This window comes from Zeus faber (assembly GCF_960531495.2).
Source record: "Zeus faber genome assembly, chromosome: 10".
Taxonomy (NCBI): Eukaryota; Metazoa; Chordata; class Actinopteri; order Zeiformes; family Zeidae; genus Zeus; species Zeus faber.
Window position 1 is genome coordinate 33417721 of NC_137199.1, and position 72089 is coordinate 33489809.

Genomic DNA, 72089 nt, shown 5'->3' on the forward strand with positions numbered 1-72089 from the left:
AGACACAACACGCATGCACGCGCAGACACAACACGCACGCACACGCAGACGCAACACGCACGCACCCGCAGACGCAACACGCACGCACACGCAGACGCAACACGCACGCACACGCAGACGCAACACGCATGCACACGCAGACGCAACACGCACGCACACGCAGACGCAACACGCCCGCAGACGCAACACGCACGCACACGCAGACGCAACACGCACGCACACGCAGACGCAACACGCATGCACACGCAGACGCAACACGCATGCACACGCAGACGCAACACGCACGCACACGCAGACGCAACACGCATGCACACGCAGACGCAACACGCATGCACACGCAGACGCAACACGCACGCACGCGCAGACACAACACGCACGCACACGCAGACACAGCACGCATGCACACGCAGACACAACACGCATGCACACGCAGACGCAACACGCCCGCAGACGCAACACGCACGCACACGCAGACACAGCACGCATGCACACGCAGACACAACACGCATGCACACGCAGACGCAACACGCACGCACACGCAGACGCAACACGCACGCACACGCAGACGCAACACACATGCACACGCAGACGCAACACACATGCACACGCAGACGCAACACACATGCACACGCAGACGCAACACGCACGCACGCGCAGACACAACACGCACGCACACGCAGACGGCACAAGCACGCACACGCAGACGCAACACGCACGCACACGCAGACACAACACGCACGCACACGCAGACGCAACACACATGCACACGCAGACGCAACACACATGCACACGCAGACGCAACACACATGCACACGCAGACGCAACACGCACGCACACGCAGACACAACACGCACGCACACGCAGACGCAACACGCCCGCAGACGCAACACACATGCACACGCAGACGCAACACGCCCGCAGACGCAACACGCATGCACACGCAGACGGCACACGCACGCACACGCAGACGCAACACGCACGCACACGCAGACGGCACACGCACGCACACGCAGACACAACACGCACGCACACGCAGACGGCACACGCACGCACACGCAGACGCAACACGCACGCACCCGCAGACGCAACACGCACGCACACGCAGACGCAACACGCACGCACACGCAGACGCAACACGCACGCACACGCAGACGCAACACGCACGCACACGCAGACGCAACACACATGCACACGCAGACGCAACACACATGCACACGCAGACACAGCACGCACGCACACGCAGACACAGCATGCATGCACACGCAGACACAGCACGCATGCACACGCAGACACAACACGCCCGCAGACACAGCACGCATGCACACGCAGACGCAACACGCCCGCAGACGCAACACGCACGCACACGCAGACGCAACACGCACGCACACGCAGACGCAACACGCACGCACACGCAGACGCAACACGCACGCACACGCAGACGCAACACGCATGCACACGCAGACGCAACACGCATGCACACGCAGACGCAACACGCACGCACGCGCAGACACAACACGCACGCACACGCAGACACAGCACGCATGCACACGCAGACACAACACGCATGCACACGCAGACGCAACACGCACGCACACGCAGACGCAACACACATGCACACGCAGACGCAACACGCCCGCAGACGCAGACGGCACACGCACGCACACGCAGACGCAACACGCATGCACACGCAGACGCAACACGCACGCACGCGCAGACACAACACGCACGCACACGCAGACACAGCACGCATGCACACGCAGACACAACACGCATGCACACGCAGACGCAACACGCCCGCAGACGCAACACGCACGCACACGCAGACACAGCACGCATGCACACGCAGACACAACACGCATGCACACGCAGACGCAACACGCACGCACGCGCAGACACAACACGCCCGCAGACGCAACACGCACGCACACGCAGACACAGCACGCATGCACACGCAGACACAACACGCATGCACACGCAGACGCAACACGCACGCACACGCAGACGCAACACGCACGCACACGCAGACGCAACACACATGCACACGCAGACGCAACACACATGCACACGCAGACGCAACACACATGCACACGCAGACGCAACACGCACGCACGCGCAGACACAACACGCACGCACACGCAGACGGCACAAGCACGCACACGCAGACGCAACACGCACGCACACGCAGACACAACACGCACGCACACGCAGACGCAACACACATGCACACGCAGCCGCAACACACATGCACACGCAGACGCAACACACATGCACACGCAGACGCAACACGCACGCACACGCAGACACAACACGCACGCACACGCAGACGCAACACGCCCGCAGACGCAACACGCATGCACACGCAGACGGCACACGCACGCACACGCAGACACAACACGCATGCACACGCAGACACAGCACGCATGCACACGCAGACACAACACGCATGCACACGCAGACACAGCACGCACGCAGACACAGCACGCATGCACACGCAGACGCAACACGCATGCACACGCAGACACAACACGCCCGCAGACACAGCACGCATGCACACGCAGACGCAACACGCCCGCAGACGCAACACGCACGCACACGCAGACGCAACACGCACGCACACGCAGACGCAACACGCACGCACACGCAGACGCAACACGCACGCACACGCAGACGCAACACGCATGCACACGCAGACGCAACACGCATGCACACGCAGACGCAACACGCACGCACGCGCAGACACAACACGCACGCACACGCAGACACAGCACGCATGCACACGCAGACACAACACGCATGCACGCGCAGACACAACACGCACGCACACGCAGACGGCACACGCACGCACACGCAGACGCAACACGCACGCACCCGCAGACGCAACACGCACGCACACGCAGACGCAACACGCACGCACACGCAGACGCAACACGCATGCACACGCAGACGCAACACGCACGCACACGCAGACGCAACACGCATGCACACGCAGACGCAACACGCATGCACACGCAGACGCAACACGCACGCACACGCAGACGCAACACGCATGCACACGCAGACGCAACACGCATGCACACGCAGACGCAACACGCACGCACGCGCAGACACAACACGCACGCACACGCAGACACAGCACGCATGCACACGCAGACACAACACGCATGCACACGCAGACGCAACACGCCCGCAGACGCAACACGCACGCACACGCAGACACAGCACGCATGCACACGCAGACACAACACGCATGCACACGCAGACGCAACACGCACGCACACGCAGACGCAACACGCACGCACACGCAGACGCAACACGCACGCACACGCAGACGCAACACGCACGCACACGCAGACGCAACACGCATGCACACGCAGACGCAACACGCATGCACACGCAGACGCAACACGCACGCACGCGCAGACACAACACGCACGCACACGCAGACACAGCACGCATGCACACGCAGACACAACACGCATGCACACGCAGACGCAACACGCATGCACACGCAGACGCAACACGCACGCACGCGCAGACACAACACGCACGCACACGCAGACACAGCACGCATGCACACGCAGACACAACACGCATGCACACGCAGACGCAACACGCCCGCAGACGCAACACGCACGCACACGCAGACACAGCACGCATGCACACGCAGACGCAACACGCACGCACGCGCAGACACAACACGCACGCACACGCAGACGGCACACGCACGCACCCGCAGACGCAACACGCACGCACACGCAGACGCAACACGCACGCACACGCAGACGCAACACGCATGCACACGCAGACGCAACACGCACGCACACGCAGACGCAACACGCCCGCAGACGCAACACGCACGCACACGCAGACGCAACACGCACGCACACGCAGACGCAACACGCATGCACACGCAGACGCAACACGCATGCACACGCAGACGCAACACGCACGCACACGCAGACGCAACACGCATGCACACGCAGACGCAACACGCATGCACACGCAGACGCAACACGCACGCACGCGCAGACACAACACGCACGCACACGCAGACACAACACGCACGCACACGCAGACACAGCACGCATGCACACGCAGACGCAACACGCCCGCAGACGCAACACGCACGCACACGCAGACACAGCACGCATGCACACGCAGACACAACACGCATGCACACGCAGACGCAACACGCACGCACGCGCAGACACAACACGCACGCACACGCAGACGGCACACGCACGCACACGCAGACGCAACACGCACGCACCCGCAGACGCAACACGCACGCACACGCAGACGCAACACGCACGCACACGCAGACGCAACACGCATGCACACGCAGACGCAACACGCACGCACACGCAGACGCAACACACATGCACACGCAGACGCAACACACATGCACACGCAGACGCAACACGCCCGCAGACGCAACACGCATGCACACGCAGACGGCACACGCACGCACACGCAGACGCAACACGCACGCACACGCAGACGGCACACGCACGCACACGCAGACACAACACGCACGCACACGCAGACGGCACACGCACGCACACGCAGACGCAACACGCACGCACCCGCAGACGCAACACGCACGCACACGCAGACGCAACACGCACGCACACGCAGACGCAACACGCATGCACACGCAGACGGCACACGCACGCACACGCAGACACAACACGCATGCACACGCAGACACAGCACGCATGCACACGCAGACACAGCACGCACGCAGACACAGCACGCATGCACACGCAGACGCAACACGCACGCACACGCAGACGCAACACGCACGCACACGCAGACGCAACACACATGCACACGCAGACGCAACACACATGCACACGCAGACGCAACACACATGCACACGCAGACGCAACACGCACGCACGCGCAGACACAACACGCATGCACACGCAGACACAACACGCACGCACACGCAGACGCAACACGCCCGCAGACGCAACACGCACGCACACGCAGACGCAACACGCACGCACACGCAGACGCAACACGCATGCACACGCAGACGCAACACGCATGCACACGCAGACGCAACACGCACGCACACGCAGACGCAACACGCATGCACACGCAGACGCAACACGCATGCACACGCAGACGCAACACGCACGCACGCGCAGACACAACACGCACGCACACGCAGACACAGCACGCATGCACACGCAGACACAACACGCATGCACACGCAGACGCAACACGCCCGCAGACGCAACACGCACGCACACGCAGACACAGCACGCATGCACACGCAGACACAACACGCATGCACACGCAGACGCAACACGCACGCACGCGCAGACACAACACGCACGCACACGCAGACGGCACACGCACGCACACGCAGACGCAACACGCACGCACCCGCAGACGCAACACGCACGCACACGCAGACGCAACACGCACGCACACGCAGACGCAACACGCATGCACACGCAGACGCAACACGCACGCACACGCTGACGCAACACACATGCACACGCAGACGCAACACACATGCACACGCAGACGCAACACGCCCGCAGACGCAACACGCATGCACACGCAGACGGCACACGCACGCACACGCAGACGCAACACGCACGCACACGCAGACGGCACACGCACGCACACGCAGACACAACACGCACGCACACGCAGACGGCACACGCACGCACACGCAGACGCAACACGCACGCACACGCAGACGCAACACGCACGCACACGCAGACGCAACACGCACGCACACGCAGACGCAACACGCATGCACACGCAGACACAACACGCACGCACACGCAGACGGCACACGCACGCACACGCAGACGCAACACGCACGCACCCGCAGACGCAACACGCACGCACACGCAGACGCAACACGCACGCACCCGCAGACGCAACACGCACGCACACGCAGACGCAACACGCACGCACACGCAGACGCAACACGCACGCACACGCAGACGCAACACGCATGCACACGCAGACGCAACACGCACGCACACGCAGACTCAACACACATGCACACGCAGACGCAACACACATGCACACGCAGACGCAACACACATGCACACGCAGACGCAACACGCACGCACGCGCAGACACAACACGCACGCACACGCAGACGGCACACGCACGCACACGCAGACGCAACACGCACGCACAAGCAGACACAACACGCACGCACACGCAGACGCAACACGCCCGCAGACGCAACACGCATGCACACGCAGACGCAACACGCATGCACACGCAGACGCAACACGCACGCACGCACAGACACAACACGCACGCACACGCAGACGGCACACGCACGCACACGCAGACGCAACACGCACGCACACGCAGACGCAACACGCACGCACGCGCAGACACAACACGCCTCACACGCAGACACAGCACGCATGCACACGCAGACACAACACGCCCGCAGACACAACACGCATGCACACGCAGACACAACACGCCCGCAGACACAACACGCATGCACACGCAGACACAACACGCATGCACACGCAGACACAGCACGCATGCACACGCAGACGCAACACGCCCGCAGACGCAACACGCATGCACACGCAGACGCAACACGCATGCACACGCAGACGCAACACGCACGCACGCGCAGACACAACACGCACGCACACGCAGACGGCACACGCACGCACACGCAGACGCAACACGCACGCACACGCAGACGCAACACGCACGCACGCGCAGACACAACACGCCTCACACGCAGACACAGCACGCATGCACACGCAGACACAACACGCCCGCAGACACAACACGCATGCACACGCAGACACAACACGCATGCACACGCAGACACAGCACGCATGCACACGCAGACACAACACGCATGCACACGCAGACACAGCACGCATGCACACGCAGACGCAACACGCATGCACACGCAGACACAGCACGCATGCACACGCAGACACAACACGCCCGCAGACACAGCACGCATGCACACGCAGACACAACACGCACGCAGACACAGCACGCATGCACACGCAGACACAACACGCACGCACACGCAGACGCAACACGCACGCACACACACTGTACATGCGCACACACACACCCACATACACACACATGCACACACACACACATGCACACACATGCACGCGCACACACACACACATACCAAACAGTAAATCAATAATCCAAAGTAGCTGCAACGTCAAGTTTCAAATGATCCACTGCTCTACATATTATATCCATTTAACTGCCCGTTAAGCTTCCTTTCTCTGTCGCAGCCTCCATCACTGGTGTGGAGCTTCCTTCCTCTGTCCCCCAGCCTCCATCACTGGTGTGGAGCTTCCTTCCACTGTCCCCCAGCCTCCATCACTGGTGTGGAGCTTCCTTCCTCTGTCCCCCAGCCTCCATCACTTGTGTGGAGCTTCCTTCCTCTGTCCCAGCCTGCATCACTTGTGTGGAGCTTCCTTCCTCTGTCCCAGCCTCCATCACTGGTGTGGAGATTCCTTCCTTCCTCTGTCCCAGCCTCCATCACTGGTATGGAGCTTCCTTCCTTCCTTCCTCTGCCGCAGCCTCCATCACTGCTGAGGAGCTTCCTTCCTCTGTTCCCCAGCCTCCATTGCTGGTTTTGAGCTTCCTTCCTCTGTCCCCCAGCACTCCATCCCTTGTGTGGAGCTTCCTTCCTCTGTCCCCCAGCCTCCATCGCTGGTGTGGAGCTTCCTTCCTCTGCCCCAGCCTCCATCACTGGTGTGGCGCTTCCTTACTCTGTCCCCCAGCCTCCATCACTGGTGTGGAGCTTCCTTCCTCTGCCCCAGCCTCCATCACTGGTGTGGAGCTTCCTTCCTCTGTCCCAGCCTCCATCACTGGTGTGGAGCTTCCTTCCTCTTTCCCAACCTCCATCATCGGTGTGGCGCTTCCTTCCTCTTTCCCAACCTCCATCATCGGTGTGGCGCTTCCTTCCTCTGTTCCAGCCTCCATCACCGGTGTGGAGCTTCCTTTCTCTGTCCCAACCTCCATCACTGGTGTGGAGCTTCCTTCCTCTCTCCCAGCTCCGTGACTGGTGTGGAGCTTCCTTCCTCTGCCCCAGCCTCCATCACCGGTGTGGAGCTTCCTTCCTCTGTCCCAGCCTCCATCACTGGTGTGGAGCTCCCTTCCTCTGTCCCAGCCTCCATCACTGGTGTGGAGCTTTTTTTCTTTTTTGTCGAAGAATCTTCATGTTTAAAATGTTCATTTTAGCACCAACCGGTTCCAGAAGGTTCCATCCCTTGTGTGGAGCTTCCTTCCTCTGTCCCCCAGCCTCCATCGCTGGTGTGGAGCTTCCTTCCTCTGCCCCAGCCTCCATCACTGGTGTGGCCCAGAAGGTTCCGAGCTGCTCGCAAACGTCCCAAAAGCGCTTTCATTACAAATGAAAGTTTGAGCTGGTGTGAGGCTCCTGCCGTGTAGATCCAGATGTGGAGATTATATTTCAGTGGTTCCTTCATGAAGACCCCATCAACTCTGGATATCCTCTACATCTCCACATGTCAATGTTTCCAGGGACGTAATGAACAGACAGACAGATCGGAGCTCGGGAGGTAGAGTGGATCTCTGGTTGGATACCTGGCTGTGCAGGTCTTCACACATCCCTCCCCGCACATCCACCTGCAGATTCGCTTAACATCTGTCTGGAGCCAGTGCTACAGTAAGACAGGAGAACAGGTAGCAGGAGGCCATTTGTGACCCATCGCGTACTTTAGGGTCATTTGTTGGCTTTCGAGATTTTTTGCATCAATTGAAAGTGGAGAATCAGAGCTTCCAAACTTGTGCAAATCAAGCAAATACTTTTAAAGCTATCACTTGTTAATGACAAGGGTTTGGCAAACTGTGTTCCTGAAATAATCACCTTCAAGGTTTGACCCACACCAGCTTCATTCAGCTCCCAGGATGCAACTGGTTTGGAGGACTAACAAAGCCTCATGGCTACTTAACATACTGCTGAATGGGCCAATCACCAACAGCTCAACAACACAACTAATTTTGTTTTTTTAAAAAAGCTTTTATTTAACAGTAAGAATATACATGCTTTATAAAAGTGGAATTATTTTGGAGAACAGACGTCGGTCTCCTCCAGTGGTTCTTGAAAATATTCTGTTTCATCGTCACATTAAGTTTGGTAACATTACATTACATTACATTTAGCAGACGCTTTTATCCAAAGCGACTTACAATTGTTCAAACACCGACGGACGCAGCCATCAGAAGCAATTAGGGGTTAAGTGTCTTGCTCAAGGACACTACAGCATGCTAGCAGGAGGAGCCTGGGATCCAACCAGCAGCCTTTAGATTACTAGACCACCAGCTCTACCTCCTGAACTACCATCCCCAAAAAAATAAGCCCGAGAATAACGGTGCAACAATCCGAGTACAGCAGAAACAGAAACAGACTTTATTCATCACGCAACACACCACACTACAACACATGCTTGCACACACACACACACACACGCACATGCTTTGATGGTGGCCGGTGAAATGGTTCCTCTGCATTGAACCATCCTGGCTTGTCCTTCCTCCGGGGCCACAGCCAGGAGCAGTGGGCAGCGTACGTGGACGCGCCCGGGGACCAGGTGATAAGTGTCCATCGCTGGTCAGACCATGATGGGTGCATGTTTTTGGTGGGGGTCCTTACTGACGTGAGGTGGAGGAAACCCCATGTGAGCACGGGGAGAACATGCAAACTCCACACAGAAAGGCTCCTATTTGGGAGATAACCCACCGGAGCACGGTGCCAACAGTGCCCCAGGCGGGAATCGAACCCAGGACCTTCTTGCTGTGAGGCAGCAGTGCAATGCACTGCACCACCGTGCCACTACAGGTTCTACAGGTTCAACTGCAGTGAAACTGTTCCCAACTCCCTGTGGAGCATCAATCTCCCAGCAACTTTCCACAAACATTGAGACGAAGCAGATTTCACACACAGAATCATGGGAACCTTGTGTGTATGCTCACGGGGCCACGGCTCACGGGGCTCTGCAATGTTTTGTTGATGATCACATCAATCTTAACTTCTCTTGAGATTATGGACCTCCCTCTCTGATTGTTCAGTCATTATAGTTCTCCCTCTCTGATTGGTCAGTGATTTTTGAAACACCTTGGCCCCCCCTAAACTTGGTTGCTCCTTGGTTGTTTCTTGGTTGTTCCTTGGTTGCTCCTTGGTTGTTCCTTGGTTGCTCCTTGGTTGCTCCTTGGTTGCTCCTTGGTTGCTCCTTGGTTGTTCCTTGGTTGTTCCTTGGTTGCTCCTTGGTTGTTCCTTGGTTGCTCCTTGGTTTCTCTGTTTCATCCTGTGCTGTGTCGTCCTGACGTTCAATCACAATCAACTCCAACTGTTGGAGAGCAAAGCACAACGAGCTCTGGAAAAATGGAAAAGAAGCTACGACAATATAAAAAATTATATTTGAGATCATATTTTTTCTGTTGGTTTAATGGTAATAAAACCAGTGGATTTCAACAGTGTCAACTCCAGCAACCTAGTTGCCATGTAATCAGTTTTATTGCTGCTTTGCCAGATGAAACATGACGACACAAACAAACAAGGTTTCACTTTCAGCTGCGAAGGAAAGAAAACACTGGAAGGAGATGAGGGTTTAGCAAAGTGTGAGTAGAGAACAGGTGTAGTAGCAGTAGAGTACAGATGTAGTAGCCAAGAGTAGAGGTGTAGTATCAGTATAGTAGAGGTGTAGTAGCAGGAGAGTACAGGTGTACTAGCAGTAGAGAAGAGGTGTAGTAGCAGTAGAGTACAGATGTAGTAGAGTAGAGGTGTAGTAGCAGTATAGTAGAGGTGTAGTAGAGGTGTAGTAGCAGTAGAGTAGAGGTGTAGTACAGGTGTAGTAGCAACATAGGAGAGGTGTAGTAGCAGTAGAGTAGATGTGTAGTAGAGGTTTAGTAGCAGTAGAGTAGAGGTGTAGTAGCAGCAGAGTAGAGGCCTAGAAACAGTAGAGAGGAGGTGTGGTAGTAGCAGTAGAGAAGAGGTGTAGTAGCAGTAGAGTACAGCTGTAGTAGAGGTGTAGTAGCAGTAGAGCTATAGTACACGTGTAGTAGCAATATTGTAGAGCTGTAGTAGCAGTAGAGTAGAGGTGTAGAAGAGGTGTAGTAGAAGTAGAATAGAGCTGTAGTAGAGGTGTAGTAGAAGTAGAGTAGAGGTGTAGTAGAGCTGTAGTAGCAGTCCAGTAGATGTTTAGTAACAGCTTCTGGGAGTCTCAGGGTGTCTCAGAGCGTATCAAAGAGCCTCACGGAGTCTCATAGGAACTCAGAGAGTCTCAGAGAGTCTCAGAGAGTCTCACTGTCTCAGAGAGTCTCGGGAATCTCAGATAGTCTCAGGTAGTCCCAGAGAGTCCCAGAGAGTCTCAGTGAGTCTCGAGGTGTCTCAAAGAGTCTCTTGGAGTCTCTTGGAGTCTCTCAGAGCGTCTCAAAGCCTCACAGAGTCTTAGAGAGTTTCAGAGTGTTTCAGGGAGTCTCAAAGCTTCTCATGTAGTCTTACAGCGTCTCAGAGAGTCTCGAGGTTCCAGTGAGTCTCAGAGAGTCTTAGGGAGTTTCAGAGCATCTCAGATAGTTAGAGAGTCTCAGAGAGTCTCACAGAGTCTCAGAGCGTATCGAAGAGTCTCAGGGAGTCTCATTGCAACTCAGAGAGTCTCAGAGAGATATTATTCTATTCTATACAGATATTATTATTCTGGCTCCAGACGCTGCTCTTTACTTTTTTTCATCTGGATTTAAATTGATATTTCTAGTGACCTTGACTCCTCCTGTTTTACTGTCAACCCATCAGGATCTGCACAAGCATCTCCTGCAGATGAAGGTTCATGAAGTACGGCGGACTCTTATGTCAGCAGTGTTGCGTCTTCTTTCCCTGCAGTGTCGTCCTCCATCCATCGGGTGGAGACACATCTCCTCTGGTTCAAGCAGGGGGGAACCTCTGGCTCGCAGGCCTTTCAGGGCCGTCCGGTCCACACCTCCCGGCTTTCTGCAGTTCCCTCAGAGAGCCGCGAGTTGAATCTCATTCACCAAGAACTTCTTCAAAATGGTGAAACCTTTTCATTTGGAAATAATTCATATATTTAACTTTAATAGTTATTGATCTATAACCCACTATCACTGGTGTCATTATTAAGATCCAGAACCTTGTGCTGGAATATGAAAAAAAACACATTTCAAGTCAAGGTTTGGAATCATCAGAAAAGCTGCATGATGCAGACAAGCTGCACAATGTTTCTCATGATATAAGATATCAGGTCATATCAGATCATATCAGATATGATCTGATATGACCTGATATGATGATATAAGATCATATCTGATAATATATGATATCATCTTTCTGGTGGACTGGATGTTTTGAATAATATTTAGAGCGGAGATGGATGGATCTGGTCAGTTCATTGAAGAAATTTGTCAAAGAAGCTTCAAGGTTTTAAAGTCTTTCAAATGTCATTTCTGAACCCACGTCACATTTTCCACGTTGTTGAGGCTTTTTTTTAATAATTTCCCAAATGTAAAGCAGGATGTGCCAATGATAACAGTAAAGGGTCTTTAAAACCTTTAAAAATACAGTTTTAGAAAAAAGGAGTTTTGGAATAAAAGAGAGCAAAGGAGAGGATGTTCAAAAATGGCATTTATTAAAAAAAAACACCAAAAAATAAAAACATGCTGACTCCTCCTCCTCAACACAAACGTCGTCGATAGAAAATGGTGTGGGATATCTACACAAAGCCTCCGATGAAATGAATAAATTAAATATTCTCCTGGATCTGTGGAAGAACATAAATATATCTTTCTCACAAAGAAAACAGACGAACCCATCACGCAAACACATGACCAGATTTCACAACAGCATTTAAAAGTGAATAAAAGTGAATAAACGTGAATAAAAGTGAATAAGTTACAGAGAAAACAGTAAAAGGTTGAAGCAGAGGTGGAGCCACCGTCCTCCACCAGGGGGCACCATCACACAGAGCAGTTCAAAATTACAGAGCTCAGGACACAGGTTGTATTTCCGAGCTTAAATCTTAAAAACGTGACTGTGTCAGAATCATCTGCAGGTTTTGGTCTCTGGAAGCGAAGAAAGACTGGAGGGAGAAACGTCTACTTCTGTCAATCTACGAAAACTACAATGGATGAAAACATTGTTTATAATATTTAGTTTGTTCTCCTTCAAGGGAACAGAGTTTCTACCTGTTCCAGAGATCAGCGTCAGGTGTTAAAAAGAACAAAAAAATAAAGTCTACCACACACACACACACACACACACACACACACACACACACACACACACACACACACACACACACACACACACACACACACACACACACACACACACACACACACACACACAGCGCTGGAACAGCTGATCTCTCCTTTAAATGCGTTTTTCCTGCTGGAAAACGGTGTAAAGCGCGGCTCGCTCAGCTCAGATGTGATGGTTAGCGTTCGGTCCGTGTTGATCTGGGATTAGAACCAACATGCTCTGTGACGCTCTGGTGCTAATCCGTCAGATCTGGAAGCTTCTACCCCGAGCTCCTTCTGGGTCAAACCGGACCAGAGCGGCTCCAGGTCAGAGCAGATCCAACTATAGGAACTCAGCGATGATCTGGGTTCTCTGTGACGGCGGATCGATATCCAGATCCAGATCCAGATCCAGATCCTGATCTGATGCAGATCCAGATCCTGATCTGATGCAGATCCTGGTTTTATTGACTGGGCTCCATCTCTACCATGTCCCCTGCACCGCTGGGGTTGACTAACTTGTGACAAACACCTGCAGCTTTCAGCTCTTCCAGTAGGACGAACAGACTTTATAAGAAAAATAAACACTTACAAACATCTTCACGAGCAAAGATCACATTTGCTCATGAAGGAGTAACAGACTTGGAAGGAGTAATTTAGAAGGAGTAACAGATTTTAATATATAAAACCTGAACACCCAGAACCTCCTTCTGCTCTGGACATTCAAAGGTGTGAAACACAGAGAGTCCAGTCACCCTGTTCTCCAGGACCAGGACCAGGACCAGGCCAGACGCAGGACAAACAAGATGGAGGTTGAAGAGGACGTGTGGTGAGAAGCTGCTGTTCCAGTGCTCGTTCACATCTGGTTGTGAAGCTTCTTCCAACACACACTGTGTGTGTGTTTGCTGAACACATGTGATTGAAGGAGGCGTTCATAGCTGCAGCCCAAGCCCACGTCACGCTACAACCTCCTCCATCTCAGGGACTCAACAAAGCTTTCAAAAGAAAGAGGAAGTGACACCAGCCGTCCATGAAGAAACTCGCGATGGAAATGGAAGAGTTTGAAATTAATTCTGCTGTTTCAATCCAAAAAATAAGAATTAAGTATGCGGTAGACAGATGTAGGCTATGTCGCGCCTTTATCCAAACAAAACCGATAAAAACAGTGTTTTTATTGTAACAATGTTTTGTGTAACAATGTTTTTATTGTAGATGTATTTATCTATTTTATTCTCCAACCTTTACATGAAACAACAAATCCTGCGTGTGAGAGTCCTGGAGCCTGCAGCACGAAAACCAAAGCGGGAACAAACTTTTAAATGAGGCTGGAGATGTCATATGATGACGATTCAGAAACAGATTTTCTGATGACTTGGCTCAGAGATCGCGGCCTCACGAGGGAGGCTCCTCCATAAAGAACAGCAGGTTTTGGAACAGCATGCTTTAGAGGCATGTTAGAATGGCTAGAATGCATCATCGGAGTGGTATTTTCAGCAAACAACTTTAGAAACATGTTTTGGGAGCCTCAGAGTCCTGTACTAAGCTGCTGTCAAGGCGCATCATAACCCTCTGACGCTCAAGCTTTGTTTCTTTTCTAACACATTTCACACTGAATCAAATAATAAAACATATTGCACTGGTTTCATGTGTCTGCGGATGGGCGGTCGTATAAATAACAAAAAGCGAACAGTCAGAACAATAATAATAATAATAATAATAATAATAATAACATCATTAGGAACACTACTAAAAAAAAAACTAAAAATAGAGCTATTTCTTGCTTGCCCCCGCTGTTTACCACTGCTGCCAACTGAAGTCGTCGTTGGAGCCGAACACCAGGAAGAAGCCCAGGATGGTCCCGAAGATCACCACATTGCCCGTCAGGACCAGCGCGCACGCTCCCCACGCGATCTGGAGGCAACACAGCAAACAAACTCACACGCTGCTCTGGGTTGCCAGGTCTACTACTCTGCACTAGATCCGGCACAGGAAGGATGCGTTGGACTCTTCAATACTGTGTTTCTTTGCTCCATCGACTTTTAACAACTGCGTCTTTGGCTTTGCAATAGAAGCCAAAAGCCAAAAAGTGTAAAACTTGACTGGCCAGAGACAGTATTCATATTATTCACGTTTTGGATTGATACTCTGACCCCTTTTGGGAGGTTGCAGACCCGTGGCTCTGGGGCCGACTCACCACTTGGGCGCGGGCGAAGATGATGGGCAGGCCGAAGGCGGAGATGACGATGCCCGTGGTGAGGAAGATGGCGAGCTCCTTGCAGGCGTTGCTCGCAGAGTCTGTGTCATCCACCACGCGCCGAGAGATGCAGTACGGGATGGGAGAGAGGATGTAGAAGAAGAGGAGGAACAGGGGCCAGTACTGACTGGAGGGAGGGGGGGGGGGGGGGGAGGGAGGGAGGGAGAGGATCAATAAAAATATGAATGAAGTCAGGAAGTCTGTCGTTGATATGGCCAATTGAGGGTTGCCATGCCAACGGGATGTGAGGGGGATGCTTACCCGTACACTGGCAGTGCACACCCCAGCATGAGGAACATGAGGCCCACGGCTCCGCCGAAGGACAGGCTGATGAGAGCTGCGGGGGGTGAGCAGCAGTTTATTTAACAAATACATTGTCATTCACAAAGAACTTGTCTTGTTTTGCTGCGTTGCAGTAGCAGCACAACACCCGCTGTGTTCTCCACCTCCTCCTCCATCATCTGAGCAGCATGTGATCCTCAGCTGCTCCTCCGGGATTAGGGGCCCACTGTGGGAACGGGCTGAAGCAGGGACTGGGAGGCTCCAGGGGACACCCACCAGTGCTACACCCAACTGGGGTGTAGCTGCTGGTCCATGCTGGGGCCTCTCAGCTGGTGCTAATGCTAATGCTACCCCTGTTCCATGTTAGTCTATGGGCCTGGCGGCTAGCTGGCGGCTAGCTCAGCCCGCTCCTAAACAGCCGAAAAACGCACCATCCATGCGGATTACACGCACACGCAGCCCCTCGTTTAAAGTCGCTTCACCCGCTGCTGGAACCCAAAGCCCGCGGCCCTCCTACCTTTAATCCCGGCCATGTTTCCTGGACAAAGCCCGACACGATGCGTCCTCCGCGGCTTCTCCCGCAGCCTCCTGCTGTCTGTGAGGCGGAGCCGTACTGCGCCTGCGCGACGCTGACACCGCTGCGTTCAAGCCCTGTGTGAAGGTGGGAACTATGCGCTTCAGCTCAGCTGTCAGTCCAATTGCTTTCCGGAGGCCAGTAGTAGTATAGTACAAGTAGTATAGTCGTAGTATAATAGTAAACTATTAGTAGTAGTATAGTAGTATAGTAGCATAGTATTAGTAGTGGTATAATAATAGTATAGTAGCATAGTGTTAGTAGTAGTACAGTAGTAGTTTATTAGTAAAGTAGTAGTAGTACAGTAGTATAGTATAGCAGTAGTATAGTAGTATAACAGTAGTAATAGAAGTAGTGGTAGTGGTAGTATAGTAGTATAGTATAGTAGTATAGTAGTCGTATATTGGTATAGTATCAGAAGTTGTATAGTACATTACATTACATTTAGTCATTTAGCAGTAGTATAGTATAGTAGTAGTATATCGGTATAGTATCATATAGTATAGTATAGTATAGTATCAGTAGTAGTAGTAGTATTAGTAGTATCAGTAGTAGTAAAGTAGTAGTTTAGTAGTAGTATAGTATAAGTAGTAGTATAGTAGTATAGTATTAGTAGTAGTATAGTAGTAGTGTAGCAGAATTATAGTAGTATAGTATCTATAGTAGTATAGTAGTAGTATAGTAGTAAAGTATAGTAGTAGTATACTAGTATAGTATCTGTAGTAGTATAGTAGTACAGTATCTGTAGTAGTATAGTAGTATAGTATTTGTGGTAGTATAGTCATAGTAGTATAGTAGTAGTATAGTATCAGTAGTAGTAGAGTAGAGTATATTAATATATTATCCATATTAGTATAGTAGTATAGTATAGTAATAGTATATTAGTATAGTATCAGTAGTAGTATAGGAGTATAGTATAGTAGTAATATAGTAGTAGTATAGGAGTATAGTAGTAGTAGTATTGTAGTAGTATAGTAGTAGTATAGTAGTTGTATAGTGGTAGTATAGAGTAGTATAGTAGTAAAGTCTAGTAGTACAGTAGTAGTCTAGTAGTAATATAGTTGTATAGTTGTAGTAGTAGTAGTATAGTATTATAGTATAGCTGTATAGTAGTAGTAGTAGTACTACCACACCTGTCATTGCAGCGGTCCAGAGCAGGTCTACTGTTTTGGCCATGTGGTGATGTTCCTCCATTACAAACACAGGGGCTGAGGTCTTCACGGAACCCTGGACGGACCCGTCCTGAAATCCCTTTAACCACTTTGTTCACATACATATCAGGAAACACAGAGCGAGAGCTGAAGCAATGAGACCCAACAATAACACCTGAACCCCAACCAGGTAGAAATAACACCTGAGCCACAACCAGGTCGCAATAACACCTGAACCCCAACCCAGGTAGAAATAACACCTGAACCCCAACCAGGTAGAAATAACACCTGAACCCCAACCAGGTAGAAATAACACCTGAACCCCAACCAGGTAGAAATAACACCTGAACCACAACCAGGTCGCAATAACACCTGAACCCCAACCCAGGTAGAAATAACACCTGAACCCCAACCAGGTAGAAATAACACCTGAACCCCAACCAGGTAGAAATAACACCTGAACCCCAACCAGGTAGAAATAACACCTGAACCACAACCAGGTCGCAATAACACCTGAACCCCAACCCAGGTAGAAATAACACCTGAACCCCAACCAGGTAGAAATAACACCTGAACCACAACCAGGTCGCAATAACACCTGAACCCCAACCCAGGTAGAAATAACACCTGAACCCCAACCAGGTAGAAATAACACCTGAACCCCAACCAGGTAGAAATAACACCTGAACCACAACCAGGTCGCAATAACACCTGAACCCCAACCCAGGTAGAAATAACACCTGAACCCCAACCAGGTAGAAATAACACCTGAACCACAACCAGGTAGCAATAACACCTGAACCCCAACCAGGTAGAAATAACACCTGAACCCCAACCAGGTAGAAATAACACCTGAACCCCAACCAGGTCGCAATAACACCTGAACCCCAACCAGGTAGAAATAACACCTGAACCCCAACCAGGTAGAAATAACACCTGAACCCAACCAGGTAGAAATAACACCTGAACCACAACCAGGTCGCAATAACACCTGAACCCCAACCCAGGTAGAAATAACACCTGAACCCCAACCAGGTAGAAATAACACCTGAACCCAACCAGGTAGAAATAACACCTGAACCACAACCAGGTAGAAATAACACCTGAACCCCAACCAGGTAGCAATAACACCTGAACCCCAACCCAGGTAGCAATAACACCTGAACCCGACCAGCTGATGTATACTCTCATGTGTAGCTGACATACTCTACTACACCAACTGTTCATGAATGTTGTGCTTAGTGTGACGTGGGGACTTGAAAACGGCAATTTCTAATTCCCATTTGAGTTCAATGCAGCATTAAGATTGTACCGTTATTTCACTGTTTTTGACTCAATCTATGAAAAATAAGTTGTAGAATATTAACACTACTATTTCACTATGTAGTTATTTTATTCTTAAACCCTATTAAACCTTCTAAAACCTGTTTTGTTCCTTCTTTATTACTTTGTTACTATTCTTTGGTTTTGGTGTGTTACTGTTGTAACTGTGTTTCATGAACAAGAATGTCATGACTTATTGGATATTTCATTTTTTGGACATTTTATTTTGCAGATCTTTTTCATTTTTATCTTACGGTATTACATTGTTTTGACGTTATGTCTGTTATTTATCGTTAGGTTTAGTGTATACTGGCAGATTTCCTCATTGTGTGCAGTTAACGGTTTATTTTCTGTTCAATACATCACTATTTTATTTATTCATTTTTAACTAAACTGCTTCATTTCTTTACTATTATTTTGCCTTTTGTGTTGAAGCGCAGGGACATTGAAGCGTACCTTCAGGGATGAATGTAGTGTGTCTGTCTGTCCGTCTGTCTGTCTGTTTCTCTTTCTGTCTGTCTTTCTGTTTGTCTCTCTGTTTCTCTGTCTGTCTGTCTGTCTGTCTTTCTGTCTGTTTCTCTTTCTGTCCGTCTTTCTGTCTGTTTCTCTTTCTGTTTGTCTCTCTGTTTCTCGGTCCGTCTGTCTGTCTGTCTGTCTCTCTGTCTGTTTCTCTTTCTGTTTGTCTCTCTGTCTGTCTGTCTGTCTGTCTGTCTGTCTGTCTCCCTCTCTGTTTCTCTTTCTGTTTGTCTCTCTGTTTCCCTGTTTCTCTGTCTGTCTGTCTTTCTGTCTGTTTCTCTTTCTGTCTGTCTTTCTGTTTCTCTCTCTGTTTCTCTGTCCGTCTGTCTGTCTGTCTGTCTCCCTGTCCGTCTCTCTGTCTGTTTCTCTTTCTGTTTGTCTCTCTGTTTCTCTGTCTGTCTGTCTGTCTGTCTCTCTGTCTGTTTCTCTTTCTGTTTGTCTCTCTGTTTCTCTGTCCGTCTGTCTGTCTGTTTCTCTTTCTGTTTGTCTCTCTGTCTCTCTGTCTGTCTGTCTGTCTGTCTGTCTCCCTCTCTGTTTCTCTTTCTGTTTGTCTCTCTGTTTCCCTGTCTGTCTGTCTGTCTGTCTTTCTGTTTGTCTCTCTGTTTCTCTGTCTGTCTGTCTTTCTGTCTGTTTCTCTTTCTGTCTGTCTTTCTGTTTCTCTCTCTGTTTCTCTGTCCGTCTGTCTGTCTGTTTCTCTTTCTTTTTGTCTCTCTGTTTCGCTGTCCGTCTGTCTGTCTGTCTGTCTGTCTCCCTGTCCGTCTCTCTGTCTGTTTCTCTTTCTGTTTGTCTCTCTGTTTCTCTGTCCGTCTGTCTGTCTGTCTCTCTGTCTGTTTCTCTTTCTGTCTGTCTCTCTGTTTCTCTGTCCGTCTGTCTGTCTGTTTCTCTTTCTGTTTGTCTCTCTGTCCATCTGTATGTCTCTCTGTCTCTTTGTCTGTCTGTCTGTCTGTTTCTCTTTCTGTTTGTCTCGCTGTTTCTCTGTCCATATGTCTGTCTCTCTGTCTGTTTCTCTTTCTGTCTGTCTCTCTGTTTCTCTGTCTGTCTCTCTGTCTGTTTCTCTTTCTGTTTGTCTCTCTGTTTCTCTGTCTGTCTGTCTGTCTGTCTCTCTGTCTGTTTCTCTTTCTGTTTGTCTCTCTGTTTCTCTGTCTGTCTGTCTGTCTGTCTCTCTGTCTGTTTCTCTTTCTGTTTGTCTCTCTGTTTCTCTGTCCGTCTGTCTGCCTGTCTGTCTGTCTCTCTGTCTGTTTCTCTTTCTGTCTGTCTTTCTGTCTGTCTGTCTGTGTCTGTCCTGTTTTGTTTGTATTTTGTTTCCATTGAAATATTTATGAGTCTTCATAGATAAATGAAGGAGAAACGTATGGCGACGCCATTTCAAATAGTTTGTTTACATTTAATTTATTGTTGAATTTATTATTGAATAATTGTCGCTATTTCCGCTCAACTAAATAAAACAACCCGGAAGTAGAAGCCTTCCACTTCCGGCAGCAACATGGCGGCGGCTGGCTCCATGGCTTCTCTGTGGAGCGAGGCGAACCGCTGCGGCCAGAACGGGGACTTCGCGAGGGCCCTGAAAGCGCTGAACAAAAGTAGGATTTTAATCTACTGCTGTTAAAGCGGAAAAGAAACTGACTTCTGATCAATAATCTGCCAGGCTAGTTAGCTTAGCTCAGTTAGCCTTCTCTTCCAGTGGCTCAGACGGAACAGCTGGTAGCATTAGCATTAGCTACACAGCTAGCCTGTTAAGTTATTTGTCGAGCTGTAAAAACACTTTTAAATTAGATTTTATTGTGTGTGGTTCTCAGTGCTGTGTGCTCCAGAGCTGGATCCATCACACAGATTAATCTTTAATCGCTTAATTATCCGTGTCGTCGTGTCTGAGCAGTGACGTGTCTTTAACCACTCAGCCCACTTACATTCAATCAAGATTAAACGAGAACTCCACATGGTTTGTGTGGGGATGTTGAATGTCCGTTTTAAGATGTTATTTTACTACGAAACTTTATCTTTACTCAGAGGCTCATGTCGGTTGACCATTCTGATGTATTATATTCTTTACAAACAATACATGTACAGGTATTAATATCTGCACGATTTACTATTTTTTACAGCTTGTATGTTCAATACAAGCTGTAAAAAATTAACAATACAATATTTTTAAGACGGGTTTATTGATACACTTTTGAGTTTATTGTATATTGTCAATTCTTGACAATATGAATCGCAATTTCCACTCAAATTTTATTCTTGTTTCTATATTATAATAGCCTATTGGTTTGATGTGAGGAGCTGTAACACAGCAATATTGGGAGGTGGGGAGGAATAAAGTTTCTATTTATCTATATGTATTATTTATATATTTTTTCTATTTATCCATCATTCTCTGTTGCAGTTTTGCATGAAGTCAAGGATGACGCCACAGCCCTCCACTGTAAGATTGTTTGCCTCGTTCAAAATGGAAGCTTCAAAGAGGCACTGAATGTGATGAACAACTACTCCAAAGTGCTGGGCAGGTAGGTGTGAGCAGCCCAGTGTTTGGTTCTGATGGAAAGGCTTCACTCCCATCATGTTGTTCCAAGTCAGATTAAATCCAACTGCACTTTACTGTCCGGTTCCATTCTCCCTCAACGCCTTCATCGCACCTCATGGTGTTTCCTCCATTTACCCCACAATAGCAAATGTCTTCTATTTTACTTGTTTTGTATATATATTTGTATGCTTCACGTTTTTACCCAGTTTTATTAAAATGTATATTTTACCGTTTTTTTTTACAATTTTCTGGTTGTCTCTGTATACTTGCAGTTTTGTTGTGCTTATGACAATAAAAACCATACGATTCTTCAAACTTGTTATTTTTTTGTTTCTGCTGCAGTGACCTTGTTGTATTTGAGAAGGCCTACTGCGAGTACCGTCTGAACAGAGTGGAAAGCGCCCTGAAGACCATCGAAGGAGCTTCTGAACAGACAGACAAGCTGAAGGAGCTTTATGGCCAAGTGGTGAGAGAAAGAAATTAGAAATGTATTTGATGGATTGATCTCAAACCTAATGGGGGAAACACTGCAGTGTGATGAGGGAAACCTCGGCCCCAAAACACTGACCTCTCGGTTTTAGGCTAAATGTAAATCCTGCCACACCCTAAAAATAAAAGCTCCGGAATAAAAGCTAAGTTCTTTAAAAACCTTGTTGTTGTGTCCAGCTGTACAGACTGGAGCGCTACGAGGAGTGCAGGGCTGTGTACACGGATCTGATCCGGAACTCCCAGGACGAGTATGAGGATGAGAGGAAAACCAATCTGTCTGCTGTGGTGGCGGCCATGAGCCAGTGGGAGGAGTCTCCTCCGGTGAGCGACACCTCAGTGCTTTTCATCGTCGGTCATCTCTGCTGCTAGTGGTTACTGCTGCCATGTCGGAGAGCTGGAAATGACTCTTTCAAAGTACTGAGCGAGTATAGGGTGTAGAGTGTTCTCTGCGTTGTGGTCACTAATGTTTCTTATCATTTGAACCGCAGGACGACCTGGGTCTCCCCGAGACGACGTACGAGCTGTGCTACAACGCTGCCTGCACGCTGATCGGCCTGGGACGCTTCACCGAGGCTCTCAATAAATTACGACAAGCTGAAGGTCAATGTCCACTCCTCCTCCTCTGTGTCTCCTGCTTCCTGTCTTCAGCTCTAACATCCTGGTTTCTCTTGCAGAGCTTTGCCGTGTTTCCCTGGCAGAGGATTCTGTGAGTATCTGTTTGTTCTAAGAAAGGTAGAGGCCGTTGTTCTGTGTTCAGCAGTATCTCACAATTCAATTAAATATCCATTATATTGTGAGATGGCTAGTGATACGATTAGGGCATGGGGTAGGGTAGGGATTTTACACAAAATGAGAATTGCTGCCACTTTTCAGTTTACCATCTGGTGACAAATATTTCACAGAACAAATTCAATCTAATACAGAAACCAACTATTTAAATGTATTTCTCACTATGGTTGGATTTCATTTAAAAGGGGCCTATTATGAAAAACTCACTTGAAATTCTGTTTATTTCAGAAAACATGTTGTGAAATAAGCCGTTGAAATTTGCAGCCCTCATCTATGTCATTCAGGGCTTCAGTAGAATTAGAACCGCCTTCCATTTGAGAGTAACTGCACCCACGGTTGGAGCGCCACTGGACCCACTAGCATCAAAGCTAAGAGCTAATCATGGGAAGTGCTCTGTTGGCTGCAGAGACCAGCACAAATCCTTTAAAAGAAATACGGCTTACACCAACTGTTCATGACAACTGCAGACGAGGGAAATGTAAGTATTAATTCTGCTGGGTGTTTCTTTAGATAGACTGTAGGCTTGCGGCGTGCGATCCAAACAAAAACAATCAAATAGATGTATTTATTTTATTTGCAGACGTTTACATGAAACAAAAAAAGCCCCACCAGGTTACTGTAGTGTCCGGATGTGGTGTCGGCAACTGAAGTCGGAACAAACTTTTAAATGAGGCCTTGTAGATCTAATTTGAGGGAAGATTCAGCAATTTGATTGATTATTTCTCACCTCAAATTTGTTCGGAAACAGGTTTAGTCTACTGGTAAGGGGAAATCACGGAAAGTGTACAGACTAAAAACAACGGAACCCAGGGCAAAACTCGAACCCCATTGGCTCACAAAACCCAGAACCTGTACTCAAACTATGCCTGGACGATTGGACAAATATACTGTATCAGCAACTGGCAATTGGCTGACTCCATCAGCGGTTGTTTTGTCCTTTTATTTTGCTAATTTGATGACCTGTAAAACGCAAGTCAAGCGTGCGGGAATAGGAACTGCGCGGTGCCTCATCAACCACGCCCCGTTCCTCCCTGTCTGGAGGAATCCACAAAAAGAAGAAATAAATCACTGTAAACTGTGTTTCCAGGTCATTCTGAAACAGACTGACTTTCTTTCTTTCTTTAGTTTGGTTCAGATATTGGAGGAACAATGCGGGCTGCAGAGCGCACTCAGACACACTTGTTACCGAGACGGGCTTTCTCCAGGATAGTTTTACGATTCGATCCTTTTTTTTTTGTTTTGTTTTGCTGTCTTTTTAAAACGCTGAATTAAATGATTGTTTTAGCCGAACCTCCACATTTCGGCCGGTGAGACTCAGTTCTCCGTCCTGAGCCGTCTTTGCAAAGAAGCAAATTACTTATTTTTGGTCCTTTGGCTTGCCTGTGGCGTCCGGTTTAAAACCAAAATAATCCCATATAGGAACCGCGGAGGGAGAGGGCGACATGGAGGCATGGAGAGGCGCATCGGGGCGCCTGTGATCCACTCCCCGTTCCCCACGGCAAATATATTGACAAAGGCCAGTTGTTGGGCTGACGGTTCCTGGTAGTCAAAATTGACATATCAGCCAATCCTAGCTCAAACCACTGGCTCACAGAACAAGGGGCCTCCTTTATATTTAAAGCTACACGCACAGAAACAGCCAGTTTTGGAACAGGATGGTTTAGAGGCATGTTAGAATGGTTAGAATGAATCATCTGAGTGGTATTTTCAGCAAAAAACTTCAAAAACATATTTGGGGATCCTCAGAGACCTTTATTAACTTGTAGAAATTGAGCACAATAGGTCCTATTGAAGTCGAAATGGTTGGATAACTTCCAAAAAAATTAAAGATATCACGATTTTGTAATCAAAATTTAATTGATCCATGACAGTAAGGTAGTTGAGCTGGGATGATGTTGATCTTTGTCCTCTGGCAGGATGTGACGGAGGAGGACGTGGAGTCGGAGCTGGCTGTCATCCACTCTCAGATGGCCTATGTCATGCAGGTCCAGGGCCGGACAGAGGAGGCGCTGCAGCTCTACAACCAGGTCATCAAGCTCAAGTGAGTGGCTGCCAATGTAACAAGTACTTTAAGAGTCAAGCCGTCATGTCTTATGTGGATTACATCACAGGATCACAAGCCAGGTGTGGGCTCTGTAGTTCAACACCCCTGCTGTAGCCCTTGTGATGTTTCAGACTTTTTTGTTGAGCATCATATTGTTTTTGTACTTTACTTACATTACATTCGGGTGTCGGATCAATGCCGTCACGAGGATACACGGTATACACCGATCAGTCACAACATTAAACTAGAGACAGGTGAAGTGGATAACATGAATCATCTGGTTCCAATGGCACCTTTTAAGGGATGGGATATATAATATTCACTGTATACATTTTATATATATATATATATCATCATCATCAGGTCTCTTGCTCGGCGACGGGGGCGACTCCATGCGTAGAGCCAATCAGTTTCACAAATCTTCTCCATTTGGGTGGGTCCAGTGCTAGGGACTCGGCTTCAACAAGCGACAGGTACATTTGGTGTAGGTCCCTAGTGACGGCATCAATCCATCGGGTGCGGGGGGCACCGCAGGGGCGTTTCCAGCCGGCAGCTTTAGGTTGGAAGTGGAGGATAGAGTGAGTAAGGTGATCCAAGGGGAGCTTTTTGACATGGCCAGACCAGCGCATCCGACGCTGTGCTACCAGGTGGGACGCAGGGGGCTGGTGGGTGCGTTCCCGCAGCATGATGTTGGAAACCCTATCTTGCCATTTTATCCCCTCTATTGAGCGCAGTGCTCTTGTTTAGAGGCCAGGTTTGTGCTCCGTAGAGGAGGATGGAGAGGACTGAGGTGTTATAAATCCTTAGTTTGGTTGCTCTTGATATGGAGTGGTGTCTCCACAGCGGCTTCCAAAGTGTTTTCATGGCACTGGCTGCCAGGGCACGTCTCCGGTTTATTTCTGGTGAAATGTTGCCATCGTTGGTGATGATGGACCCGAGGTAGGTGAAGGAGGTCACAAACTCAACCTCCTCTCCACTGATATGCAGCGGAGGGGGGGGCGGCACCTCCAATGTGCATTAATTTTGTTTTGGGCCAGCTGACCTTCAGACCCAGTTTGGCTTCCTCTTGGTAGGTTTCCAAGGCTTCTTTTAGCTGGTCAAGAGTGGAGCATAATAGTGTGGTGTCGTCCGCGTATTCCAGATCTGTGAGGGTGTAACTGCCTAGTTTAACCCCAGGAATAAGTGCACATATCCGTTCCATCAGGGGGTCGATGATGCAGTTAAAAAGGTCTGGTGCAGCTGTGGTGCATGTGGCAACACAGAAGGGATGTCGGAGATTGATTGTTCGTGAGTCAGGGGCGTGCAAGGGTCGATACCAAGGGTCAGTCCGGCTATTTCTGATTGGTTTCGTAACAAGGAGAGGTTCTCTGGAGTAGGTTGTTAGCCCACTGCCAGATAGCCAGCTGGGGAGGACTGCCCCCTTTAGGGCCTGCTGGCCTGCCTTGAACCATTCTTCGTCCGGCCCCTCGCCTGAGACCAGTTTGCCATGGGAAACCCTACCAGGAGCACAAGGCTCCAGACAACATAGCTCCCAGGGGTCACGGGGATGCACAAACCTCTCCACCACGGTAAGGGGATGGTTCAGAGAGCTCTCTCTCTCTCTCTCTCTCTTCTTCTTCTCTCTCTCTCTCTCTCAATCTCTCTCTCTCTCTCTCTCATCTCTCTCTCTTCTCTCTCTCTCTCTCTCTCTCTCTCTCTCTCTCTCTCTCTCTCTCTCTCTCTCTCTCTCTCTCTCTCTCTCTCTCTCTCTCTCTCTCTCTCTCTCTCTCTCTCTCTCTCTCTCTCTCTCTCTCTCTCTCTCTCTCTCTCTCTCTGGGAACCATCCCCTTACCGTGGTGAAGAGGTTTGTGCATCCCCGTGACCCTGGGAGCTATGTTGTCTGGAGCCTTGTGCTATATATATAGTGTTTTATATTATTCTATGAGGCAGCAAGTGAAGAGCAGCGTAAGGATCTGAGTCACTTTGACAAGGAGCACATTGTGATGCTGGACGACTGGGTCAGAGCATCTACAAAAGCACAGGTATTGTGGGCTGTTCCCGCTGTGCAGTGGTTACTACCTACCAAAAGTGTCCAAGGAAGGATGACCGTTGAACCGGCCCCCCCCCCCACCTTGCAGGACTTAAAGGATCTGCTGCTAACGTCTTGGTGCCAGATACCACAGGACGCCTTCAGAATCTGGTGGAGTCACTGCCTTCACCTCACAGCTGTTTTGAGGACACGATGGGGAGCTACACAGTATTAGCGTTATTAGTGGTGCTTTAATGTTGTCGCTGATGGGTGTATAGTAGTATATATAAAAAAAAATATATTTTTATTTTTTTTTAACAATGACGTCCATTTGAGTCTGGTCTTGCTGTGATGTAACGTGTACTGGATGAACGACAGGAGCCGTCTCTGACGCCGCGTTTCACTTTCAGGCCATCGGACGTTGGGCTGCTTGCAGTCACTGCCAATAACATCATCACCATAAACAAGGTGGGTGTACTGTACACAGTAATTTATGCAAATTGAACCAATCTGCAAGATTTGCGAGAGCTTAAAATTTTGCAAAATTGTCGCTTTTCAACATCAAACGTCCAAACCAGCGGACATTAAATTAACCTTAATGTGGCTGGTTCGTCTTGAGAAGACGCATCCTACGACACATCGTCACAGAACTGGTTGTATTTGGATACTGTATTTGTATTTGGATGTAACTCATTACATTACATTTCATTTAGCAGACGCTTTTACAATTTTTACTTACGCTTTTACTTACAATTGTTCAATCACTGACGGATGCAGCCATCTGAGGGGTTAAGTGTCTTGCTCAAGGACACTACAGCATGCTAGCAGGAGGAGCCTGGGATCCAACCAGCAACCTTTAGATCACTAGACCACCAGCTTTCTTTTTCTTTAACTTCCTGTCATTGTACTGAAAAATTCAAAGGTTTCCTTATCTGATTACAAATATTGAGGAAAATCTGCAAGCATTTCTGGTTTCATCAAATCCTGGAAGAACTGATGCAGAACGGTTGGTACAGTGTCAAATGAGATGTTTGTTTCTGCTCCAGGACCAAAACGTGTTTGACTCCAAGAAGAAGGTGAAGCTGACAAGCAGCGACGGCGTCGAGCACAAGCTGAACAGGAAGCAGCTGCAGGAGATCGAGTTCAACAAGGCTCTGCTGGCCATGTACACCAACCAGGTGGGGCTTTGACTCCCTGAGCAAGGCACTTGCGCTGCCCTTCAGTGCCTTTCCTTCTCCTGACTAATCAAGTGGTTTATGTTCCAGGCGGAGCAGTGTAGGAAGTTCTCGGCCAACCTGCTGAGCCAGAACCCGGGACACCCGAAACCCGTCTTGATCCAGGTCGCTCAGCTGTGTCGGGAGAAGCAGCACAGCAGGGCCATAGAGCTGCTGCAGGTAGATACTGCTACATAGAGCTGCTGCAGGTAGATACTGCTACATAGAGCTGCTGCAGGTAGATACTGCTAGGAAGTTCTCGGCCAACCTGCTGAGCCAGAACCCGGGACACCCGAAACCCGTCTTGATCCAGGTCGCTCAGCTGTCGGGAGAAGCAGCACAGCAGGGCCATAGAGCTGCTGCAGGTAGATACCGCTACATAGAGCTGCTGCCGGGAGGTACCGCTACATAGAGCTGCCACAGGTAGGTACCACTACATAGAGCTGCAGCAGGTAGATACCACTACATAGAGCTGCCGCAGGTAGATACCGCTACATAGAGCTGCCGCAGGTAGATACCGCTACATAGAGCTGCCGCCGGTAGATACCGTTCAATAGAGCAATGACCCCACATAACTGTTTATACTTGGTCCTTTGAAGCTCTTCTCAGATCAGCATCCAGAGAGCACCGCCGACATCAAGCTGACGATGGCTCAGCTCTACCTGACGCAAGGTACTGCTCCTCCTCTTCATTACTCTGAACCCGCTGCTCTGTCCTGAACACACTGATGAAGGTTCCTCCTCTTCCTCAGGTCACGTCACCAAAGCCTGCGACACACTGAGGGCCGTCGAAGATTTCAAGCACAAAGAAGGAATGGTAGGTTTCCATGGTTACCGCTTCATTCAGTTTGACCTCGAGGTTTAAATACATTAGCAGACCTACCACCCTGCACGCATTTTGTGTACCAACTACACAATTTGAGATATATATATATATATATATATATATATATATATATAGTAATTTTATCAACAATCAATCCAAAACAATAGCATACATTTATTGTGTATTTAAACTACATCCCTGGGATTGGAGCAGACCTATGACCTGTGGTTCTGTAACCCCTCCCTCTCCTCTCTCTCACTCAACATCCACTGATATGCAGCAGCACTGAGCTACTTTATCCACACAGGTGCAAGCTGCAGTGAGTGCTCAAATGAGTTAGAATAAAGCACTAAAATGTGACATAATGTTAACATATGAAAGTGAGATGCACCGATTGATCAGCTGGTTTTCAGCTTGATCATGGTCAGATATATTGTCAGGTTCTGTGCCGGTCAAATTGATATGGCCGATACAGTGCTCGTGTACTCGTAAAAATGTTCCAATACTCAAGCCTGATACCAACGTCATGTACGTAGTTGCGTCGTTAGAATATGGAAAATGTCGCTGTTTGGAGGTACTTCAAGGTAAACGAAGAAGATTAGATAAATGACTCATCTATCCCCTGACAATATGCTAAAACTGTTCAGACTGTTTCTGCTGCTGTGACTGCAGCGTCTGCTCTGGTCCTGATGAAACGTTTCACTCTCTTTTGAGACTCGGTTGTTGATGAGTCACTCAGTAAAACGAGTCGCTCCATTTGATTCAGTTGGTTTAATGCACGGTGAGTGAAGGACGACTTCTACTGAACCAGAGTGAGAAGGGTCAGCCATTTATTTTATTTATTCATTTATTTATTTTATAATGAAAGAGACTTTGATTTGAAGTTTGAACTGGACATTTCTATCTTCGTTCTATGTTGTGTCCAGTTCCAGGTTAAATTCTACTGAAACTTGGTGACATTCCCACGTTCTATTTCACTGGAACTCAGTGACAGTTTCATGTTCTAGTATTGTTCCATAGTGAATAATAAACAGTGTCAAAATCAGCAATCTCACTATTGTGGTACAGTGTAATCCGTAAGTGCAGATGTCCTATCACGTGATCTGATCACATGACGTATTTGTCATTAACGTACAGCAGATCAGAAATGCGAATCTGCAGGTCAGATGTAAAAAAGTAATCTCAAATTGGAATCTGCAAGAAAATGGCAATTGGTGCATCTCTAGTTGGTAAACATGTTGGTAACTTTACCAGATAATGCATTTCAAGGGGTATATGCGAATGAGATGAATTAGTATAGTGTATATAGTTAGCTCTAGTAGCTGGCATACAATGAGATTATCCTACGGTGTGAATAACTGATGGGGTCATTTAGCTGCAGTAACCAAGGCCACGCCCTGTTACACTGTTGTGCTACTTACAGTATTTTCCCATGGTTGCCAGGTCTGCATGAGTGTGTAGTTGTACTCAGTAAACCTACAATATACAAAATGTGTATAAAACACAGTTTATATCTATGAATATGTTGAATCATCTGATACCGGATTCATATGTACAGGTACATCTCATAAAATTAGAATATCATGAAAAAGTTCAATATTTCGTCAATCATTTCAGAAAGTGAAACCCATATATTATATAGATTCATTACACATAGAGTGAACTATTTCAAGCCTTTTATTTCTTTAAATGTTGATTGTGGCTTTAGATAATGAAAAGCCAAAATTCAGTGTCTCCGAAAATTAGAATATTGTGAAAAAGTTCAATATTGGAAAGACATGGTATCACACCCTCATCAGCTAATGAACTCCCAAGCACCTGCAAAGGTTTCCTGAGCCTTGAAATGCTCTCTCAGTCTGGCTCAGGAGGCCACAGAAGGCTACAGATTCCAGAAGACAGTCATTGACACTCTCCACGAGGAGGCTGAGCCACTAAAGGTCATTGCTGAAGAAGCTGCTTGTTCACTGAGCGCTGTATCCAAGCATGTTCATAGAAAGTTGAGCGGTAGGAAAAGGGATAACCACAGCCTCCAGAGGATCGTCAAGCTAAATCCATTCAAGAATTTGGGGGAGCTTGACAAGCGGTGAGCTGAGGCTGGAGTCAGTGCATCATGAGCCACTACGCACAGACCGGCCCGAGGCCCGGGCTGCAAATGTGGCGTTCCTCGTGTCAAGCCACTCCTGAAGCAGAGACCATGTCAGAAGCCTCTTACCTGGGCTGTGGAAAACAAGAACTGGAATGTTGCTCAGTCCAACGTCCTCTTTTCAGATGAAAGTACATTTTGCAAGTCATTTGGAAATCAAGGTCCCAAAGTCTGGAGGAAAAGTGGAGAGGCACAGAATCCACATGGCTTGAAGTCCAGTGTGACGTTTCCATAGCCGGTGATGATTTGGGCCGCCATGTCATCTGCTGGTGTTGGTCCACTGTGTTTTCTCAAGTGCACAGTCAACACAGCCATCTAGCAGGACCTTTTAGAGCACTTCATGCTTCCTACTGCTGACAAGCTGGATGGAGATGCTGATTTAATTTTCACCTGCCCAAACTGCCCAAGGTACCAAAAGCTGGTTCCATGACCGTGGTGTCACTGTGCTTGACTGGCCGGCAGACTGGCCTGATCTGAAGCCCATAGCGAATCTATGGAGTATTGTCAAGAGGAAGATGAGAGACACCAGACCCAACAACGCAGATGACCTGAAGGCTGCTCTCAAAGCAACCTGGGCTCCATGACACCTGAGCAGTGCCACAGGCTGACGGCCTCCACGCCACACCGCCTCCATGCAGTCATTCAAGCAGAAGGAGGCACAACCAAGTACTGAGTGCATAGAAATGAATATACTTATCAATTTCTGTTTAAAATATCCTTTTTTTTATTGATCTTATGTAATATTCTCATTTTGTGAGACAGAATTTTGGCTTTTCATTATCTAAAGCCACAATCATCAAAATTTCAAGAAATAAAGGCTTGAAATATTTCACTCTGTGTAATCTATATAATATATGGGTTTCACTTTCTGAAATCAGTGACAAAAAATATTGAATTTTTTCATGATATTCAAATTTTATGAGATGTACCTGTACATATTATTCACTCGTTCATTCAGACCTTACAGCAGCGTTTCTTTGAAGCGGGGTATGGGTGAGGAAACTGTAGATAATGACTTGGTAATGTTTCCAAAACTAAAACTTTAAAATGCAGTTCTGAGCTGCAGGTTGAGTGAACTCAAATAAAAAACAAACACGATCCAAACTCCAGATTTCAGCTCTGGTGATGATGTACAGCCACGAGGAAGACATCGACAGCGCCATCGACGTCTTCACTCAAGCCATTCAGTTCTACCAGGACAAGCAGGTGGGTGGCGGCCATATTGTCTGACCTCACAGACAACACAGGACATCAACTGTGAAATAAATGTTGAAATAAAGTGTTGGTCCCTTCAGCCTGGATCCAACACACACCTGAACCTGGTAAGAGAAGCAGCAAACTTCAAACTGAAGCACGGACGCAAGAAGGAAGCCATCAGCGACCTGGAGCAGCTGTGGAAGTGAGTGTCCCTGCTCTTCAAAGTCAAAGTCCTGTTGCTTTCATCTCATGGAGAGGTGGGGCTGGCTTTCTGATGTTGAATCTGCAGTTTTCTAAAATGACCTAAAACTCAACTATGGTTAACGCTAGAAATGCATATGTTCAATGAAAATAATGGAGAAACCATGATTTATGATCTTGTGTTTTGATGGCAATATTGATGTTTGAAAAATAAAGTAAGACAACAATGATCCTGTGCTTTCTAGGGTTCAGAGGAGTGACAGGAAGTAAAGTAAAAATTGACTGTGAGTGGAAGCTGCTTCCTGTTGTGTAGAGGTTTGAAGCAGCAGTGTTTGTTTCAGGCAGAACACCAACGACGTGCACACGCTGGCACAGCTCATCTCAGCCTACTCTCTGGTCAACACAGACAAGGCAAAGTCGTATCCTTCCTTCTACCCCATGTGACACAGACAGGAAGTGACATCACACTGATGTTTAGTGGGAATTCACTTTCATGTCGTATTCAGGTCACAAAGCCAAAAAAAAAAGGTATTTTTAAAGGATTATTACACTACTTAGTGAATTTATACCTCATGTCTAGTTGAAGAGCTTCCACTGAGGAAGGACGTTTGGGACGTTTTGGACGTGTGGAACGTTGACGTGGTTCATCTCGTCTTCATTCTAGTTCCATATAGCGTCACGAGGTGGGAGCCACCAGTTATCAGCAGTGTCATTGATGAGGAACTGAAACCAGGAAAAGTTATTGAGCGGCTGCTGCTGCTGACCAATCAGATCGCAGGGTTCCATTTAAAAAAATAAATAAATAAATAAATAAATAAATCAACTAAGATGATGAGGATAGCTCTATTCTGTAACATGTGTCCATCCCATAATATTACTGACCATGATCCTGAGCACACCTGCAGCCTGAGCAAGCACCTCCCCTCCCCCGACACCATGGCCTTCAACCTGGACGTGGACGAGCTGGAGAACTCTCACGGAGCCACCTTCATCAGGAAGAAGGTCAAGGTCACCGGGGAGAACCTGCCCAAGGAGCAAGGGTACGCGCCCGGGTACCGGGAGGGTACTGGAGGGTACCGGGAGGGTAGCGGGCGGGTACCGGGAGAGTAGCGGGAGGGTACTGGGAGTACTTTATATATGATGTACAACTGTACCACAGTACTCTCTCTATTTTTCAGACAAGCTGATGTGAAGAAGAAAAGGAAAAAGAAAAAAGGTTTGTTGTTGTTGTTGTTCCTGTTGAGTGTGGAGCTCACAGTGGAAATGAACCTTTATGACAATGAATCATTGAATTGAGTCGAGTGTAGAGGACGTTTTGACAGGTTCTTCTTTGTTGATATTTAAGAAAGGTTTGATTCCTCAGGGAAGCTGCCCAAGAACCTGGACCCCCAGGCCAGCCCAGACCCCGAGCGCTGGCTCCCCATGAAGGAGCGCTCGTACTACCGAGGGAGGAAGAAGAGCAAGAAGAAGGAGGCGGTGGGGAAGGGCACGCAGGGAGCCACCGCAGGGGGCGCCAGCGACCTGTGAGTAGAGCTGGACATACAGGGATGGTGGACAGACAGACATGTGTATGAAACTGTCTCTCCCCCTCCTCCCAGGGATGCCAGTAAGATGGCGAGCCCCCCCACCTCGCCCCGTCCAGGCTCCGCCTCCGGCAGCGGCGTCCTTCCCCCCCGACAGCAGAAACCGGCGGCCTCCGGAGCCACGCGCAAGAAGGCACCACAGAAGAAGAAGAAGGGGGGGAAGGGGGGGTGGTAGAGGGAGGGAGCAGAGAGGATGCTGGGACATGTTGTTTTGCGGTTAATAAGGTGATGTATGATGAATAAACCCAACGCTCGGATTTAAATCTATTTTAGTAAAAACTCTGGAGGAGCTTTTCTGTTGAAATGTTTTATTTAAATCAAACTCCCTGCGTTGCTGTAAACGACACATTATCTGTTGTTCAGGACATTTGTCTGGAAAGTTCAGTCTTAATTAAACAGCTTTGACCACAGACATGTCATCTGCCTTCCGTTGACTTTATGCTTACATTTTGTGTGTACATGTGTGTTTGTGTACGTGTGTGTATATATTTATAAGTGTGTTTTTACTGTATGTGTATATGTATGTATACAGTACTCACAAAAAGTTAGGGATATTCGGCTTTCGGATGAAATTTCAGGATGAAGCTAAAATGCACTATAACCTTTCCAGGTGAACTTCATTTGACCTTCTCTAAACTTTTGAATGCACCTGTACAACTGTTCAGTGTTTCAGTACTTTTTGCACAACTTGCTGTTCTCTAACAACGGGTGTTTGTTTGATCAATAAATCGACCAATGAGTGTCCTGGTTGAGTTAGAGTTAGAGTTGGTATTGAAACAGTCCTCTTCATCATGCTGTTCACATGTTGACATCATGAGACCAAGACCACACCTAAACTGATCAACAGCACCTCGCCTTGTGAGGCTTCAAACAGGATGTTGTCAGAGGGAAGTGGCCACTGAGCTTAGAGTGTCACAGTGTCATCAGCAGGTTGCAACAGAGATACAGAGACTGGAAGAGTCACAGAAAGACATAGAAGTGGACGTCCTTTGGCCACATCCGACACTGATGAGCGCTTCATTGTGAACAGTGCCCTGAGGAACCGCATGATGATGCCACTCAACTCCAGACACATTTAAGGGAGGTGAGAGGCACCAACAATGAACAGTTGGACATGTGCATTCAAAAGTTGAGAGAAGGTCAAATTAAGTTCACCTGTAAAGGTTATAGTGCATTTTATCGTCATCCTGAAATTTCACCCGAAAGCCCAATTATCCCTAACTTTGAGTAGTGTGTATATATATATATATATATACACACACACACACACACAGTATATGTGGGTCAGGGTTAGACTACACACTATAGATACAACCCAGGTGCCTCAATGCACTGAGCCAGACGTGTAAATGCCGCCGCCATCTTGGAGAGGTGTTGAGTGCGGCACTGAATGCACTTAAATAACAGAATATTCAGGTCATTTTTGTGACATTTCCTCCAAATGACACATGAATGGTTCTGATGAATCGATGACATCCACTCAGCTGCTCGTCCACCACAGATGACGTATCATGACAGCTTTCAGCAGCCTATCAGGTAAATACACATAAAAACAAAGTAATGAGTCAAAGTTCAAATGAAAAGTGAAGAATCCAAATGTTAGGGTTTAAATATCTGCTGACTGCTGGACTCGGTGCAGCAGAATCCGGAAGAGAGACAACTGACGGGGCGTGGTCTACCAGCAACTGGTCACACTCACCGGTTGAACCACACCCACCTTCAGAGCGTTTAGGGGGGGGCGGGGCTTCAAACAAGAAGAGGAGGAGGAGGAACAAGGTGTCACTTCCTGTTTGCAGGTGCTAATCGTCACCTCCTGTTACCCTGCTGTGGTTCAGGTTAAAGCCACCGTTCCAGTCGAACCGTGTTGGAGCCACGATGCCGCGGCCGACGCCCATCTACTCTGACTTCTTCTGGAAGCCTCTGACCCAGGACGTGGAGCAGCTGCTGGGGCTGCTGCAGCACCACGACTCGGTGCGCTACGCCCACTTCTCCAGCGTCTGGAGGGAGCTTGGCTTCTCTCACGTCTTCTCAGGGATCCCCAGGACCGGCGAGATGAAGCGCTTCTGCAGGGTGGCCTTCTCCACGGCCGCCCGCTACTTCCTGCCCCCGTTCAACTACCAGGTCCGGGTGGGGGGCCTTTACCTCCTCTATGCCTTCTACCACACCCAGCTCTCTGTCCCCCCCATCAAGATCCGCCTCCCCCTGAAGGACTGGCAGCACGTTTGCAAGTTCATGGCAGACTCTGTGAGCGGCCAGCACTACGACGTAGTCTACATCCTCCAGAAGCTCCTCGCCACCAAAGCCTTCCACTTCACCGCCATGCCGCACTTCCTCACCTTCCGCAAGCAGAGGAAGCAGAAGGTGGAGCCTCTGTGCGCACAGTTCCTGGGCAGGACCATGAGGGTCCAGGACCTGGTCTCCTCAGAGCTGCTGGAGGAGGTCACCAACATCCAGAAGCTCTACGGGAGGTTGAAGGACGGTGTGGAGAGCTGCCCCCTGGCTGTGGTGCTTCCGGACCTCCGCCCCCGCCTGGACCATGTGGCGGCAGAGTTTGTGGCCTGGCAGAACCACACCTTCCAAGCGGAGAGCCAGGAGGAGAACTCCGGCCCCGAGGGGGAGGGGGATGAGACCGGCAGGAGGGCGAGGCTCCTCTCCTCCATCAAGCAGAAGAGCTACAGCAGCATCCAGAAGGCAAGCAGGTCCAGGAGACACCGGCAAGCCGGACCGGTGGAGACCTCCGGCCCAGATATGGAGCGGAAGCAGGAAGAAGCCTCCATCAGGCACCCTAGGCCTCCGTCGCTCCGAGCCCGGACCTGGGAGAAGCTCCGGGTCCAGGAGGAGAGCAGCTTCCAGTCGTGGCTCCTCAGCGTTCCGGAGCAGGAGAGGAGCGTCCAGAAGAGGATCCGCCGAGGAACCTCGACCAGCTGAACCTCCACCTGCTGGACCTCCAGGAGGAGCCTCCGTCTGCATGGGCCTCCGCCTGCTGGACCCTCCAGGAGGAGCCTCCACCTGCAGCCACAGGTTCCTTCATGTTTAGTTATCTCAGCCTGTAGAGAGAACGTTACGTTTGTTTGGATTATTTTTGTTTTACTCAAATAAAGATAGTTTCTGTTTGACCTTTGACCTGTTGTGTCCTTGAAACATATCACAGAAAATGTAAACATGACTTTTTAAAATAAAGCTGTGCAGGAATGTTGAATATGAAGTATAACACAATGTGCAAGGATCATATTCAAGAAGAAAGAAGAATGTGTGTGAATGTAACGTGTGGTGTCTATGGGGGTGGGGTGAGAGTCCTAATGGACCATGCCCTTCTGAGGGTGTAGTGGCCCCCTTACAACCCTGTGGACCTCATAGGACCCTGTGGCCCCCTGAGGATGCAGTGGCCCCCTTACAACCCTGTGGACCTCATAGGACCCTGTGGCCCCCTTGTGACCCTGTCACCCCCTGAAGACCCAGTAGACCCCTTAGCATGGGCAGGGCTCAAAAGGTTGGTGTCCTGGGTGGGCGGGGTCGGCCGCCATCTTTCCTGCTGGCCTCAGGAGACATGGAAGGTTGCAGCCAATCCCCTTCTCAGCGGAGCGAACAACACGCTGCAGTCTGCCCTGCCGTCCAGATGGTGATGGAGGAGGTGAGGATGGACTCAATGGTGGTGGTGTAGAAGTTGTGGAAGAAATTCTTCTGCAATGATGGGTGAGGTCTGCCCGCTGCAAGAAAACAAAACTGGGAATATTCCAGATAATTAATTCTGCAGAATGAAGAGACCGGTTCAGTGCTGCTCCGAAGCAGCGTTCTGATCAGTCTCATCTTATTTCTGATGAAGAAGCTTCATACAACAACAGAGGGTGTGGCTGGGCTCAGAAGTCATTTACACGTCTGTCCCTCAACTGTCTCCCTGGATGTTACCTCACACAGTACATTCACAGGAAGTTGTAAATGAGCTGGCAGACGTGGATTACGTTCCCTTACAATGCACCTCCAGGCTCCCTGTGGTTATTCCTCATCTCCATACAAGGTAAACAGGACCAAATGAGATCTGGTTCTTCCACGTTAGAACTGACTTTGTAGAGAAAAGAACATTTCTCTTCACATAAAGTTGGGGCTTCCTGGGAAAACAGACAATGTTTTACAAAACTCCCGTCTGGAGGTAGAGGGAAGTGAAAAATGAAATATTGGAATATAAAAATAAATATCACTGACCACACCCACCCAACAGAACCCCACCCACTTTTGAAGCATTTTTCAAACCAGAAGAGGAGGGGGGACAGAGTGATATTTTGAGGTGACATGACAAGGTGGAACTCTGTGGACCCCAGTAGACCCCTGTGGGCCCTGTAGACCATATAGATCCCATAGATCCAGCCATCCAGGGAGCCCCGGGGGACACCTGTAGACCCCTGAGGACCCTGTGGCCCCCTGAGGATGCAGTGGCCCCCTTACAACCCTGTGGACCTCATAGGACCCTGTGGCCCCCTTGTGACCCTGTCACCCCCTGAAGACCCAGTAGAGCCCTTAGAACCCTTTGACTGAATGAAAGGGTTTGAGTCGTTTGTCTCATGTGACTTAACATCGCTCTCATATTTATATTCTTGTTAATTTTACACAACTTTCCATATCAACACATTTACTGTATATTCAATAATTCGATATGAATTTATATAACTTTAATTTGATGTTTCATTTGAATGTTTTATGTAAATATTGTCGGCACAAAACAAATGGGCGACATGCAGCTACAACCACACTACACCAACATGAAACTACATCAGCATGAAACTACAACAAGAAATAACATCAACATGAAACTGCACCAACAAGAAACTACATCAGCATGAAACTACCACAGCATAAAACTACACCATCAAGAAACTACATCAGCATGAAGCTACACCAGCAAGAAACTGCATCAGCATTAATCTACACCAACAAAAACTATATCAACAAGAAACTACATCAACATGAATCTACACCAACAAGAAAGTACACTGGCATAAAACTACACCAACAAGAAACTACAACAGCATGAAACTACATAAGCATGAATCTACACCAGCAAGAAACTACATCAACATGAATCTACACCAACAAGAAACTACACTGGCATGAAACTACACCAGCATAAAACTACACCAGCAAGAAACTACATCGGCATGAAACTACACCAGCAAGAAACTACATCAACATTAATCTCCAACAACAAGAAACTATATCAGCATGAAAGTACAACAGCATAAAACTACACCATCAAGAAACTACATCAGCATGATACTACACCAGCAAGAAACTACACCGGCATGAAACTACACAGACAAGAAACTACAACAGCATGAAACTACATCAGCATTAGTCTACACCAACAAGAAACTACATCAGCATTAGTCTACACCAACAAGAAAGTATATCAGTATGAAACTACAAGAAATTACATCAGCATGAAACTACACCAACAAGAAACTACATCAGCATGAAACTACACCAACAAGAAACTACATCAGCATGAAACTACCACAGCATAAAACTACACCATGAAGAAACTACAGCAGCATGAAACTACACCAGCAAGAAACTACATCAGCATGAAACTACACCGACAAGAAACTACAACAGCATGAAACTACATCAGCATTAGTCTACACCAACAAGAAACTACATCAGCATTAGTCTACACCAACAAGAAAGTATATCAGTATGAAACTACAAGAAATTACATCAGCATGAAACTACACCAACAAGAAACTACAACAGCATGAAACTACATCAGCATTAATCTACACCAACAAGAAACTACACTGGTATGAAACTACACCAGCATAAAACTACACCAGCAACAAACTACATCGGCATGAAATTACACCAACACGAAACTACATCTGCATGAAACTACACCAGCAAGAAACTACATCACAATTAATCTACAACAACAAGAAACTATATCAGCATGACACTACAACAGCACAAAACTACACCATCAAGAAACTACATCAGCATGATACTACCCCAGCAAGAAACTACACTGGCATGAAACTACACCAGCAAGAAACTACATCAGCATTAGTTTACACCAACAAGAAAGTATATCAGCATGAAACTACATTAGCATAAATCGACACCAGCAAGAAACTACATCGGAATGAAATTACACCAACAAGAAATGACATCAGCATGAAATTACACCAGCATGAAAATACATCAGCATTAATCTGCACCAACAAGAAACTATATCAGCATGGAACTACAACAGCATGAAACTACAGCAGCATGAAACTACAGCAGCATGAAACTACATCAGCGTGAAACTACACCAACAAGAAACTACATCAACATGAAACTACACCAACAAGAAATTATATCGGCATGAAACTACAACAGCATAAAACTACACCACCAAGAAAATACATCAGCATGAGACAAACCCAGCAAGAAAATACACCAGCATGAAACTACAGCAGCAAGAAACTACACCGCCAAGAAACGACACCAGCAAGAAACTACATCAGCATTCATCTACATCAACAAGAAACTATATCACCATGAAACTACATCAGCATAAAACAACACCAGCAAGAAACTACATAGGCATGAAAATACCCCAACAAGAAAATATACTGAGCATTAAAAATGTTAAAATATACATGAGCATTAATCGCATGAAACTACATCAGCATACGTAAAACTACACCAACAGGAAACTACATCAGCATTAATCTGCACCAACAAGAAACTATATCAGCATAAAACTACAACAGCATAAAACTACACCATCAAGAAACTACATCAGCCTGACACTACACCAAGAAACGACATCAGCATGAAACTACACCAACAAGAAACAACATCAACAAGAAACCACATCAGCATGAAACTACACCAGCATCAAACTACACCAACAAGAAACTACATCAGCATTATACTACACCAACATGAAACTACACCAAAAAGAAACTACATCAGCATGAAACTACACCTTAAAGAAACTACACCAACAAGGAACTATATCAGCATGAAACTACACCAGCAAGAAACTACACTAACAAGAAACTACATCAGCATGAAACTACACCAACAATAAACTACATCAACAAGAAACTACACCAGCAGGATACTACACCAACAAGAAACTACATCAGCATGAAACTAAACTTACAAGAAACTACACCAGCATGAAACTACATAAATAAGGAACAACATCAACAAGAAACTACACCAGCATGAAACTACACCAACAAGAAACCACATCAGCATGAAACTACACCAGCATCAAACTACACCAGCATCAAACTACACCAACAAGAAACTAAATACGCATTAAACTACACCAACATGAAACTACACCAAAAAGAAACTGCATCAGCATGAAACTACACCATCAAGAAACTACATCAGCATGAAACTAAACTTACAAGAAACTACATCAGCTTGAAACTATCCCAGCATGAAACTACACCAGCATGAAACTACAAAAATAAGAAAACATCAACAAGAAACTACACCAGCATGAAACTACATCAACAAGAAACTACATCAGCATAAAACACCAGCAAGAAACTACATCAGCCTGACACTACACCAACAAGAAACTACATCAGCATAAAACAACACCAGCAAGAAACTACATCAGCCTGACTCTTCACCAAGAAACTACATCAGCATGAAAATACCCCACCAAGAAAATATACTGAGCATTAAAAATATAAAAATATACATGAGCATTAGTCGACACCAACAAAAACTATATCAGCATGAAACTACATCAGCATACGTAAAACTACATCAAAAGAAAACTACATCAGCATAAAACTACAACAGCATAAAACTACACCATCAAGAAATTACATCAGCCTGACACTACACCAAGAAACGACATCAGCATGAAACTACACCAACAAGAAACCACATCAGCATGAAACTACACCAGCATCAAACTACACCAACAAGAAACTACATCAGCATTAAACTACACCAACATGAAACTACACCAAAAAGAAACTACATCAGCATGAAACTACACCATAAAGAAACTACACCAACAAGGAACTACATCAGCATGAAACTACACCAACAATAAACTACATCAACAGGAAACTACACCAGCAGGATACTACACCAACGAGAAACTACATCATCATGAAACTAAACTTGCAAGAAACTACATCAGCATGAAACTACAACAGCATGAAACTACATCAACAAGAAACTACATCAACAAGAAACTACACCAGCAGGATACTACACCAACAAGAAACTACATCAGCATGAAACTAAACTTACAAGAAACTACACCAGCATGAAACTACATAAATAAGAAACAACATCAACAAGAAACTACACCAGCATGAAACTACACCGACAAGAAACTACATCAGCGTGAATCTACACCAACAAGAACTACACTGGCATGAAACTACACCAGCAATAAACTACATCAGCATTAATCTACACCAACAAGAAACTATATCAGCATGAAACTACATCAGCATAAAACTACACCAGCAAGAAACTACATCGGCATGAAATTACACCAACAAGAAACTACATCAGCCTGACACTACACCAAGAAACGACATCAGCATGAAACTACACCAACAAGAAACAACATCAACAAGAAACCACATCAGCATGAAAATACACCAGCATCAAACTACACCAACAAGAAACTACATCAGCATTAAACTACACCAACATGAAACTACACCAAAAAAAAACTACATCAGCATGAAACTACACCATAAAGAAACTACACCAACAAGGAACTATATCAGCATGAAACTACACCAGCAAGAAACTACACTAACAAGAAACTACATCAGCATGAAACTACACCAACAATAAACTACATCAACAGGAAACTACACCAGCAGGATACTACACCAGCAAGAAACTACATCAACAGGAAACTACATCAACAAGAAACTACACCAGCAGGATACTACACCAACAAGAAACTACATCAGCATGAAACTAAACTTACAAGAAACTACACCAGCATGAAACTACATAAATAAGAAACAACATCAACAAGAAACTACACCAGCATGAAACTACACCAACAAGAAACTACATCAGCGTGAATCTACACCAACAAGAACTACACTGGCATGAAACTACACCAGCAATAAACTACATCAGCATTAATCTACATCACCAAGAAACTATATCAGCATGAAACTACATCAGCATAAAACTACACCAGCAAGAAACTACATCGGCATGAAATTACACCAACAAGAAACTCCATCAGCATGAAACTACAACAGCATAAAACTACACCGGCATGAAATTACACCAGCAAGAAACTACATCAGCATTAGGGTACACCAACAAGAAATTACATCAGCATGAAACTACAGCATGAAACTACACCAGCATTAAACTACACCAACAGAAACTACATCAGCATGAAACGACACCAGCAAGGAACTACACCGGCATGAAACTACACCAACAAGAAACTACATCAGCATTAATCTACACCAACAAGAAACTACACCAACAGGAAACTACACCAACAAGCTACTACTGTACACCAACAAGAAACTATCCCAGCATAAATCTACACCAGCAACAAACTACACCAACAGGAAACTATATCAGCATGAAATTCCACAAGAATTGTTATTATTTATTTATAATTATTTTAATTATTATTATTATTATTATTATTATTGTTATTGTTTTTGTTATTATTGTTTTTTTTTTTTTTTAATAATTGTTCTTATTTAATATTATTATTATTAGTAGTAGTAGTATTAGTAGTAGTAGTAGTCGTCATAGTATTATTATTAGTAGTATTATTAGTATTATTAGTATTATTATTATTAACAAGGTATAGTTTGTGACGTGTCGTGACGTCAGAGTTCCTCACCTCTTATCAGCCGCTCGGCGCCGTGGTTAGTTTCAGTGTCAGAGGCCGCGGAGGCAGATTCACATAGTGGAGTCTGGATAAACAGAAACATTATAATAACCTCAACATTATAATAAACTAAATGTTATAATAACCTCAACATTATAATAAACTAAATGTTATAATAAACTCAACATTATAATACAGTGGATTAGAGCGTGTCTTGCCCCCTGCTGGACTCTTACGGTACGACACCAGTTTGTCACTTCAAAGCGGAAGTTCTGTGTAGAAGTTGAGTCTGACTTCCGGTCTAATCCACTTGTTGATCGGATCCTGGAGCCGCAGATGGACTGAACCGGGAGAACCGGGAGAACCGGGAGAACCGGGACCAGCCCGAAGCAGCTTCCACTCGGACCGAACCCGGAGCGCCAGCACCATGCCCGGCATGCGGGAGGCGGCGCTGCTCGGAGCCGCCCTCGGACTGGGAGGAGGACTGGCGTACTGGGTGTGGAGCCGGTCTGCCGGGGACCTGGAGGCCCGCACCGGGACCCAGCCCGGGACCAGGCCCGCGACCAAGCCCGGGACCAAGCCCGGGACCAAGCCCGGGACCAAGCCCGGGACCAAGCCCGGGACCAGAGCGTACAGCGGGCCGCTGTCTGGAGGAGGCCCCCGGGAAGTTCCTCCACGAAGAGAAGCGGAGACCCCGAAATCTGAGGTGGAATGACACGAAAGCAATGAACTCATTAAAATGTCCCTTCAATGAAATTATCTTATGATAAATACATCTCATCCACTTTTAATTCGATTTCAATACATTCATTTCAAATGTGTTTATTTAAATGAATTACATTCAGATAAAGATAAATCAGGGAAATCCAACACCGCAGATGGGACTCGAACCCGCAACCTCTGGGTTTAGACCTGACCCAGAGTTTACCATCAATAGGCTCCGGATTCTCACATAAAGTTGTTTTTTAGTCTGATATTAATATTATCAATCAATATCATATATTACCCTATTCTGAAAATGTGTCACTTTCAGAATATCTACACATTTTGTGTGTGTGTGCGTGTTTGTGCACTTCATGTGAATTTGCACAAATCTTGATATTTAAGATCATCTTAAATGATCAGATTAGAATTCAGTATAACTTTACTTACATACCATTCTCACCAATAATAATAATAATACTAATAATAATATCAATAATAGTAGTAATAATAATAATATCAATAATGATATTATTATTATTATTAATAATAATAATAATAATAATAATAATAATAATGATAATATATATCATTATTATATATCAATTATAATAACCTTAATTTGTACCTTCACACACAACATGCAGCTCCAGCTCCAAGTGCTTTGCAAAGCAATAAATAAATACTAAAACGCAAAAACACATTTGCTAAAAATAAGTAAATGTTAAACCCTTAAACCTTGAAGATATTTCTCTTGAATTATTAGTCAAATGAAATACTCAAAGAAATGATCAAATATTCTCTTACAACAATCTATATATATGATAATCCTCACGGTAGTTTAAGGTATTTTTCAGTGAAATAAATAATACCAACAATAAACCCATCGGTCAGTAGAGCCTCACACCGACACCTGTCTCTCTCTCTGTCTGTCTGTGTCCCTGCCCTCCCCCAGTGCCGGCCGGTGCGGCGGGGTCATCAAGTCCTGGTCCTGGGTCTGGACGGCTCAGGGAAGTCCAGCCTCCTGCAGTGCTTCTCCTGTGGTGTCCTGGAGCAGGACGTCACGCCCACCGACGGCTTCAACGCCGTCAGCCTCAGCAGCGAAGACCTGCATGTCGAGTTCCTGGAGAGTGAGTGTCGCTACTGACCGCACGGACCTCTGACCGGACGGACCTCTGACCGCACGGACCTCTGACCGGACGGACCTCTGACCGGACGGACCTCTGACCGCACGGACCGCTGACCGCACGGACCTCTGACCGGACGGACCTCTGACCGCACGGACCTCTGACCGCACGGACCTCTGACCGCACGGACCTCTGACCGCACGGACCGCTGACCGCACGGACCTCTGACCGCACGGACCTCTGACCGCACGGACCTCTGACCGCACGGACCTCTGACCGCACGGACCTCTGACCGCACGGACCTCTGACCGGACGGACCGCTGACCGGACGGGCCTCTGACCGGACGGGCCTCTGACCGCACGGACATCTGACCGCACGGGCCTCTGACCGCACGGACCTCTGACCGCACGGACCTCTGACCGCACGGACCTCTGACCGCACGGGCCTCTGACCGCACGGACCTCTGACCGCACAGTCTGTGTTGCTTCTGCTCTGCTGGGTCGCTGCAGTCGGGGGGAAGGAGGCGCTGCGTCCCTACTGGCAGAAGTACCTCCCCCAGGCGCTGGTCCTGGTCTACGTGGTGGACTCCTCCAGGAGCGACCTGTTCCCCACCGCCCGGAAGCTCCTGCAGGACCTGCTGACCTTTGACCCCCGCCTGCCGCTGGTGGTGCTGGCCAACAAACAGGTGAGGGGGGGGGGGATTCAGCATAGGTCAACCCAGAGTGCAGGGATGGAGCAAAACCATGGAAACAGGATTATTAGGTGGTGGACCCAGAGCCGCCTCCTCTGACGCCGCTCTGCCCTCAGGACCTGCCCGGCGCCTGCAGCATCACCGAGCTCCACGATGCGCTCTGCCTCTCGTTGCTCGGCAACCAGCGCAAGCTGTTCCTCATCAGCACCTTCGTACGGCGGGGGGCCGAGCTCAGTGCGGGGGTGCAGGACGCCAGGGAGCTGCTGCTGCAGATGGTGGCGGACGCCAGATAGGGGGCGTGGTCCTGCGGGAAGCCACTGCTCTGAGCGTCTCCATGGTAACAGGATGGACGATAGAAAACTAGAAGTTTGTATAAATTATAAAAACAACGAAGATGGCCGCCCTGTTTGTATGGTCTTTTTTGAGTGGATCAAAGTATTTTCCAGAAAGTTTGATACTCAACGTCTCAGGTTTGATCTCAACCCTGTAGAAAGTTGATGTTTTATATTTGCAATAAAAATGAAACACAAACACAGGAAGTAGAGGATAATAAATATGAATAAAATATGAGTATTTTGATAGAAAACGCAGACATATGTAAGAGTTTGAAAGATAAAACTAAAGTTTCTTCCTCCTGTTTAATTTAATCAGAAAAACAAAGTTTCCTGGAACAGGTCCAGATGTACAAAGTACTTTTTCGGGTTTTAATGGAGGATAAAATGAAATATTTAAGGTTGGTTTTCAACTGATAAACAGCTTTATCACTTCACTGCTTTTTGTATTTTCAGCTTTAAACAACTTGTTTACTTTGAATTTGTCAAAGAACAATGAATGAATTGACGAATGTGAGCTGATATGGTCCTCTCCTTCCTCCTTTAAATCACCTTTCCTGTTTCTGCTTCTTGGTGTTCATTAAACCTTCAATGTTCGTAAACATTCAAATGGAATGTATTGAGTTGATTTATCCATGTTCTGTTCAAAGTGATCCAAATCATTACATTTCAATTGATCAGAAAAGTTCTTGGTGTTTCAGCCCCTGCTGGACTCCCAGGTTCAACCCATGCACCACGTGCTATTTGCGCAGTTTCCATGGCGACAGGACTAAACTAAGTAAAGGTCAATGACTTTAAACTTGAAATCAGTTTCCTACTTCCTGTTTGATAGTAACATCAGACACGGATTAACTCGGATTAACCCCAAATCACCCTGGGCCCAGGGTGATTTGGGGGCCTGTAGTTGGCCAGCATCAAAGGCACGGCTGCACCTCCTTCCTGCCTAAAGCTACATTTTGGGTGGAGGTATCAGTTTTTACGGATTGGAGCTTTGCGGATGGAACCAGCGGCGCTGTTACATGACGTCGTCCACTTCAGAACTTGAACGCTCGCTGACAAGATGGCAGCCTTGAGTGTCTTCTAAACTTTGCGAGGACAGGAAACACTGGAGCAAATTCTGTCCAAAACAGTTGGTACCCAAACCCGATGGGACCCGGATCCAATTAGAACCATCAATTAATAAAAAGTAACGACCAGTTTCTCACTAGATATCACAGAACCAACCCGGTGTATGTCCGAGGCGAGAATAAAAGGTGGACCGGCCCCCGGGTCGGACCTGGGTTGGTCGGATTCCGGTCGCCCCAGAAGCCCTCCGCACCACATAGGACCGGTCTGAAGGTGGAGTTTGCATTGTTGTTGTTGTTGTTGTTATTGGTGCCGGCAGCAGCATCTTGATGTCCACTGTGGAGGAAGCTTCCGCACCACTGGCCCTTGAAGACCCTTGTAGTACTCACCTGACCCCGCCTACCTGGGACGGCAACTGCTGTGAAACGGGGCGTCAGACCCGAACGCCAGGATGTCATGGCGTCTATTTCCACATGGAACAAGGGGCAGAGAGACTCCCTGATGGAAATCAGAAAGTTGTGATGTTGACGCGGAGGACCACGCCCATGATCCAAACACCTGCAGCTGAGGGGTGACAGGTGGCAGGTACACCTACATATATACAGTATATACATATGTGTGTGTATATATATATATAATATATGCTGTATATATAGATATACACATATTTATAAGTGAGGACCTGTTATTTCACGGTATGGGGGCGCGGCTGGTTTATATAGTATAGTGTATATATGGTATATATATAGTATATAAAGAGTGATGTACAAAACAGACTGGTCAGAGAGCTGGTTCTAAGTCTGAACGGTTGTTAAGTAAGGAGTACCTGTATAAATAATGTGTGTGTATATATATATATATATATATATATATATATATATATATATATATATATATATATATATATAGTCATAATAAAATATATAATATAATATAAGATGCAGGTACCAGTCTGTCCAGCAGGGGGAGCCTTCAGGTTTAAAACTCTGCCTCTTCCTGTTTGTTTCGTGTCACCTTCACTCAGTGTTTTGTTGTTGAACTCCTTCAGGTGGTGGAGGAGGATGAGGAGCGGAGTGGAGGTGGAGCTTCATCCAAACGGTAAAAGCAACATGATATTTGAATTAATTCTCTGAAGTCGTTTCAGTTCAAAGTGTTGATTTAAGAAACCAGGCAACAATGAACTTCCTGTTGTAACACACACACACACTCATGGATGTGCGAATGGCTGCTGCTTCCTGCAGGAGGACTTCCTGTTCCTGCAGGAGGACTTCCTGTTCCTGCAGGAGGACGCCCAGTCGCAGCACATTGTTCGTCTGTCCGTACCCCGAGCCCGAGCCTCCACCCAGAGCCTCCACTGTCCACCCAGAGCCTCCACTGTCCATCCAGAACCTCCACCCAGAGCCTCCACTGTCCACCCAGAGCCTCCACCCAGAGCCTCCACTGTCCACCCAGAGCCCCCACTGTCCACCTAGAGCCTCCACCCAGAGCCTCCACTGTCCATCCAGAGCCTCCACCCAGAGCCCCCACTGTCCACCCAGAGCCTCCACCCAGAGCCCCCCACTGTCCACCTAGAGCCTCCACCCAGAGCCTCCACTGTCCATCCAGAGCCTCCACTGTCCACCCAGAGCCTCCACCCAGAGCCTCCACTGTCCACCCAGAGGCTTCATTCCATAAGGTTTGTGTGAGGAAAGGACTGCTCCTCCAGGCCAGAAGCGAGGTGGAGCAGCGAGGTGGAGCAGCGGACACAGGGGGACGCTCTGCCTGCGAGGAGGTCCCCGGGGGCGGGGCCACAACCACCAGTCTTTTTATAAACCCTGGGTGCAGCAGGATTCCAGATGCTTCTGTTGCTTTACACAACACACCAACGCTGTGCTGTCCTCCCAGTCGCAGCTAGCTTTCACAAAAACTGGAATATTCATATTAATATTAATATTGATGTTGATATCAATATTGATATTGATATATATTGATATTAATATTAATATCTATTGATGTTGATATTGATATTAATATTGATATTAATGTGGAAGAAAAACAGAAAGCAGCTGTAAACTTTTTCACAAAAAGTGTTTTTGTGATTTCTTCGTACAAAACAAATCCACATTATTTTACTAGTTAACTATATAAAGGGGACCTATTATTCTCCTTTTCACAAAGTTAATATAGCTTTCTGAGGTCCCCAAAACATTTTTATATATATTTTTTTGCCCAAAATTCCATTCAGATTTTGCATTGGAGCCATTCTAAAGCCTCTAAAAGCATAATGTTCCTCAACGGAGGTTTCAGTGGGAGGAGCCTCCCTCCTGAGGCCCCTCGCTCTGTGAGCCAATGGGGTTTGAGCGTATGTTTCTGAACAAATTTGAGGCGAGAAATAATGAATGCACTTGTTGAATCGTCATCATATTAAATCAACAGCCTCTTTTAAAAGGTTCTTGACACTTTGGTAAGGTTAGGGCTCTTTTTAGGCTTTTTTTAGTTTCATTCAGGAAACAAGAAAAATAAATGAATAAAATGAAAATATCTACAATAAAAACACTCTTTTTATTGGTTTTGTTCCGCCCCTCCTCATGGCATTGTGACATCATAGCATTGTGATGACAGTCTGACAGCGTAAGACGCAGATAATCAGATAATCAGACCACGCCCAGACTGGGACCAACGTCTCTTTCCATCAGCCTCCTCACTGCCCTGAGAAGAACAATCACTGAGTTCATTCATGTCATTCCTGCATGTATACAGTGTAGTAACCATGACAACGTATTACAGTTCATTCAAGTCATTCCTGTATGTATACAGTGTAGTAACCATGACAACGTATTACAGTTTATTCATGTCATTCCTGCATGTATACAGTGTAGTAACCATGACAACGTATTACAGTTTATTCATGTCATTCCTGCATGTATACAGTGTAGTAACCATGACAACGTATTACAGTTCATTCATGTAATTCCTGTATGTATACAGTGTAGTAACCATGACAACGTATTACAGTTTATTCATGTCATTCCTGCATGTATACAGTGTAGTAACCATGACAACGTATTACAGTTCATTCATGTCATTCCTGTATGTATACAGTGTAGTAACCATGACAACGTATTACAGTTTATTCATGTCATTCCTGTATGTATACAGTGTAGTAACCATGACAACGTATTACAGTTTATTCATGTCATTCCTGTATGTATACAGTGTAGTAACCATGACAACGTATTACAGTTCATTCATGTAATTCCTGTATGTATACAGTGTAGTAACCATGACAACGTATTACAGTTTATTCATGTCATTCCGGCATGTATACAGTGTAGTAACCATGACAACGTATTCGTTTATTCATGTCATTCCTGCATGTATAGAGTGTAGTAACCATGACAACGTATTACAGTTTATTCATGTCATTCCCGCATGTATGGAGTGTAGTAACCATGACAACATATTACAGTTTATTCATGTCATTCCTGTATGTATACAGTGTAGTAACCATGACAACGTATTACAGTTCATTCATGTCATTCCTGCATGTATAGAGTGTAGTAACCATGACAACGTATTACAGTTTATTCATGTCATTCCTGCATGTATAGAGTGTAGTAACCATGACAACGTATTACAGTTCATGTCATTCCTGTATGTATACAGTGTAGTAGCCATGACAACATATTACAGTTTATTCATGTTATTCCTGTATGTATACAGTGTAGTAGCCATGACAACATATTACAGTTTATTCATGTTATTCCTGTATGTATACAGTGTAGTTACCATGACAACGTATTAACAGGTTATTTACATCTGCATAGAGACTGATCCTCAAACTGCTTGTTTCTGTTGTGTTCCACAGTTTCACTTCGCTTGTAAAGACACCTGAAGTGAGCTCCTGCCTCAGGTACTTTTTGGGAGTGTTTATCTGGCTGTGTAGGTCCGCACGGCGCGAGGGCACAATTATTTTTTAAATCTTTTGGTTTCCATCGTCTGCAGTTTCTTCAAGGACAGTTGGTGTCAATTCCTCTTTCTTTTAAAAGATTTGTGCTGGTCTCTGCAGCCAACAGAGCACTTCCCAGCGGCACTTGTTATTTCTCAAGTTTTGGGTAGAGAAACTCATATGGGGGCGGTTCTAATTCTAATGAGGCGTCATGTGACGTAGGAAGAGATCGCAAATGTGAACGTTGTTTCACATGTTTACTGAGGGACCCACAACCACCTGACTGACTACAACCACCACCTTCTTCACCAGCAGCTTGTTGCTTCCTCAGGCCCCTTCTGCCCCATGGGGCAGCCAGAGCCGCTCAGCTGACCCTGAGCCTGCTGCCGCTCTCCACACCCAGAATTCCAGAGCAACAGACAGGTAGAGAGACAGACAGTCTGTCATCAGTGTGGGATCAGTATGAACTGATTTTACTGATTTTGATGCCATTTTAGATTTTTGTTATTGATCGAATTCCTTCTCTACAGCCCTTTTCCCACTTGCACCGAAAGGTGTAAATCTAGCGGCCGTGTTGGGTGTTGGTGTGCTGTGGGAACAGGATGGTGTGGATGTTCCTAAATCTCCACCGCTCTTCACCCGCTGTCATTTACGGCAACATGTGGGTACGGCTGTGAACGGAAGCGTGTGGGGATGGAGGCGGTAACATGCAGCCCAGCTCCATCACAAGCGTGGAGCTGAGAGTGGAAGACGTGCGCTCTCTACGCAGACAGCTCTTTATCTTCTTACGTTTGCTTCTCAGAGCCTGGGCGTGTCTTTTACAGTTGGGGGTGCGGTGCGGGGACATGGATGTCCGGGAGAGGGGGGGTCTAAAAAGGATGGTGTTGTCTAGTCTCTGCAGATATCACACACCTCTGGTGGAGCATTACGTCACGTATCCCTAACATCATGGATGTAGCAACAGACTCCATACGGAAGTTCTCCGTAAAGGAGGCCCATGTGGAATGAAAAGCAACTGACTTTACTGCATATTTATCATCAGCCATGTTACAGGTTCCATCCAACATCCATCCATCCATCCAACATCCATCCATCCATCCAACATCCATCCGACATCCATCCATCTATCCAACATCCATCCATCCAGCATCCATCAAACATCTATCCATCCATCCAACGTCCACCCATCCAACATCCATCCGACATCCATCCACCCAACATCCACCCATCCATCCAACATCCATCCGTCCAACATCCACCCAACATCCATCCATCTATCCAACATCCATCCATCTATCCAGCATCCATCCATCCATCAAACATCTGTCTATCCATCCAACGTCCATCCATCCATCCATCCAACATCCACCCAACATCCATCCATCCAACATCCACCCAACATCCATCCATCCAATATCCATCCATCCAGCATCCATCCAACACCTACTGTTGGGATCTAGAAAAACGGATCCCTTCCAGGTTGGTTGATGTGTGGAGCTTCCTCAATAAGATGGAGACGGGTGCAATGCAAAATGGATCCTTTATTGGTGCAGCGACAAAGACCAGGAGACGAGCCCAAAGCAAGAGCGACCAAGCAAGTGAGAGCGAGTCTGTAGACACGCTCCTATATATATATCCTCCCAGGCCAGTCGTCATAAAGGCTATTTGGATGAGAGATGTCATAAAGAGACATTTTATATGTTGGGTACCATTTTAAGTAAAATGCCCTGTTATTTCTATCAGCCGCCATTTGGTGCGCTATACTACATCCAACAATATCCATCCATCATCCATCCATCCATCAAACATCCATCCATCCAACATCCATCCATCTATCCAACATCCATCCATCCAACATCCATCCATCTATCCAACATCCATCCATCCAACATCCATCCAACATCCATCCATCCATCAAACATCCATCCATCATCCATCTAACATCCATGACTGTGGAGCCAGTTCTTTTCTTCCGTTCAGTTCCTTTGCTCTGTGATGACCTCATAGTTTCCACCTTCTAACGTGTTTTTGGAGCAGAACCTGCTCCAAGCCGCAGTGAGAGCGTTTGGCAGAGCAGGACCAAATCAAGGACCAGGACCAAATCAAGGACCAGGACCAGGACTCCTGCACTGTCTCGCCTCCTGGATTCCTTGCTGTCTCTGCTTAGCAACGCACAAAGACGCTGCGTTCTCATTCTGCTCACAGAGCCTGGAGCTGCAGGACGCTCTGCTCCGTGTGGTTCTACGTAGAGCGGATCCTTCTAGAACCTCTGTGTGTGGTTCTACGTAGAGCTTCACACAGAACAAATGTAAAGTAAAATGGAACTGATTGATCATTGGATTCATTTGTCATATTAAAGATGGCCGACAGCTGAGTGTGTACTGTGTGCACAAGATACTGGTTTATTTTACATACACACATATGTGTATATACTGTATGTAACACACACACACATACACACACACTTGAAGAGTTTTGTGTGTGAACAGAACGACCAGTTCAACTGGTTCCAGAACGACAGACTAGACGCAGTGAGACAGGCAGGCATGAGACAAACTCTACAAGATGTTAATGCAGCAGAGTGTGAACACAGAGTTCCAGCTCTGTGTGTGTGTGTGTGTGTGTGTGTGTGTGTGTGTGGGTGTGTGTGTGTGTGTGTGTGTGTTTGCTGGGTGGGTGTGTGTGTGTGTGTGTGTGTGTTTGCTGGGTGTGTGTGTGTGTTTGCTGGGTGTGTGTGTGTGTGTGTGTGTGTGTGTTTGCTGGGTGTGTGTGTGTGTGTGTGTGTGTGTTTGCTGGGTGTGTGTGTGTGTGTGTGTGTGTTTGCTGGGTGTGTGTGTGTGTGTTTTGCTGGGTGTGTGTTTGCTGGGTGTGTGTGTGTGTGTGTGTTTGCTGGGTGTGTGTTTGCTGGGTGTGTGTGTGTGTGTGTGTTTGCTGGGTGTGTGTTTGCTGGGTGTGTGTGTGTGTGTGTGTGTGTTGGGTGTGTGTTTGCTGGGTGTGTGTGTGTGTGTGTGTGTGTTTGCTGGGTGTGTGTGTGTGTGTTTGCTGGGTGTGTGTTTGCTGGGTGTGTGTGTGTGTGTGTGTTGGGTGTGTGTTTGCTGGGTGTGTGTGTGTGTGTGTGTGTGTTTGCTGGGTGTGTGTTTGCTGGGTGTGTGTGTGTGTGTGTTTGCTGGGTGTGTGTGTGTGTGTGTGTGTGTGTGTGTGTGTGTGTGTGTTTGCTGGGTGTGTGTGTGTGTGTGTGTGTGTGTTTGCTGGGTGTGTGTGTGTGTGTGTGTGTTTGCTGGGTTTGTGTGTGTGTGTGTGTGTTTGCTGGGTGTTTGCTGGGTGTGTGTGTGTGTGTTTGCTGGGTGTGTGTGTGTGTGTTTGCTGGGTGTGTGTGTGTGTGTGTGTGTGTGTTTGCTGGGTGTGTGTGTGTGTGTGTGTGTGTGTGTGTTTGCTGGGTGTGTGTGTGTGTGTGTGTGTTTGCTGGGTGTGTGTGTGTGTGTGTGTGTGTTTGCTGGGTGTGTGTGTGTGTGTGTGTTTGCTGGGTGTGTGTTTGTGTGTCTGTGTGTGTGTTTGCTGGGTGTGTGTGTGTGTGTGTTTGCTGGGTGTGTGTGTGTGTGTGTGTGTGTGTGTTTGCTGGGTGTGTGTGTGTGTGTGTTTGCTGGGTGTGTGTGTGTGTGTGTGTGTGTGTGTTTGCTGGGTGTGTGTGTGTGTGTGTGTGTGTTTGCTGGGTGTGTGTGTGTGTGTGTGTGTGTGTGTGTTTGCTGGGTGTGTGTGTGTGTGTGTGTGTGTGTTTGCTGGGTGTGTGTGTGTGTGTTTGCTGGGTGTGTGTGTGTGTGTGTGTGTGTGTGTTTGCTGGGTGTGTGTGTGTGTGTGTGTGTGTGTGTGTGTGTGTGTGTGTGTGTTTGCTGGGTGTGTGTGTGTGTGTGTGTGTGTGTTTGCTGGGTGTGTGTGTGTGTGTGTTTGCTGTGTGTGTGTGTGTGTGTGTGTGTGTGTGTGTGTGTGTTTGCTGGGTGTGTGTGTGTGTGTGTGTGTGTGTGTGTTTGCTGGGTGTGTGTGTGTGTGTGTGTGTGTTTGCTGGGTGTGTGTGTGTGTGTGTGTGTGTGTGTGTGTTTTCTGGGTGTGACGTTATTTTACACTGAGTTGATAAACAGGAAACATCCACAGGAACAGGAAGTGGACACGCTCTGTGTGTGTGTGTTACAGTGTGTGTGTAACAGTGTGTGTGTTACATTGGCGGCAGTTTGACTGGAGGCTGTTTGGAGGAAAACACTGTCTGTCTGTCTGTCTGTCTGTCTGTCTGTCTGTCTGTCTGACTTTCCAGATACTTCCTCTTAAAAACTGAATTGATTTTTGTTTCTTTGATACTAACCTGGGGGGGGCTGATGACATCACCGCTGTTCTAACCATGATGTCACCTCCTCTCTTCTATTGTGGAAACTTCCTGAGCAGCAAACTGCACTTGTACTAAATAACAGTAATAATAAACAATCACGTTTATTTCTGTAGATATGGAGGTTATATCGGCAACAAAACACAAACACTTCACATTCCAAGAAGTTCAAACAGCTTCATAGATACAAAACAGAGGAAGGTCGAAAAGAAGAAAGAATATTTGACATATTATAATATATTTTAATATTAGCTATATTATAATATATGTCTTATATATTATAATATATTATAATATTAGATATTATATTATAATATTGGATATATTATAATATAATATGAGATATAATATCTCATATTATAATATTTTATTTCCGGCTTTCCGCTCAGTTTCGCCGAGGATCAGACGTTTGGCCGCAGTACTGCGACCGCACCCCAGGGGGCTTGATGACGGAGGTCTGGAGGATTTGTCCTTCTCCTTCTTCTCCTTCTTCTTCTTCTTCTTCTTCTCCTTCTTCTTCTCCTTCTCCTTCTTCTTCTTCTTCTCCTTCTTCTCCTTCTTCTTCTTCTTCTTCTTCTTCTCCTTCTCGCTCAGTCCTTCACTGATCCCAGTTCAGCTGGAAGCCCTTCCTGCTGCCGCCACAGGGCGTTACGTAAACGGAACCACTCCTGGAGAGAGAGACAGGGAGAGGGAGACGGGGAAGGAGGGAGACGGGGAAGGAGGGAGACGGGGAGGGAGGCAGACAGGGAGGGAGACGGGGAGGGAGACGGGGAGGTAGACAGGGAGGGAGGGAGACAGGGAGGGAGGGAGACAGGGAGGGAGACGATCATACTCTGTTGTGTTGCGTCTCCAGGTTGTCATGGCAACCAGCGGCACGGTGATATCATCACGGGACTTTCGCTGATTCTTTTCATCTTTTAATAAAGAAACAATTAAGTTTCTCAGTGTGATTATGGTCAGATCATAATACTACATTCACAGTATTAATAATACTTTATTTACAGAATTGACAACTTTTCAGTATTTATACTATTTCACAGTATTGATACTTTACAGTATTTGTAGTACTTTACAGATAGTAATTCATTTACGGTATTGATACACCTTTATTTACAGTATTTATACTTCTTTACAGTATTGATATTACTTGATTTACAGTATACACCTTTATTTACAGTGTACTACTTTATCTTCAGTATTTATACTACTTTACAGTATCAATATTACTTTATTTACAGTATTAATACACCTTGATTTACAGTATTTATACTATGTTATTTACATTATTTGTACTGCTACTAACGTGATAATGTGATGATAATTATGTGATATTAACTTGATAATGTTATAATGTGATGGTAACGTGATAATGTGATGATAAAGTGATGATAATGTAATAATGGTGCAATGATAAAATGATAATAATGTGACGATAAAGTGGTAATAATGTGATGATAATGTGATTATAATGTAATAATGATGTGATGATAGTGATAATGTGATGATAAAGTTATAATAATGTGGTGATAATAAAGTGATGATAATGTGATGATACAGTGACAAGGTGATGATACAGTGATAATATAATATTGTGATGAAAATGTGATGATAAAGTGATGAGATAATGTAATAATAACATCATAATAAAGTGAAATTAATGTGATGATAATTAATAACGATGCAATATAACGTGGTAATAATGTGATAATAATGTGATGATAATGTGATAACAAAGTGATGATAAAATTATAATATAGTGATGATAACGTGATAATAAAGTGATGCTAATGTAATAATGGTGTGATGATAAAGTAATAATAATGTGGTGATAATAAAGTATGTGACAAATAATCTTTTGAACTTGAAGTGATAATGTGATGATACAGTGACAACGTGATGATACGGTGATAATAATGTAACAATATTGTGATAAAAATTTGATGATAAAGTGATAATAATGACATAATAATGTGATGATAAAGTCATAATAATGTGATGATAACGTGAAATTAACGTGATGATAATGTAATAACATGATGATAATAATGTGCCGGTAATGTGATAGTAACATGATAATAAGGTGATGAAAAAGTGATAATGATGTGATAGTGATAATAAAGTGATAATGTCATAATAAAGTGATGATGTCATAATGATGTGATGATAAAGTGGTAATAAAGTGATGATAATGTAATCATGTGACGATAAAGTATTAATGTGATGATAAAGTGATAATGTGATGATAAAGTGATAATGTCATAACAAAGGGATGATAATGTAATAATAATGTAACAATGACGTATTAATGTGTTGTTAAAGTGCTAATGTAATAATGATGTGATGATAGTGATAATATTGTGATAATGTGATAATAATGTGATGTAATAATTTATAATTATAATAATGGATTATATATAATGTAATAATAACGTCATAATAAAGTGAAATTAATGTGATGATAATGTAATAACGACGCAATATAACGTGGTAATAATGTGATAATAATGTAATAATAATGTGATGATAATGTGATAACAAAGTGATGATAATATGATAATATAGTGATGATAACGTGATAATAAAGTGATGCTAATGTAATAATGGTGTGATAACGTAATAATAATGTGGTGATAAAGTATGTGACAAATAATCTTTTGAACTTGAAGTGATAATGTGATGATACAGTGACAACGTGATGATACGGTGATAATAATGTAATAATATTGTGATGAAAATTTGATAATAAAGTGATAATAATGACATAATAATGTGATGATAAAGTCATAATAATGTGATGATAACGTGAAATTAACGTGATGATAATGTAATAACACGATGATAATAATGTGCCGGTAATGTGATAGTAACATGATAATAAGGTGATGAAAAAGTGATAATGATGTGATAGTGATAATAAAGTGATAGTCATAATGATGTGATGATAAAGTGGTAATAAAGTGATGATAATGTAATCATGTGACGATAAAGTATTAATGTGATGATAAAGTGATAATAATGTGATGATAAAGTGATAGTCATAACAAAGTGATGATAATGTAATAATAATGTAACAATGAAGTATTAATAATGTGTTGTTAAAGTGATCATGTAATAATGATGTGATGATAGTGATAATATTGTGATAATGTGATGATAAAGTGATAATAATGTATAATTATAATAATGGATTATATATAATGTAATAATCCAGGTGACTGACCCTGGTCTGCTCCTCCGGCAGCTCGCACTCTGCAGAGATCAGCATCAACGTGGTGTCGTCCGGATGTTTGGTCACTTTGCTGAAGTTTTCCTCCAGGATCCGGATCTGATCCTCGGCCAACTGCAGCCTCTGCGTCCCGCTGGAAGCCATGAGACTCTGGCAGGCTGGTGACTGGCTGGTGGCTGGCTGGTGGGTGGCTGGTGGCTGGCTGGTGGCTGGCTGGTGGCAGGCTGGTGGCAGGCTGGTGGCTGGCTGGTGACTGGCTGGTGGCAGGCTGGTGGCAGGCTGGTGGCTGGCTGGTGACTGGCTGGTGGCAGGCTGGTGGCAGGCTGGTGGCTGGCTGGTGGCTGGCTGGTGGCAGGCTGGTGGCTGGCTGGTGGCAGGCTGGTGGCTGGCTGGTGGCTGGCTGGTGGCAGGCTGGTGGCTGGCTGGTGGCTGGCTGGTGGCAGGCTGGTGGCTGGCTGGTGGCTGGCTGGTGGCAGGCTGGTGGCTGGCTGGTGGCTGGCTGGTGGCTGGCTGGTGGCAGGCTGGTGGCAGGCTGGTGACTGGCTGGTGGCAGGCTGGTGGCAGGCTGGTGACTGGCTGGTGGCAGGCTGGTGGCTGGCTGGTGGCTGGCTGGTGACAGACTGGTGGCAGGCTGGTGGCAGCTGGTTACAGGCTGGTGACTGGCTGGTGACTGGCTGGTGACTGGCTGGTGGCAGGCTGGTGACTGGCTGGTGGCAGGCTGGTGACTGGCTGGTGACTGGCTGGTGGCAGGCTGGTGGCAGCTGGTTACAGGCTGGTGACTGGCTGGTGGCAGGCTGGTGACTGGCTGGTGACTGGCTGGTGACTGGCTGGTGGCAGGCTGGTGACTGGCTGGTGGCAGGCTGGTGACTGGCTGGTGACTGGCTGGTGGCAGGCTGGTGACTGGCTGGTGACTGGCTGGTGGCAGGCTGGTGACTGGCTGGTGGGACTGGTCGGACTGGTCCCGTGCAGCTGCTGCTCGGTGTGAAGCTGCTGCTCCAAGTGAAGAGGAAAATAAAGCAGGAGGCTCCGCCCCTCTGCATGTGTGTGTGTGTGTGTGTGTGAGTGTGTGTGTGAGTATGTGTGTGTGTGTTAGTATGTTTTAGTGTGTGTGTTAGTGTGTTTTAGTGTGTGTGTTAGTGTGTTTTAGTGTGTGTGTGTTAGTGTGTGTGAGTGAGTTAGTGTGTGTCAGTGTGTGTGTTAGTATGTGAGTGAGTGTGTTAGTGTGTGTGTGTACACAAGTGTTTTGTTGATCTAAATTTACAAGCTCATACTTACTGTCAGGACTCCTGTTGTGTGTGTGTGTGTATCAGTGTGTATGTGCATACCTGTTGTGTGTGTATCAGTGTCTGCATCAATGTGTGTGTACCTGTTGTGTGTGTGTATCAGTGTGTGTATGTACCTGTTGTGTGTGTGTGTACCTGTTGTGTGTATCAGTGTGTGTGTGTGTACCTGTTGTGTTTGTGTATCAGTGTGTGTGTGTGTACCTGTTGTGTTCGTGCACTTGTATGTGTGTATGTACCCGTTGTGTGTGTACCTGTTGTGTGTATGTGTAATTACCTGTTGTGTGTATCAGTGTTTGTGTACCTGTTGTGTGTGTATCAGTGTGTATGAAACTGTTGTGTGTGTATCTGTGTGTGTATGTACCTGTTGTGTGTATCAGTGTGTGTATGTACCTGTTGTGTGTGTGTGTGTATCAGTGTGTATGTTGTGACGTGGTTATTTTGTTGTTTTAAATTTTTCAAAATATTAAATCAAAGTGAAATAAAAATGATTTAAAGGAAAAACATTAAATCAGTCTAAATTGCAGACAATTTAGTCTAAGTCTAAATTGTCTGCAAAGACAAGTTTTTCTCAGTACATAGTACTCTGTGTACTAGTACACATACTATGTGTATTAGTACACATACAAGTACTACACACTATATGTACTCTGTGTACTAGGACATCTAGTACATGTAGACTTTACAGCTCTACAACCCTCCCTCCCTTCCTTCCATCCTCCCTCCCTTCCTTCCTTCTACCTTTCCACCCTCTCTTCCTCCCACCCTTCCTTCCTCCCTCCCTTCCACCCTTTCTTCCTTCCTTCCTCCCCCTTCCTTCCTTCCATCATTTCCTCCTTCTCTTCCTTCCATCCTCCCTTCCTTCTACCCTTCCACCCTGTCCTCCTTCCTTCCATCCTCCCTCGCTTCCCTCCTCAGTTAAGGTCACATCCCTGCAGGCCTGCTTGCTTGCTGACTGGGAGGTGCTAAAAGCGTTTTGACCTTCAAGCCCACAGCTTTGTCCTTGAAGGAGCTGAAGCAGGAGCAGGAAGGAAGACGTCAACGCTGCAGGAACCCGCAGGAACCCCCAGAACCCACCCGTCACAGGTTGGTGTTGAAGACTCCTCGCGGGTCACCGCCGAAGTTCCTTTGAGCCCATGAACGGAGGCGGCGGCTGATCCCAGGAGGCGGAGGGTTCAAAGCAGAGGGTTTTGCCGGGTCCGGTCCCGCTCCGGTGGCCGGAAGGACGGGGGGGGGACGGTTCCTCTTTGACTCCACTTCCTTACTGGCGGGACTCTGATTCCACCTCTTGACCGCTGCCTTGCTCAAGGGCACGGCAGCATCACACCGAACCCGGGACCAAACCGGCCTCAAAAAACATAGAATTCAAGAGATTTGTCAAAATTCCTCTTGAATTCATCTTGGACAGAATCAAACGAACGAAGACTCGAATGTTTACACTGCGTCAGGATTTAAATACTTATAAAAACAAATAATACATAAGTATTTATAACCTGAATGTTTTCACTGCGTCAGGATTTAAATATGTATAAATAACAAATAATACATAAGTATTTATAACCTGAATGTTTTCACTGCGTCAGGATTTAAATACGTATAAATAACAAATAATACATAAGTATTTATAACCTGAATGTTTTCACTGCGTCAGGATTTAAATACGTATAAATAACAAATAATACATAAGTATTTATAACCTGAATGTTTTCACTGCGTCAGGATTTAAATACGTATAAATAACAAATAATACATAAGTATTTATAACCTGGATGTTTACGCTGTGTCAGGATTTAAATACTTATAAATAACAAATAATACATAAGTATTTATAACCTGGATGTTTACGTTGCGTCAGGATTTAAATACTGATAAATAACAAATAATACATAAGTATTTATAACCTGGATGTTTTCGCTGGATCTGCTCTGAGCTCCAACACAAACTGTCAGTTTTCAAAATTCAAAATTTCATTTTTAAATATGAAAATGTATTTGTCTGCGAAATTTTTTAGTGATCTTCAGTTTTTCTTCATATTTCATCTTTCGCTGTTAAAAAGTAAATAAGTTAAAAACTCTTTTATTCTGATGAATCAGCATCTTTTACACAAAAGCAGGAATTTGTTTGGGCTTCAACAGAAAACTCCCAGAATCCTCTGCAAACAAACACAGCTGATGGACTGCTGAGACAGCGCACACACACACACACACACACACACACACATACACACACACACACACACACACAATAGGCAAAGGCACCAGGCAGTTTGATTTCTTGTAACCTTCTAAATAAACAAAAATATAGGTAAATATGATCAAATACATGTCCAGGTGTATTTTATCATATTTCCTGTAAATAATGAACTTTTATTAGGGATGTCAACGGTAACCGATCAACTTAATTCTACAAGAAGTAGAATAAGAAGTGGACAGACGTCTCTTTATGAGGCGTTTCCATAGTGACAGGGATGTTGTAAAAGCTTGTTTTGTCCTGACTCTTCACGAGAAGCCGCTAGCATGTCAGCATGTCAGCATGTCTGCATGTCAACATGTCTGCATGTCAGCATGTCTGCATGTCAGCATGTCTGCATGTCAACATGTCTGCATGTCAGCATGTCTGCATGTCAACATGTCTGCATGTCAACATGTCTGCATGTCAACATGTCTGCATGTCAGCATGTCTGCATGTCAACATGTCTGCATGTCAACATGTCTGCATGTCAACATGTCTGCATGTCAACATGTCTGCATGTCAACATGTCAGCATGTCAGCATGTCTGCATGTCAACATGTCTGCATGTCAACATGTCTGCATGTCTGCATGTCAGCATGTCTGCATGTCAACATGTCTGCATGTCAGCATGTCTGCATGTCAACATGTCTGCATGTCAACATGTCTGCATGTCAACATGTCTGCATGTCAACATGTCTGCATGTCAACATGTCTGCATGTCAACATGTCTGCATGTCTGCATGTCAACATGTCTGCATGTCAACATGTCAGCATGTCAGCATGTCAACATGTCAACATGTCTGCATGTCTGCATGTCTGCATGTCAACATGTCTGCATGTCAACATGTCTGCATGTCAACATGTCAGCATGTCAGCATGTCTGCATGTCAACATGTCTGCATGTCTGCATGTCAACATGTCTGCATGTCAGCATGTCTGCATGTCAACATGTCAGCATGTCAGCATGTCTGCATGTCTGCATGTCAACATGTCTGCATGTCTGCATGTCTGCATGTCAGCATGTCAGCATGTCTGCATGTCTGCATGTCTGCATGTCTGCATGTCTGCATGTCTGCATGTCTGCATGTCTGCATGTCTGCATGTCTGCATGTCTGCATGTCTGCATGTCTGCATGTCTGCATGTCTGCATGTCTGCATGTCTGCATGTCTGCATGTCAGCATGTCTGCATGTCTGCATGTCTGCATGTCTGCATGTCAACATGTCAGCATGTCAGCATGTCAGCATGTCAGCATGTCTGCATGTCTGCATGTCTGCATGTCTGCATGTCTGCATGTCTGCATGTCTGCATGTCTGCATGTCTGCATGTCAACATGTCTGCATGTCAGCATGTCTGCATGTCAACATGTCTGCATGTCAACATGTCTGCATGTCAACATGTCTGCATGTCTGCATGTCAGCACGGTGGTGGTGGCGGCGGCCCCCGCCACCAGCACATGCAGGTCGGCAACATGTCGAACGGTCGTTTCTTGGAAAATTCCAGATCATTTAAAGATGTAATGCAGGATTATTTATTAAAGTAATCTCAGGGATTATCACTTTAAATCAAATGATCTGATCTTTTAGGATTTATGCATCATCTGCTTCTCCTCCAAACGTCCTGGAACAAAGCACAGGAAGTGGAAATACAACCCTCCACCTCCTCTACAAACAGCAAAGGATTCTGGGAAACGCTCCCCTCCCTAAAGCTCACATGGTTCTTACATAACCTCCCCAACAGAACTGTCTCACTCCAGGAAACTGTCTCACTTCACTGTTGTTCTGGTTTCACTTTCTCCATAAAACAAAACAGTGGCTCAGTGTTCTGTCGCCAACTTCCTGTTTCTGCCTGGTTCTGTTACGTAAACGGCTGTTTCCACCACACGTCACTGAGCTCGTGTCCGGAGCGGATCCAAGAGGCGACTGGAACGGAGCCAAGCTCTGAGACGACTGAGCAGAGAGACAGACAGAGAGAGACAGAGACAGAGAGACAGAGAGAGAGAGACAGAGAGAGAGAGACAGAGAGCGACAGAGAGGCAGAGACAGAGGGAGACAGACGGAGAGAGACAGAGACAGAGAGACAGAGAGAGACAGAGAGAGAGAGACAGAGAGAGAGAGACAGAGAGAGAGAGAGCGACAGAGAGGCAGAGACAGAGGGAGAGACAGACGGAGGGAGAGACAGAGACAGAGCAGAGACAGAGACAGACAGAAGGAGAGACAGACCGAGGGAGAGAGAGACAGAGCAGAGAGACAGACAGACGGAGGGAGAGACAGACGGAGGGGGAGCAGAGAGACAGAGCAGAGAGACAGGCAGAGGGAGAGAGAGAGACAGAGCAGAGAGACAGAGACAGAGGGAGAGACAGACAAAGGGAGAGAGAGACAGAGGGAGAGAGAGACAGACAGACGGAGGGGGAGACAGACGGAGGGGGAGAGAGAGAGAGAGGGAGAGACAGACGGAGGGAGAGCAGAGAGACAGAGAGACAGAGCAGAGAGACAGAGACAGAGGGAGAGACAGACGGAGGGGGAGACAGAGAGACAGAGACAGACGGAGGGAGAGACAGATGGAGGGGGGCTGAACATGTGACGTTCTTGTGTAGTTTACAAACCACAAAGTGCTTTGAAGCAAAGAGAAAACAGCACAAACCCTCCTCCATCTTTACTCCATCTTTAGTCCCAGTCGACACGCTGACTCCACCCTGCGGACCTCCAACCTCCTCCGCCCTTTACATTACATCGATCAGACGCTTTTATCCAAAGCGACTTACAATTATTCAAACAGCGACGGACGCAGCCATCAGGAGCAATGAGGGGTTAAGTGTCTTGCTCAAGGACACTACAGCATGCTAGCAGAGCCTCTGAGGGGCCTCTGAGGGGCCTCCAGGGGACGACCTCACAGCAGTTCTCACTCCTCATCACTTTCCTTTTCTGACTTTGGCAGAAACTGAAGTTTCCAGGTCACCCGTCCAGTTTGCTGAGGTGGAATGTGACGGATTGTCCCAAAACCCAAAACCTGCTGAAAACAACGACAAAGTAGAAAGGTGAGAAGCTACGAGGTCCTCGTCCTCCTCACGCCAGACGTCGGTGCTTCTACCTCCTCATTCTTCTTCTTCTCTTCCTTGTTGAGACGACGCTGAAAGGAAGAGCGTCTGTCCATCAAAGCACCATGAAAACCCGATTCAAACTTTTTCCTTTTATTTAATAAGCTGTTCATAAATTATCGCACATAAAAGATTCTTTTCAGTTACAAAATGGAGCCACTGCAGCGAGCGAACGCCTGGAAAAACAAACAGAAAACGACGACGACGACGACGGGAAAAGAAGTTTGATGTGAAACAGAATTTAGCAGCGATGGAGGCGAAGAGGATGAAGATCACGCTCACACCTGGCAAGCAGCAGATGGAAAGGAGAAGCTTGATGTTGAGTGAAGGTTTGTTCTGAAAAGCATTGTGCCCAAAATAAAGAAAACAACAGAATAAGTCATTTCTACTCCAGTGAATCAATGAGTCAAAGTAAAGGAATGAAGAGGCGGAGGAGGCTACATGTGAGGCTAAAGGAGTCAAAGTAAAATGTGGAGATCCACCATGTCCCCTCCACGGAGCGAGGGATGGAGACAAGCTACATGAGGCTGAGCGGCTGGGCTCCTCCCACTCCACCTGCCGCTCCTCCTGCACAGTCCAGAGCGGAGGAACAGCTTGGTCGGAGATGGGTGTTCCTACACCGCCACGCCAGCGGGTGAAGTCTTGGCTCCGGTGGTCCTTCTTCACTCTCCATGGCCGCTCTGGGAGTCTTCTCCTCCTTCTACTTGGACATCTGCTTGTGGATGTGCTGCAGGAACTCGTAGTAGGAGGAGGCTGCCTCCGAGCGGTCCTCCACCAGGTGCTGGAAGAAGGCCGGCCTGGCCGAGCCGTCGTCTCTGGAGGACACGGACACAAAGCTGCCATGAGGACAAAGCGGCGCTGCGCAGGGAAACTCAATCATACATTCTAGTTATTCGTCGGTGTCTGTGTCTTGCCCCGTGAAGCCTATTTGGGAACCTAGAAGAGCGCAATATAAATCCAATGTATTATTCGGGGTCCAGCCCAGGGCTTGTAATGGTTTGGCAGCCCTGTTGTTATTGTTCGGGTGAGAATTCGAAGACGAACACTAAGGAGAAAACCAACCTCGGCATAACACACCAACAGGGAACACGTCTGCTTTAAACCGCGCTGTCAAACACCCGTGGTTGACGTTTCATCCAAATCAATCCACATACGAAGCCAATATTAGTGAAAAAAAAACTAATGTAGATGGATATCAGAGACAGCCAATGCATTTGATGTCCAAATATGTCCAACCTGACGAAAAGTATCTGGAAGATTATTCAACATGAGCTGGAAACAAGGTTGAGGTGTCGTCTAAACCACTATGTCACAAGGATCATCCAAATGGATCCAAACATTCAGTTGGTCTTGGTTAACTGACACGTCAAACATCTGGTTCTAAAACGAAGGCGATATTAATAGTAAGACACTTTATGATGTCATCATATTATTTACTATAAATGATATTTACAGAGAGACGCTTTATGATGTCATCATATTATTAACTATAAATGATATTTACAGAAAGACACTTGATGACGTCATCATATTATTTATTTTAAATGTACAGATTGTGATTGAGAATGTCCAGTTGGACCGTGTCCAGTGTGGGCGTGGACTCGGTCACTCTGTAGTGGTCAGACGTTACCAATCTATGGATTTACGTGTGTATTTATATAACTTTGTATCTGGTAGATGTCAGTAGATCTGTTCGATTACTTTGCCGGATTAAATAAAAATAGAATAAAAAATGACTCTTAAAAATTTGTCAGCGCACCTACTCAAACACTAAAATGTGCGAGCAAGTAATGCGTTCAAGATCCAGCGAGGTGTCGAAAAGCTCATTTCTGTGCAATTACCCACAGAAATAGCACAACACATTTTTGCACTTCATGGAAACATAACTTACTGAAAATGTAATCCAAGGAAAAACAACTCAACTTTCTAAAAGATTACGTAAAACTCGACAAATAAATGAATTTCCGACACGGCACCAAATGACCTCCCGTCACTGAGAGTGCAGCTCTATTTCCACAGACAACACGGTGAGTTCTAACAATGTCAACAACACTGACAGTTGTTTTAAAGACAGGAGGGCTGTGCTGCGTAGACCGCATAGACAGACCGGGGCGAGCCCACGCTGCATTAAAGCAAACTCGGAAAATTGTGCTACGTTTCAGAGAACCCGGTAAACTGTAAAATGCACCTAACACAACTAACCCTAACCCTGTGTATTGCTGCCCTCAGCTATATTATTATTATTATTATTATTATGATTATAATAAATAGGGGTCCAGTCTCGAAGGGGTAGGAGCCCTATCGTTATTATCAATGAAAAACTGACGTCAGTATTCTATGGATGTCATGGATCCGTCGCACTCAGACAATCTGAATAAGATGTGTATCCGGGGCGGTCCCAACATGGCGACGTTCGAGTTTCATCCAGATCAATTCAGTACTGTGGAAGGAGTTTGTGATCAACAATCACTACCTCACCAAGATGGCGCTACGCACAGACATATAAATCCTTGCGCATGTCATAGCACTGCAGTGTACCACGCCGTTACCAATTTGCACTCGTAAAATATAGCGGAGGAGAAAGCCAGGACACCGGGCTCTCCATGGAGGGTGTCAGCTCCAATCGCTCACCCATTGGACTTTCAGCTGGGTACAATTTGCCCTTGTTTATTAATTATCCATGGTATCCGTGGCATCCTGCCATGCCTTACCTTAGTTTATTTATCTATAGGTTCATAAAATACATTATTATAGTGAATGCAGTTTTAATGGTGATTGACAAAGTGCCATGAATTTTTAATTATTAATGGTGATAAAAAATTGTGATCACCATATTGACTAAAATAATGGTGATTATCATTTCAGCCATAATGGTGCAGCTCTACTTCAGAATGATAACCACAGTTAGTTGCAGCATAAGAAACCCACCCACAGCCACAAACACCATCCCATAATAGTATAACACTGTAACCAGGCGGAAGGAATGAACTTCTGCAGTCACAACAGACCGCAACAGAGAGACAAAGCACACCCCAACATTGAACTTTAACCAAGGGCCGACTATCCTGGACCCCATGTATTGCTGCCTGCAGCTGGATTTATTATTAGGGGTCTAGCCCGTAGATCTCCTATAGATATTGTTCCCCTATTGAAATCCTCTGAATTTTGAAACCTAAAACAATCTGGAACACAACATCGGCAGAAGCTACAAACACGGTTACGTCTGGTTTGAACCGGTAAGTCAAACACCTCATGATTGAAGTTTCATCTACATCCATCCACAGACGGTGCAGAAATGAGTTACAAACCAACCAAATGTGATCGATATTACAGACACGCTCCAATGCACTTCACACCAAAATATGTCCAACCCGGCTAAAAGTATCTGGAGCTGGTACAGTACAACAGGAGTGGAATGTAGAAGTTACCCATGATGCAATGCAACATAACATGGATGTTACAGTAACTATTACAAGTTCAAGAGATTATTTGTCACATACATACACATACGGTCGTACATATATGCAGGGAAATGTCATGAAACCCGGTGATTACGCACATGCTCTATAAACTCAAAAAATACTCAAATGTGCGTAATCGAATGTGTGTCCTACAGCATGACCTGGTAAAATACACAATTATCCACTTAATCACACATTTTTCATCCATCCAGCGACATTTTGTCACAGGAGGCTCCTTCCGTGTCAGCTACACCAACACCACCATGGTGACTGATATTACCAAAGTAGAAACAATGGTAAAAACACAACGTGAAGGTGAATCATTTCTTTATTTACCTTTGTGAAGATGGCTTACTAAGCTGTCTTAATAAAAATGAGCTTCCAGAACATTGTCTTGTGTTAAACAACTATGTATAACACGTTGTTTATAAACACTGCTTATTCTGACAATTTCATACAAGTTGTCCATTTTCATTGATTCATTTTTCTTAAGATTTCCATTTAAATAATATGCACTTATTATTTGTTGTGTGATCTTTATAAATACTGTGACATTTGTTTAATTATTTTGTCCAGATTGGACAACTGTTCAATAAAAACAATTCTCTGACTTTATTTTGTCCACATTTCCACGTGACTCTACTTTACAACATTAGGACTGTTAGCTCAGTTATTTAGAACTGACCTCTCTCATATGACACAAATTATATCACTTTAGAAATGACAAACAATGGTTGACGTCTGGTTGAAATTGAAATGCTTCATGTGTGAGGTCATGGCTGATTCGTGGAATTACATGAACGTAACTACAAGAAGTTTGTAAGTTCAGAACATTTTGATGCAGTTGACAAAAAAAAAAAACCAAATTTAACATATACCTAAAACAAATAAACAGGACCCCGTTTGGCTGCCTGCAGCTAGATTTGTTTTTATTTATTATTATTATATTTTTATTATAAACTGTATTATTATAATAATTATTATTAATATTATTAATAATAATAATAATAATAATAATAAGGAGGAGCCTGAGGACATGAGGAGCCTGAAGACATGTGGAGCCTGAGGATATGTGGATCCTGAGGCCATGAGGACCATGAGGCCATGAGGACAATGAGGCCATGAGGACCCTGAGGCCATGAGGACCATAAAGGACATGAGGACCATGAGGAACCTGGGAAATGAGGAGCCTGAGGACATGAAGAGCCTGAGGACATGAGGACCCTGAGGGCATGAGGAGCCAGAGGACATGAGGAGCCTGATGACATGTGGACCATGAGGACATGAAGAGCGTGAGGACATGAGGAGCGTCAGGACATGTGGACCCTGAGGGCATGAGGACCCTGAGGGCCATGAGGACCCTGAGGACCATGAGGACCCTGAGGACCATGTGGACCCCGAGGACCATGTGGACCCTGAGGACCATGTGGACCCTGAGGACCATGTGGACCCTGAGGACCATGTGGACATGTGGACCCTGAGGGCATGAGGAGCCTGAGGACATGAGGAGCCTGAGGATATGTGGATCCTAAGGACCTGAGGACCCTGAGACCATGAGGACCCTCAGGCCATGAGGACCCTCCGGCCATGAGGACCCTGAGGCCATGAGGACCCTGAGGACATGAGGAGCCTGAGGAGCTTGAGGACATGAGGAGCCTGAGGACATGAGGAGCCACAAACCCCATGAACACAGGCTGGTGTAACAGAGGCACACCACCAGGGACAGCGGCTTCCTCCCATCCCATGTCTTCAAGGCCTCCTCCTGTTTCCCAAAAACACTTCCTCTGGTTCTCCAGTAGGGGGGGGTCATCACATCTTACTAAAGACTTTGTTTAACTTTGTGGAAAACCAAATTAAATGTTCTTTTCATCATATTTATACCAGGGAACTACTGCAGTTCCTAGAGGTTGGACTTAGCAGAGGCTGGCGGTGCGTAGCGCTGAGCACTCACTTGAAGACGTGCAGGCTGGGTTGGGGGGTTAGGGTGCACTCACTAGAGGACGTGCAGGCTGGGTTAGGATTAGGGTTAGGGTGGACTCACTTGAGGACGTGCAGGCTGGGTTAGGATTAGGGTTAGGGTGGACTCACTTGAGGACATGCAGGCTGGGTTGGGGGTTAGGGTGCACTCACTTGAGGACGTGCAGGCTGGGTTAGGGGTTAGGGTGCACTCACTTGAGGACGTGCAGGCTGGGTTGGGGGGTTAGGGTGCACTCACTTGAGGACGTGCAGGCTGGGTTGGGGGGTTAGGGTGCACTCACTTGAGGACATGCAGGCTGGGTTACGGATTAGGGTTAGGGTGGACTCACTTGAGGACGTGCAGGCTGGGTTAGGATTAGGGTTAGGGTGGACTCACTTG

The 72089-nt window shown here is 46.4% G+C and overlaps 6 protein-coding genes and 1 long non-coding RNA gene across 7 annotated transcripts in view; 4 read left to right on the plus strand and 3 right to left on the minus strand.

The window, feature by feature from the left end:
• Window positions 1-12679: 12679 nt before the first annotated feature.
• LOC307235785 (leptin receptor overlapping transcript-like 1) lies at window positions 12680-16377 on the minus strand. The gene is made up of 4 exons (XM_080007992.1): window positions 16310-16377; window positions 15772-15847; window positions 15451-15637; window positions 12680-15167 (listed from the first exon to the last, which is right to left on the minus strand). The coding sequence occupies exons 1-4, from the start codon at window positions 16323-16325 to the stop codon at window positions 15051-15053; spliced, it is 396 nt and encodes a 131-aa protein (XP_079864118.1). The 5' UTR covers window positions 16326-16377; the 3' UTR covers window positions 12680-15050.
• Window positions 16378-20836: 4459 nt separating this feature from the next.
• Window positions 20837-34780, plus strand: srp72 (signal recognition particle 72). Its single transcript, XM_080007673.1, has 19 exons — window positions 20837-20936; window positions 21740-21860; window positions 22220-22343; window positions 22544-22687; window positions 22855-22966; window positions 23041-23072; window positions 25072-25196; window positions 27618-27675; window positions 28254-28385; window positions 28473-28601; window positions 29021-29093; window positions 29173-29237; window positions 32500-32595; window positions 32685-32788; window positions 33129-33206; window positions 33693-33827; window positions 33966-34003; window positions 34151-34310; window positions 34386-34780. Exons 1-19 carry the CDS (start codon window positions 20840-20842, stop codon window positions 34543-34545), a joined length of 1983 nt encoding a protein of 660 aa, XP_079863799.1. The 5' UTR covers window positions 20837-20839; the 3' UTR covers window positions 34546-34780.
• Window positions 34781-36245: 1465 nt separating this feature from the next.
• Window positions 36246-37381, plus strand: LOC307236015 (snRNA-activating protein complex subunit 1-like; the record flags this gene model as incomplete). Its single annotated transcript, XM_080008275.1, has 1 exon — window positions 36246-37381. The coding sequence occupies one exon, from the start codon at window positions 36246-36248 to the stop codon at window positions 37296-37298; it is 1053 nt and encodes a 350-aa protein (XP_079864401.1). The 3' UTR covers window positions 37299-37381.
• A 7122-nt stretch (window positions 37382-44503) lies between these two features.
• Window positions 44504-47590, plus strand: arl9 (ADP-ribosylation factor-like 9). The gene is made up of 4 exons (XM_080008546.1): window positions 44504-44926; window positions 45878-46052; window positions 46560-46735; window positions 46858-47590. Exons 1-4 carry the CDS (start codon window positions 44648-44650, stop codon window positions 47032-47034), a joined length of 807 nt encoding a protein of 268 aa, XP_079864672.1. The 5' UTR covers window positions 44504-44647; the 3' UTR covers window positions 47035-47590.
• A 925-nt stretch (window positions 47591-48515) lies between these two features.
• On the plus strand, window positions 48516-49514 carry LOC307235603. Its single transcript, XR_013844350.1, has 3 exons — window positions 48516-48723; window positions 49187-49236; window positions 49380-49514. It is a non-coding gene; the product is annotated as an uncharacterized lncRNA (long non-coding RNA).
• Window positions 49515-56517: 7003 nt separating this feature from the next.
• hopx (HOP homeobox) lies at window positions 56518-60299 on the minus strand. The gene is made up of 2 exons (XM_080007819.1): window positions 59659-60299; window positions 56518-57106 (listed from the first exon to the last, which is right to left on the minus strand). The coding sequence occupies exons 1-2, from the start codon at window positions 59806-59808 to the stop codon at window positions 57029-57031; spliced, it is 228 nt and encodes a 75-aa protein (XP_079863945.1). The 5' UTR covers window positions 59809-60299; the 3' UTR covers window positions 56518-57028.
• Window positions 60300-65853: 5554 nt separating this feature from the next.
• The window catches only part of sec24b (SEC24 homolog B, COPII coat complex component), a 32338-nt gene continuing 26102 nt past the window's right edge, over window positions 65854-72089 (minus strand). The window contains exon 24 of the mRNA XM_080008386.1: window positions 65854-67087. Coding sequence (XP_079864512.1) covers window positions 66973-67087 — 115 coding nt within the window. The 3' untranslated portion in view covers window positions 65854-66972. The remainder of the gene's footprint in view (window positions 67088-72089) is intronic.

Coding starts and splice junctions, on each gene's coding strand:
- hopx (XM_080007819.1), bottom strand. CDS start 59,808: ATGGCTTCCAGCGGGACGCAGAGGCTGCAGTTGGCCGAGGATCAGATC. Junction 57,107..59,658: donor TGCCGGAGGAGCAGACCAGG/GTCAGTCACCTG, acceptor CTCTCTCTCCAG/GAGTGGTTCCGTTTACGTAA.
- srp72 (XM_080007673.1), top strand. CDS start 20,840: ATGGCGGCGGCTGGCTCCATGGCTTCTCTGTGGAGCGAGGCGAACCGC. Junction 28,602..29,020: donor GGGCCATAGAGCTGCTGCAG/GTAGATACTGCT, acceptor GGTCCTTTGAAG/CTCTTCTCAGATCAGCATCC. Junction 29,094..29,172: donor TCAGCTCTACCTGACGCAAG/GTACTGCTCCTC, acceptor CCTCTTCCTCAG/GTCACGTCACCAAAGCCTGC.
- LOC307235785 (XM_080007992.1), bottom strand. Junction 15,638..15,771: donor TGTGCACTGCCAGTGTACGG/GTAAGCATCCCC, acceptor CCCTCCCTCCAG/TCAGTACTGGCCCCTGTTCC. Junction 15,168..15,450: donor TCTTCGCCCGCGCCCAAGTG/GTGAGTCGGCCC, acceptor TGTTGCCTCCAG/ATCGCGTGGGGAGCGTGCGC.
- arl9 (XM_080008546.1), top strand. CDS start 44,648: ATGCCCGGCATGCGGGAGGCGGCGCTGCTCGGAGCCGCCCTCGGACTG. Junction 44,927..45,877: donor CGGAGACCCCGAAATCTGAG/GTGGAATGACAC, acceptor GCCCTCCCCCAG/TGCCGGCCGGTGCGGCGGGG. Junction 46,736..46,857: donor TGGTGCTGGCCAACAAACAG/GTGAGGGGGGGG, acceptor CTCTGCCCTCAG/GACCTGCCCGGCGCCTGCAG.